This window comes from Poromitra crassiceps, assembly GCF_964638095.1.
Source record: "Poromitra crassiceps genome assembly, chromosome: 5".
Taxonomy (NCBI): Eukaryota; Metazoa; Chordata; class Actinopteri; order Beryciformes; family Melamphaidae; genus Poromitra; species Poromitra crassiceps.
In genome coordinates this window covers 49,932,905-50,003,809 of record NC_139642.1, presented here as the reverse complement: position 1 = coordinate 50,003,809, position 70,905 = coordinate 49,932,905, and the positions used below count along the sequence as shown (strand labels likewise).

Here is a 70,905-nt window from a genome sequence, read left to right as displayed (position 1 = left end):
GTCATCTAAAGCTAAGAGTATCTTCCTTAGTTAACTGTTTATTGCTACCGCCGTGTAGCTCTACTGCTATCGCCGTATAGTGGTTATTGCTGCCGCTGTGTAGCTTTGCTTCGCTCCCCTGGCTGGGGCAGCGTTTTCGTTTGAGGGCCGATTTAGGTCCGCGCTCAAACTGTTAAGCTTTGCATACGTGCAAATAGCTTGTACCACGTAGCACAGGAACAAAGAGGCTAAGTAGCCCAGTTGTTGCAGATAGCTACCTTGGCACCCGTGCGGGTAGTTTTCGTGTGCTAGGTACTTTAGGCGCCGGCTTTAAAGCGCGCGCGTTAGATAGTTAGCTAGTTTGCTCAGTGCAGCTAGCCTGGACTACCTTGTAAACAGCTAGGTGCTGTATTAGATGTGAGGCTACGCTGGTCGGTTACGACCAGCACAATTAATTTGATGTGTGCATGCAAGGCAGGAGCACGCCGCACAGGCGTTGCTGTGACCTACATAAATGTAGTGTAGCTTTACTGGCGTCTGGGATTTTAGCTGGGCGATACGCTAGCTAGGTGAGCCCGCCCCGCACCTTGTGTGGGCCGCTTCTCTCAGTACTTACGCCATCTTAAGGCCCAATTATACTCCATTTTCATCCGTAACTAAGGGCGTCCATTTCAAACGGTGTAATCGTCACTGTCCACATGCTTCCATGCGTCTTTCACGTTGGTATCATGTTAAGTAATACATCCACCACAGTAGAGAGTCAAATGCATGAGTGTGTGTGATTTCCTCCGTTTCATGCGTATCTGTAAGCTTTCAGATGACGGACAGAAAACGGACAAAATTAACGCAGAGTACGGACAGAGGGTCTGTCCGTCTCCGTCTTTAACGTTGAGTATAATTGGGCCTTTAGCCAGCTTGCTTGTCTGCTAAGTGTTGCTTGCCTCGTGCAATTAGCATCTACTAGATTGCAACTCCCTTTGAGGAGTTTCTTCTGAGATTGACTAGCTTCACGGGCCGCTGGCCTTTGCTTGCGGTCACGCTTGCTTCCCCGTGTTACTCAGGGTAGAGACGCGCTACACCGGCCTGTACGCAGGCTTGTGTTAGCGCACGCTTGTTTCAGTGCTTATGCTAGCTTAGCTAGTGGCTTCCACGTCTGTTCTCTCGGGTTAACAGGTTGTGGGTATTGGTGCCCCCCCTTCGGGATGGGCTATTGCCGCTTACGTTACCATTGCACGCGCACGTTCGCTAGCCTCCGGGTTGCTTACTGTCTAGCCTGTGCTTCTCGCTAGCTTGCTTAAGCAGTACTCCCGCTAATAGGGTGCGCCCTGCGGGAGCTTGCTATTAGTGGTTAGCTTCCTGCTTCCTCTTGCTACTGAGCAGGGAAGGTCAGGGAGGGGATGGGCCGTGTGTAAAACTACTTGGCCGAGTATGAATCGGCACGTTAAGTGCGTGTTCGGCCTTGGGCACGAGCACGCTGCACAGGCGCCTTGAACCTTCGGTTTTGTCCGCAGCTAAGCTCTTTAGAGCTGACCAAGGTCCGCTCTCAAAGAAGTGTTAAAGCTAGCGTGCCTTGCATAGGTGCAGATAGCAATATTAGTACTGTTTAGCACAGAACGATAGCATTTTGCAGATAGCTGGCGTGCACCCGTGCAGTTAGTACCTGTGTGCTAAGTACATTGGGCGCGAGATACCTCCGCTACAATAGACATACTGCTCCTTGCTGGCGCTACGCGTCCAGCAGGGCGTACAGCTCGCCAAGGTCTGGGCTCAGTGCCAGCCTTTGGCTTGTAGCTCTAAGGACAAGCCCACCGCCCTTGGTGCCCAAGGCCCGGGGTGGTTGGGAGCTCTCCATGGGTCGCACTCCCTTGTTGGGGCGCCCCCTGCAAGTGCAGGGAGCCTGGCTGGGGGCACAGCGCACCTTGGTCCATGGCCACGGCCTGGCCTCGGTTGGCAGCAGGCAAGCCCACCGGTTGGCTCACCAAGGCTGGGCTTAGTTCCAGCCTGCGGCTTGTAGCTTTAGACCCACCGTCCTCGGTGCCCAAGGCCCGAGTTCGGTCGGGAGCTCGCCCAGGGTCTCATACCCAGCATCAAGGCTCGCCTTGGTCCATGGCTACGGCCTGGCCTCGGCTAGAGGCTCCTAGGACAGCCCACCATCAATGGCGCCAACAGCTCATTGCTGGTCGGGAGCTCGCCTGGGGGCCGCACTGTCGGACAAGTCCACGTGCGTCTCGAGAGAGAACGTTACCTCCGCAGTCCCCCCAGCCTGCGAAAGGCGCACGGCAGGGGGGGGGGGGGGGGGGGGTTACTTCGATACAACAGCGCGTCAGTAGGCGGAGCTTGCGTAAGAAGTTCTCCCCCAGCATGCACAGCTTCTACGGAACTGTCCATGCGGCGGGGGGGCGTAGCCTCTCACGTCCCGCCCCCCCATCAGGGCACCGGATCGAAAGGTCCCGGGGCCCAGCAATATGCTCATGACTATATTTCAGGGATCATTTCTATAGTTTCTAACTTGAGAAATGTGTTTCTAAAAATGTTCAGTCTCGCTATCCAAAACGATGATGAGACGGTGATATTTTTTTCTGAGCGCGAAGCGGGCAGAGAGACTTGATTCAGTTCATATGCTCTCTGCTTTTGATGACCGTTCACTGTCTCCTATGGGGACATTGAGGGAGAGAGTATGATCCGAGTGGTGGAACGGGTTCCGCTCCGTTGGCCACAAGAGACCATCTTGTCCAACAGGCTCGATGCCTGGGAGCATCTATGTTCCCCCGTCCCCATTACGGCGCACCCTCCAGTGGGGATACGCGCTACAGTTTGCCCACCCACGTTCGACGGGACCCCCGATCTGGCCGTGGAGGAGGAGGCCATGGACGGCTCCATGCGTCCAAAATTGGACCTTCGGCGTCTCAAAAACAAGACGCTGAGGAAGTCCCGTCCCGAATGCTCTCTTCCCCGCCTGTTCAAGTTGAGACAGGGGGATTTCTTACTTCCAGGGATCTGGAAGGTGCGGTCTTCCATGTCCACATGGTCAGGAGACACAGGAAATACCTGAGGTTCTCCTTCCTGGGGAAGGCTTACGAGTTCTGTGGCTTGCCATTCGGCATGTCTTTGAGCCCGCGAACCCTCACGGTGTGCGTGGAGGCAGCCGTGGCTCCCCTCCGCGCGAGGGGGATCCGCGTCTTCCTATATCTCAACGTCGTTCTCTTAGCGGCCGACTCGAGGGTCGGTGCCGCGAAACATACCAAGGTGGTGACCGATCACCGGCAAACCTTAGGGTTTTTGGTGAACCGGCAGAAGAGTTGCCTCGTCCCAGCGCAGGCGGCGACCTTCCTGGGGCTCGAGCTATACTTCCTGCCTTTCGCCAGAGCGACAGGCTCGCACGGTTCGGACAGCAAGCCAAGGACGTTAGGTCTGTGCCCTCGGTGTCAGTGCATCAGTGCACAGTGATGTTGGGCCTGATGGCCTCAGCACTGCATGTGCTCCCGCTAGGGAGGCTACACATGCCCTCGTGGTCCAAATATGGTTCTCAGGCTTCGCCTGGACTCGGCCGGGGACCGTCATCGCAGGGTTCCTCTGACAGGTCAGGCCTGGCGGGCGATGGCTATATGGGCGGACCCCCGTTACCTCTCGAGAGGTACTCGGTGGGGCCCTGTCCCGCTCAGGATGGTGATTCGCACAGACGCCTCCCTCTGGGGAGGGGGTGCGATTTGCGGGCATTTTTCGGCGAACGGCCGGTGAAAGAGAACGTTGCCTCCGCAGTCCCCCCGGCATGCGGAGGTAACACTTCCAGCGGCTCACACATGGGCACCATGTGCTGATTCGCTCGGACAATAGGGCAGCGATCGCCCACCTGAACAAACAGGGCGGTGTGCGGTCGGGGGCGCTGAACCATAGCGGGGATTCACCTGTGGGTGTATCCCCGTCTCCTTTCAGTGTCAGCGGTCTATCTGCCGGGACGGCGGAGTTACGACCGGCCTGCTGTCTCGAGGCAATCCCCGTTATACGGAGTGGTGCCTCCACCCTCGGGTGATGGAACAGGTTTGGGCCAGGGTTGGTCGCGCCTGCGTCGATCTCTCGCATCGCGGCGCGCGACACACTGCCCACTGTGGTTCTCGATCCAGGAGGACAGCCCCCGTTAGGTCATGACGCGCTAAAAGCGCACGCGTGGCCGAGGGAGGGGCTCTATGCGTTTCCCCCGACCCCCCCTGATCCGTCAGGTGTTGGACAGGGTGAGGGAACAGCGCCTCCGGCTCGTTTTAGTCTGTTTGGCACAGGCAGACATGGTTTGCGGACCTGGTCTCCCTGGCGCAAGATCCGCCCTGGGCATTGCCGGTACGGGCCGATCTCCTATCCCAGGCGGAGGGGGAGGTGTTCCACCCCTCCCCAGGCAGGTGGAAGCTAGCGGTCTGGCTCCTGAACCGGACCAGTTGCTAGCCCAGGGCTTGCCTGATAATGTGGGATGCACTATGCAGCAAGTAAGGGCGTGGATCCAGTGAACTGCAGTGTGCGACCAGTTCTCCGTTTCCTTCAGAGCCTGCTTGACGCGGGTCAGTCCCCGCAGTCGTTTAAGGTGTACGTAGCCGCGATTCTGCTTGCCATAGGGGAATTGAAGGGAGCCCCGTGGGGGCGTACCCTTTGGTCTTGCACCTCATGAAGGGGGCGCGTAAACTGCGCCCGCCGTCGCGGTGCGCTTTTCCCCCCAAATCGGACCTGGTTACGGTGCTGGACGGGCTAACGGGTCATCCGTTTGAGCCCTTGGACTCCGCCGATTTAAGGGTTCTGTCTTTAGAGACCGCGCTGCTGCTGGCCTTTTCGTCAGGAAAGAGAGTTGGTGACCTGATTGCCCTCTCGGTGCAGCAGGCCTGTGTAGTAATGATGGGCGCAGGGTTACGTTGCGACCTAACCCGGCTTACCAACCTAAGATTATTGATGTCAGCTTTAGGTCTATGGTCATAGACTTATCAGCATTCTGTCCCCCGCCGTTCAGTTAGAGACGGGCGAGGAGAGACGTTTGCTCATGCTGTGCCCCGTAAGGGCGCTCTCGGCCTATGTGGCCAGGACGCATTCTTTACGCATTACAGATCAGCTGTTGGTTTGCTTTGGGCAAAGGGCCCAGGGCGGGCCCCTTTCCAAGGATCGCTTATCACACTGGATAGTGGAGGCGATCGCGTTGGCATACTCTGCCGTGGGCAAGGTTCCCCAGGAGGGTATCAAGGCGCTTTCTACGCGAGGTGTTGCGACATCCTCTGCGTTGTTGCGCGGTGTGTCGGTGGAGGACATGTGTGCCGCGGCCTCATGGTCCTCTCATCACACTTTTGTCAGGTACTACAGTCTCGACGTGTCCGGTGCGCAGTTCGCGCACGCGGTGCTGTCGGTGGCAAGAAAGTAGTATCGTTGCCACTCTAATATGTCAGACGGTTAGGCATAAACGTTGCCATATGGCCGTGGTTCACCGGTGCCGTTCGGGTCGCCCTGTGGGGTGCTCCCGGCAGCAAGGTCGGTTGAATGGAGGCACTAGTGAGAGCTTGAGTTCGAAACGAAGTAAAACGTTAGGGTTGTGCTACAACCCAGGTTTTACGAGTGAGAACGAGAGCTCTCACTACCCAGCCTTGCTGTGTCGATGCGTCACGGGGTGCGTCGGATCTCAGCGGGCTGGAAGAAATTAGAGTGATTTTTCCCTGGACTGGCAGGACGTGACGTAGTCACGTGGATCTGTGTCAGTCCCAGGGGGTACCACGCCACCTACGGGTGGGTGGTCAGGTTTTAATGAAAAGTAATTTTGGAGCAAAATAACAGTCTTCCATAGGGCTGCGTTGCAGCGTTTAAGGCACTAGTGAGAGCTCTCGTTCTCACTCGTAAAACCTGGGTTGTAGCACAACCCTAACGTTTTCTTGTGTTCAGACATAGGTTATAGATGTTTGTTATTTACCTTGACAGGTTCGATGAGTCACTCGTCTTCTTCAGAAGCAGTCACACTGACAGCTGGGTATGACGTGTCAGTTGCTTTTCAGCTGAAATGGGCTGAAAAGCAACTGACACGTCATACCCAGCTGTCAGTGCGGCTGCTTCTAAAGAAGACGAGAGTGACTCATCGAACCTGTCAAGGTAAATAACAAACATCTATAAACCTATGTCTGAACACAAGAAAATATAAACGTCTAATTCCAAAATCTAGTTATGTACATGTTCTCCCACTAGGTGGAGCTAATTGCTTTGGTGAAGATGACCCCTTTATAGTGAGAGTGGTAGTGAGGGAGATGATTCTTGTTTGGATGATCCAACCTACCCTGTTTCTTGAATGAAATATTCACATTACATTATGTCATTCAGCAGACGCTTTTATCCAAAAGTGACTTACAATAACACATTTTACCAACAGTAGTGAAATCAACTGTGCTAGTAAAAAAAATTGCTATTCCAAATATTCCAACTAACAAATAAATCAACAGGATTACGAGATGGCCGATATCAACTTCTGTTTTGCTATCAAACAGAAAACCTACCCTCCGCTTACAGAGCGTGGTCTGCCTACCAGGCAATGCTCTGAAAGAGTCTGCAACAACATGCTGCACCAAGTTTCACTTGATCTGAAACTGAAATTTTTGCCAAAAATGTGGATGACAGTTTAGTGTCTGTGATTGAGAAGAAAGGTGGCAACATCTCCAAATGGACTGTAAGACTTCGACCTGAAGCTGTTATTTTTCAGCAGTTAAGGACACTGAAGGTTATTGGTATTTTGTCACGATTTTCAACATTTTTCATTTTGCTTTCAACTAACATTAGTACTTTTTGGTTGAGTTTGTTTATTGCATACATACTACAAATACTAACTTTTATGATTTCTTACATTTGTGGAAATCAGCATCTCAAAACAAATATGCCCGTTATAATTAGACAATATTACATTACATTACGTCATTTAGCAGATGCTTTTATCCAAAGCGACGTACAATAGCCCATTTTGTCAACAGTAGTGAAATCAACTGTGCAATACAATACAATTTTGGGGTCAACAGATTTACAGTTCTTGCGTAATAATGGCAAGATATCTAAAAAACAAATGTTGCATAACAACTTGACACACTGTATTTCTCAGTATTTCCTAGTTCAAGATGACTAACAGTAGCCTAGCCTACTTGGGGCATGAAAACAAACGACTGCCTCTCATGCCTCACACTCACACCTGCTTAAAATAAAGGACAACCTTGACACAGAGACCGCCGCAGATGTCCTTATATGGCGCTCAAGTTTGACCAATGGAAAGGTTGACTGTGAAAACATAAAATCAAGGAGTTCCTGTGTTACTTTCGCTTTCACCTCTTCTGCTTTGATCTGTCACTTGAATCAGTGCTGGGGCGGGGAGTCCCTGCTGGGGACTCCCGTGGGTGTTGTAACCTAGCAACTGAACAAAAAAATGCAGTCCACCTGTAAACAGGCTGGTTCTGTCTTTATATAGATATGAGGTTCGTTGATTTGGAATTACCCCTTTCATATTGCGCAAGCCTGTGATGGAGAAAATCATGACCACCGCCCATCCCAACCAAATTTGGTATTTTTTCTCTTTTGGCAGGCAGACCTCATAGGGACTGATTAGTTCACCTCCAGATGCACCCCACTGGGCTAAATAAGGCATTCAGTTTTTCATATATAAGCCTTACATCAATCAATCAGATTTGTATATGTGAAAGACATCTGAAGAATCGGCTGCTAACCATGACCCTGTTTGAGGTCACTGCCTCATGTTTTCCAGCAGCGGTCCAGCTGTTGGAAAGATGGCACTGAACCTGGACATCTCTGATCATCTGATCCACCTCCTGACTTCTCCCTCCATAAACCCCAGTGCTTTTTACTGAAACGCTCGGCAGATGGTTTGTCCTCCATCACACGTGTAAAAAATAATGACGGGGTAGACCTTTGGGACCATCGATGTTTTGTTTTTATTGAAAAGGAAATAGACTGAAAGTCAGCTGGTATCTGGATTATTGTAACCTTTACCATCAAAAAGTTGGCCCTTGAAATCTGACTCGAGCACATCTCTGTTGAATCCATCACCATCAGAAACTACAGTACTATATGTGTATCTGGGTCACTTTAAATTCTAGACACCTCACAGCAGGCTGTTAGACCACTATTAGTATCTGCTGTTGTGTGTGAATGTCATAAAGCAATAATTAGATAGTTTTACTGTAGGCTACTTCTATTAAAAAAAATCAGAGAAGACATTTTACATTTTATGATACAGGAGCCCATGCTACCAGTCATTGTTTGGATTGTGTGATTTGCCCTCAATAGGTTTCTTATCAAATGTTGCTACAGCACCTGATAAGCAGTGAGTGGGGGGTTTGTGGTGAGCTGCTCACTGTGACCACATTTGGGTGGCTGTCACTTATGTTTTCCCTTGTTGAGGTTTATATTGTTAAACTGTGTCACCGTAATCTGCTGAATACATCAGAGCGAGTGATTATATCTGATTATTTCCACCACACATTACTCATCCTGTCAGCTCAGTATTCCCCAGAGTCTCCCCAAAGCAACAGGCACCTTTTTCTTTTAATCTTGAAAAAGCAACATCTGATTATTCAAATGGGGGTACAGAAGATACATGCTTGCTGTGTGGGCTTGGCACTTTTATGTTGAGTAAAAACGACTGCATTACCCCCTGGTATAAGAACAGGAAAACAGTACAGAGGTTAAGAAAAAGCCTTGGAAAACATGGGCTTATTAAAAATGGAGATCCATCACCATCATCTAATGCGGATGTATTTGTTAGTCCTTGATAGATAGATTAAATTACATTACGTTACGTTTGTTTTTTTTGTTTTTTAATGGGACCAGTGAGAACAGTCAACCTTATTATTTCATTGTGTTGTTGTATCTTTTAAGGAGGACAGTAAACATGAAATGAAATACTCATATATGGCAGTGGTGTCAGTCTGCATTGAATATACCCACGTCTAAATTCCCTCTATAGCCTAGTAGTGTAACTGGCCAAATGGATGCAGGAGTCACAGATTAGAGGAGACAGACCAGCAGAGTTCAGGTGACTGGTGTAAGTAACCCATATAAAAAATATGGCTACTAAAACTGTCACAAATAATTGTGTGTTGTTCCCAGAGGAGGGCGCAATACTGTGTGAATCTGAATTGGTAGGGAGCGCTCTGTGCAGTTATGGGTAACACTTTACAGTAACGTTCACAAATAATATAGTAGTTACTAGTAAACTAATCATTAACTAATAGTTAGTTAATGAGTAGTTAATGAATCATCATTAGTCAATCACTACGGTAGTTAATCATAGTTAATGAGTAGGTAGTCATTAGTTAATGATTAGTATCTAAGTTCCTGCATAGAGTAGTTAATCATTACTTAATGATTACTAAATGTCAGCTCCTGAATATAGTAGTTAATCATTAGTTACTGATTAGTCGGTCAGTTCCATGAGTAGAGTAGTTAATCGTTCATTAATGATTGTCAGTTCGTGAATATATTAGTTAATCATTAGTTAAGGTCACATTGTGAGTACAGTAGTTAATCATTAGTTCATGATTAGTTGTTAGTTCCTTAGTAGAGTAATTACTCATTAGTTAATGGTTACTCAATGGTCAGTTTGTGAGTATAGTAGTTAATTGTTAGTTACTCCTTACTTAATTATTACTCTTTTTGTGTACCCTATTGTAAAGTGGTGCATCATACTCAGTAGTTTATGAGTACTGATCATTACTTAATTATTACCTGTACAAAGTTACTCTTTTGTGTACCCTATTGTAAAGTGGTGCATCATACTGAGTAGTCTATGCGTACTTACTCATTACCTGTCCATTAGTTACTCTTTTTGTGTACCCTAATATAAAGTGAAACATCTCATATGTAATAAATTCAAGACTTGTTCCAGGTGAGATTTGAACCCTCAGCCCCAAGACCACATTTTGATGGTCTCGGTCTCGCCCTCCATTGGTCTCGGTCTCGTTTCGGTCTCGGGCAAGCCGGACTCAGGATTTTATTTCAAGACCAGCCGAGACCACAACTGCAGTGACATCATTCCTTGCCTGTGTGTATATATATATATATTTTTTTTACTGTGATTGAGTGTAAAAATCCCTCCTTCAATAGCAACCAACCTTGCAGTTTGAAAGTTTCTAATGCTGTAGCCACTCCCCTCACGTTCATGCACAAAGGAAGACAACACAGGTCAACAAGCTGGCTGGAGACAAACCACAAAGGGGGGAGTCATAGGTCTTGGTCTTCATGGTTTAGGCCTAATGAGAGTAAAGTAATTAGTTGCTTCCAGGCTTGCTTATCAGCAGGCCTCCCTGTCCCCATTTTAATGTATTCAATGTGTTTTCTCTGTGGTCTTTTACGTTTAGCAGTCACATGGGGACAAACCTGTGTCATAAGTTCACCTCTGTGTGTGTGTGCGTGTGTGTGTGTGTGTGTGTGTGTGTGTACACACAGTGTCGTCCCTGCTCTGCTGCTTCTTTATACAAATAACCTGGGAGGTAAATATCGAAGTATGCAAAATGTTTCTGGAGCTGTGTCCTGTTGGAATCAGTCCATTACAGCCATGCAGTGATGTCTCTAAATAAATAAACATCTGATAAAACTCTGACTTTATAGATATTCACCTGGTCTGTACCAGAAGATGGCCTATGCAGGGGTGTCAAACTCAATTTCATCCCGGGCCACATCAGCATTATGGCTGCTCTCAAAGGTCCGGTTGTAAATGTAACATGATATAAATGTATCTAGCCTACTTTTTTGCCTGTGATTCGATTATTGTTTTTTAGTAATAACTTGATAATTAATAACTAGCTCTGAAAGCAGAATTATAGGAAAGATAATGGCAAACAGACAAGTAGCCTACAATTATTAGAAGTAATTAGAATTGTATTGCACAAATTGTATTGTTTGCTAGCTCTCGCGAGCCACATAAAATGAGGTGCCGGGCCGGATTTGGCCCCCGGGCCTTCAGTTTGACATGACGTGCTCTATAGCCTAACTGACAATGTCCAGACAAGTCCAGACAAATCCGGCAGCAGGGTTTGGTATCACCTATTTACAAGAAATTGTGTGTGTGTGTGTGTGTGTGTGTGTGTGTGAGATCAAAGGTGTTGGCGGCCTGCACAGCATGGAGTTTCCCAGTGGCTGTTCAGTGCCGGTCAACAGTGACGGCGAAGACAGAACAGGTAACAGCTGCTCCTGTACAGCTGCAGATAGCCAGCCAGGCCTGACAGTGTTAAATATTTAACATTGATTGTCCTTTATCTACCGTTCTGTTAAAGAGTCGCTTTCTGGCTCAATAAAAAGCAGGTTTGTGGGTGTGACTGGTGGGGGAAAAAACACGTTTCTCGAGCCATGACTGTACTGAACTATAATTACTTCAGAATCAGAATTATTTTATTTGCCAAGGTATGTTTTCACATACTAGGAATTTGTCTTGGTGTGGTTGGTGCTCATGTAACATTGATAAGAAGTAATAATATAGGAGACATTCATATTGCATAATCAAATAATTGAATTGTATTGTGTATGCACATTTGGCTTCATTTATAGATACTTAGCAAATTTGTAATTGTGTTATGCAATGTATCTTTTTTGATACTTGATTTCCAGCGTTAATAGGCAGGGCTGTTCTTTATTATTGATCAAAAGACAGAAGAGGAGCCAATCTGTGTGTACAAGAAAGAGAAGATGCCAAATCGTGTTTGCTTTTAACAATCAAGTCCTCACTGAGCGAGATCTTTTTTCCGCTTACTTTGACTTTTTTTACTCTACATCATTTTACGAGTTTCCCGGGATGCCTTGGGCTAAGAATAGACCTGCTTGTCCGTGTGACTCAGTAGATACCACACAAACTGAACTAACACTATTAATAGAAAAAGAGAAATGGCACGGCAGATACAATCGTTAGCCTAGTTTCAGATGTGCAATAGCTCAGCTTGGAGAATGAAAGGCATTTAGATGCTGTGACTAAAAGCGACCACATGGTGTCCGATGACCATAAGCAACAAAGGACACAGTATTTATCTCTAATTTCTTGGGCAAACACGTCGTTCAAGATTCTCATCTAACATGAAGGAGATAGCATTGATATTCAAATCTCAGCTGCAAAAGAATAAAACAAAAACAAAACGTTATTTACGGCGTATAGTTCAAATAGACTTGCGTCACATTGTTGTTGTTCCAAGTGAGAGAGAAAGTTAGGAATGTGTAGGAAATACAGCAGGCAGCCAACAACGATCTGACACTTGAAAAAGCAGTCAAGCCTGAACATAACAGCAGCATCTTTATGCCTTTATCCGTTTTTCTTTTGAGGTCCATCTTTCTCCTTCCAAAGAAACTACGTTACCATGACGATAACACATTTTATTGTTGAGATAGTGATATCACTCAGTGCTACAGTGCGGGGGTGGAGCGAGTCAGACACATGACAAGCGGTGAGTGGGAATTTGAAAGCTTTAGCACAATGGCGAAACTCACAGGACAAAAGGAAGTAAGGACAGACAGCGCTATGGATATACGAGGACTGGTTTCAATATTAGTAGTAATATATTGTAACAGAGAAGAAAAGCGAGTTGTGCATTAAGAACAGATCCAAAACTAGACCGTATTTAAGACATTATTTGACATTCTTCAAATGTGGATTATAATCTAAAAAAGATCCCTTCACTACTGCAGACGACTTCCGATGCGAAGTCAGGTGTTTTTTCCCAAAATGATAAGCTGGACAAATTGAAAATACACACAGCCTACAGATACACACAGCCTACAGAGACACAAGACGACACACACACACACTTCTCTCGCCAATCATTTACCGCAGTTCATGGAGAGGGTTCCTCCTGTTTCCAGAAGAGAAGTTTCCCAGCTTCCCTTTTTCGGTGAGCTGGAGCTACATGCTAACTTGTGAGTTTCGAATCGCTCATCATGGCTTGTAGCCTTCCGGTTAATGCTAGCAGCACAGTGAGGACGACACCGGCCGCTCACAGAGACTCGGGTCTGGGAGGGCAGACATCTTGGAATGCCCCCGGGCAGCGAAGCCTTGACCAGCAAGGCCTTCGGACGGAGGTAAAGGTGCGGGGTTAATGAGCGGGCAACCGTGTGAAACTACATCTAAACAAAGGCACACTACACAGCTTCATCAGTCTTTTACCAACAACATAGTCTTTCCTTCCTGGCTCTAAATCCGTAAAGGTCAAAGTGGAGAAAGAGGGTGAAACTGAGCTGCATGATACTGACTGGCATAGTTCCTCTTCAGTCTTCACCTGAACCACCTGGGAGGGTACTGACTGTCCCTCCCTCATAGTTCCTCTTCAGTCTTCACCTGAACCACCTGGGAGGGTACTGACTGTCCCTCCCTCATAGTTCCTCTTCAGTCTTCACCTGAACCACCTGGGAGGGGCCGTCCTGCGACAAGGGCTCCGACTGCTGGATGTGGCTCTCGTTGACCAGGTGGTTGAACTGCACGTCATTGTACAGAGAGAAGTCCTGTGGGTACGGGCCAAAGTTTGGGTTAAAGTTCACATCCCTGATGGCAAACGGGACCGTGGAGTTGCCATCGGCCCCCTGGTCGAGCATGGCCCTAAACGAGGGCATTTCCAGCAGCTGCTTGATGATCAGTTCATCGGCGGTGCCTTCAAAGCCCTGGTTAGAGTCCTGGGAGGGCATCTCCAGCAGCTGGCTAAGGAGGCCCAGGTCATCGGTGCCTTCGTAGCTCTGGTTAGCGAGCAGGTTAGAGTCCTGCGCGGCGCTGTAACATATTTCCCCCAAAGCAGAGGCACCGGGCAGGGCGAGGGGCGGCTTCTCCTCCTGGACCAGCATGTTGTCAGCCTGGCTGAAAGGATGGAAGGGCTGCGAGGGGGACGCCTCCGCTGCTGCTGGACTTTGTGCTGCGGCAGAACAACAGGACAGCTGTTAGAGATCAACAAATAACTTGAACAAATATGATGGTACATTAGCTCATCAGGGAATATACTTTATGTCTGGGTCATGCCTTTCCAAGATTGACATTTTCCAAATCTTTGCCAATTAACAATAATCTATCTATAAAAGCGTGACCGTCTGCATGCGTGCGTTTCCTTCGTGTATCTCGAGAACCGTTTGTCCGATCGACTTCGGACATGGTGGGTGCGCTGCTGGGGACCCGACTGACCGCAGTGCCGAATTTTGTGCGATTCGACCAATCAGAACACAGTTTTGCACAAGTTTGCGGCAGGACTACTACCCGATGGGTACTAGCTACCTGGTGGGTAGTCGTCCTGGAGCAGGGGGTTGTGGGTAGTGTAGTCTTGGAGCAGGTGAATGGGCACTGCACTAGTAATAATAATATACTAGTAAGTAATAATATTATAATAATAATTATTATTACTTAATTAAAGTATAAATTTAAGACATTTGCACTTAAGAGGGGTATAGGCATGAACGTTTTTTGACGGTGTGTGTATAAACAAACTGATACCCATCTAATAGAATAGATGAACAAAAGATCTGAGATTTTCACAATATCTATAATATGTCTATGATAGAGCTGTAAAATGGGATAATAAACATTTAAATATTTGTATGTGACATTTTACAATAGGATTATGAGTAGATGGCAAGGGTTTATTATTTGCATGTTTAATTTCTAGTACAAACAGACTGGTCTGACGGGAGTCCGAGCCACCTGCATCATTGTCTCATTTAATCCTGTATTTGGTTACGCACATTTAAGCAAAGTCAAAAGGGAAGAACAAAGGTCTATTTCAAAAGAAAGAAAGGGAAGGACAAGGTCCAAGCCTCACCTGCTGAACACGGCCGCTCTGTGAAGCTGATATCTGTCTTTATCTTTCTCTTCCGCTTCACCTCATACGGATCTGAAACGGGATCAATTCATAAATACTTGAATTACTCGCTACTGTAGTTTAGTGTGTGGCATAAAATGATGCTGCATCCTGTTTAGAGTATGTGATTTTAAAACCATTTTAACCATCAGCAAAATGACAAAGCAACCAATAGTTGGGAGAAAATTTCTACAACTATAGGATGGTGTGGAGGAGAGAACGCTGTGTGCTAGGAAAACAAAACAAAGTGATATTGAAAGTTAGATGGGAAGAGATGGATCATATTTAAGCACGTCAAGCAGATTGTGTGCATTGTCCATGAGGTGTGGGAACAGTCAGTGCCAGCAGGGGTGATCAAACCACAGTTAATCTAAAAGCAACTTCCAACCATCAGATGACAGGTGAGCGAGCGAGCGGGCGATGCCTGAGGCAGAGTGGGATCTGACCTGGGTTGTGCGGCAGGTAGGTGAAGCTCACGGACTCGCTGTCCATGCGGTCGGAGAGGCGTCGCAGGAGCACGCTGACCGTCACCTCCTCCGTGATGTCCTGCTCCTGGTACGGCGGGCTCTTGAACACGATGGCGATCTGCCGGTGCACGTCCGTCTGGGCGAACTCCCCCTTGGCCTCCCACGAGCCTCGCTTGAAGATGATCTCTATGTCGTCTGTGGAGCCGCACGACAATACGAATGCACATTGAGAGATCAATGAAGCCAACGACTGACCTGAAAGCTGCAGCCCGAATCCAGGATTTTATTTGATCCTGGTTTGAATTATGAGCGGCAAATCTGAAGTGCTGCTGCCATTTTTATCTTTTCACATCTTTTATCTTTTTACAACAGCTAGAATTCAATTTCAACAAGAATATGAGGTATGAATTACATAAGTGTGAACAGAAGAAAGCTAATAGCATATAGAAAGCTAATATAACCAACTTTTCTGTCTCTTCCATAGCTTCAAGTTGAATTCCTTGACTTTAACTTGTAGTGTGGTAGGTTAATTAGGCCTAATTTTTGACTACAAACAACCATATCATAGAGACACTGCATGAAATAGGCCACGCCCATCACAGGGGAAAGCTCTCCATTCACTCCCACACACCAGCGTCATTTTCCTTGAATTAAACATAGCTAAAAGCTGTTGTGTGGTGGGCTGCGCAGACAACAAATGTAAAAAATCGCCAATTACAGTTTTTTTGTACTCCTGAGCAAAACAAGGAAGCCATTGAGAATTGGCAAGAAGAAAAATGTGGATCTAGCTGTCAAGGAAGTAAGTTGGAGAGTTCATCTTGTTTCCCCCCATTTTGGGTGTTTGTTCCTGAATGATGACGCGCACCGCAGTGTCTCTATACAACTAAAACTCTACTGGCTAATTTAAATCCTTTGTGTGTGTGTGTGTGTGTGTGTGTGTGTGTGTGTGTGTGTGTGTGTGTGTGTGTGTGTGTGTGTGTGTGTGTGTGCGTGAGAGATATCCCCTCACCTTTCTGCACTTTGTCACACAACATGTAGATCTCTGTCTTGCCAGTGCAGGAGCCGCTGTACAGGTTGAGACAGGTGATCTTCAGCTGTGATGTGGTGGTGGCCTCTGTGAAAGACACACGCTGAGCATCAGCTGGGCTTTTCAGGAAGGAAACACATTTACATATCTCTGGTGTTGGGGGCCACATTCAGATAGGATCCGTCGAGACGTAGTGGCCGCTGCGTGTAGTGCGGTGAACCAGGAAAAGACGTTTTTAAAAGGCTGTAGGTTATTTTGAAGCTTTAGTTTAAGTTCTCTCTTTTTTTTAAGTTTAGTTTCAGTTTGATATCTGCCATTTCATACTGATCACTTTAACTCGTATGGAGCGTGATGAAACTGATTGAAACATTTCTGCTGAGTGCTGAGGCAGGCAGGCTTTCATTGACAAACTAACCGGAGGATTTTTATTGTGAAGAACAGATATACAGCCGCGGTTTGTGAGAGAGAGAAAGAGAAGAGACGAGTGAAACAGAGCGAGCAGAGCTGTGTGTGTGTGTATGTGTGTGTGTGTGTGTGTGTGTGTGGGGGGGGTGGGTCGCTTATACCGGAAAACAACTTTCACACTCCAAGGCATTAGACCGCTTTCCGGGCATTTAATGGTAAAAAGCGCATATGTGAAAACGGCTTATGTGTGTGTATGTGTGTGTATGTGTGTGTGTGCGCGCGCACATGTGTGAATTGCTCTTACTCTTGTCGTAGACGGGGTTGGACACCACAGGGCTGAGGGAGTCCTTCCTGCTGTCTTCCCAGTCGAGCTCACACTGGAAACACAGACGCACCACATTCATGTCCATGTCCTCAATGCTCTTTGAGTGGCCGGCTGAGGGAGAGACACCAAATAAGAGAGTGATGGTTAACCAAAAGGTCTCGTAGAAACGGACGGACGGATGGATAATGAGGTGGCTGCAGAGTCATAAGGTTGCATGTGTGTCGGGAAACATCTCACTTCTAAAGGGGTCGATGTTTTGGCTTCTTCTCTTCTGAAGTGACGCGTCCAGCTCTTTCCGCCTCACACACTGGATGCCAAGGTTGGAGAAGCTACAGGGTGAGACAGAAAACACGCAGAGACATTTAGTCTGCACATACGCTGTGTCAACAATGCCATGAAGAGAAGGATACGGGGCATGAGGTCAATGCAAATATATATATATATATATATTAGTCTATAGAGGAGAAGAGGAGGAGATATGTACCTGTGTCGTCTGTTGCTGTGAGGGTTAAAGCTGACCACACAGATTCCCGAGCCTTCGGGACAGTCTTTACCCACAAGACAGTGGGGGTGCGGCCGGTACGGCAAGTCTTTGGTCACCAGGGAAATGGTGACGGTCACCTTCTTTATGTGCTCAATGGGGCCCTGAATCTGCAAAGGGGGAAAGGCACCGACAGAGACCGGAGGAGGAGAGAGAGAATGTGGGAAAGAAGTGATGGAGAGAAGATACAAAGAGGGGGATAACAAAGAGAGAACAGGGCCACAGTAAACATATGGTCTCATATAAGTGGGCCTAACAAATATGTCACCTTATATTGACCTGAATATAATAGGGTCAATATAATCTTAACGTCAATATAATCTTAACATCAATATAATCTTAACATCAATATAATCTTAACGCAATCATTGGAATTAGGAAAATGCTTAAATGCAAATACTAAGATGCATAATTTCCATCAGTCAAAATCTGATCAGTGATGTACGAGATATCGCACACAACACACGGATGAGCAAACAAATAATGTGGTGTGCCCCACGGGCTAAACAACAACAACAACAACAAAAACATGCTTATTAATGTGATTTTTTAAATGTTGGAATACAACAGCAGTATAATGCCTCATTTCCCCCATGTTTTGTCAAAATCCCATCAGCAGAGTCCAGGGTATGTCTCATGATGGACAAACAAACAAACAAACTGAAGGAGACTGATCCATAGTTCTCCCCCCAGTGTTATGGAGGGGGATGACAAGAAATAGACTAATTACAGATACTTGAGTAACTAAATACAAATTAAATCTGATCAAACGTGGAGATCCACTGCCTTTCGACCGACACACAGTCACACAACCCTCGCACTTCTCAGGGGGTTCACCTAGAACCCCCCGTGTAACCGTGTGCTGAATGTGACGGAGAACGCGGAGCCATGTTTGTTAGAGCGTGGGGGATAAACCATCCGTCTTTGACCACAATCAAGTTTGGATTTGTGGGGACTTTCTATTTCTACCCACATCCTTGCTACGCTCTCTCGTCTCCATCAGTCAGTGCAGAAGGGTTTGGCCGCGGCGCACAGTGACACAAAACAAAAGAAAACGTGGGTGACGCCTCCCTAATCCGGGACAGAGAGTCCTTCCATGTCCGAGACACTCAAAAGATACCCAACACAGTATGAAGCATCTGGAGCAGGCGAAGATACCGGCTTGTAAAAAGTCTATATATTATGTGTCCACACAGGTTTGATACTTGTACTAGGGCTGAAAAATGTACAATTGTTTTCATTGTCGAGTAATATGTTGATTATTTTCTCGATTACTTGTTGGAAAATGTAAAAAAAAAAAGTCGATCAGTGTTTCCCAAAGACCAAGATGACCTCCTCAAACGTCTTGTTTTGGCCACAACCCAAATATATTTAGTTTACTGTCAGGGAGGAATAAAGAAACCAGAAACGTTTACATTTAAGAAGCTGGAATCAGAGAATTTTGACTTTTCTTTCTCCTTAAAAATGTACTCAAACTGATTGATTATCAAAATGGCGATAGTCGACAACTAATCTATTAATCGATTAAAGGTGTAGCAAATGTGACTGGAAAAAAAGAAGAAGATATTCTGGTGAGACTTCATTGTAACGTGTAAGCAGCAGCAGCAGCAGCAGCAGCAGGCTGGAACAGTACCTCTATGGCAGGTTGAGTCTTGTTGCTTTCTGTGGTGGACGCTCCCAGGATGCTGCCGGCCGACCGCCCCTCGCACTCGTAGCGGAACCTCATGCCTCGCTCCTTGGGCTCCTCCACCACCACCAGCTGGGGCTTCTCCAGGATCCGCTCCAGCAGCTCCGTGTCGCTCCGGGCGTGAGAGATCCGCTCCAGCAGCTCTGTGTCGGTCCGGGCCTGCGAGGAGAGCGCGCCGGGCGCCTTGGAGGCCGCCGGACACGCGGGGCCGCGACCGCGCCGGGACGCACCGCAGTGAGGGGCTCCCCGGCCGGGGTGAGGCGACGCCATTTCCCTGGAGCAGGACGACGGCTGCAGGGGCTGGGGGAAGGAGCGACTCACCTGTGTGAAGAAAAGAAAAGAAAACATGCATGTTTATCAATGAAATATAAACGCTCTATGGGTGTAACGGAGACTGAGTGAAAATAAACAGCCAGACACAGAGGGATGTTTGAATATGATATTTAAAGTGCTTTATGGTGAGCAAGTTATCTCACCGTCGACAAGAGCACCGAAACCAGGTTAGTGTGCATCATTCCTCCATAGTCCATACATGCACTTTCTTTCTTTTTTTCCAGATTTGTCTCCTATTTCCCCCCAATCGTACTTGGTCAATTGGCCCTGCTGTCCCGGTTGTTGCTCGCTCCACCCCCTCTGCTGATCTGAGGAGAGCTGGAGACTAGCGCATGCTTCCTCCGATACAAATTATGCCGTCGCCAGCTGCTTCTTTTCACCTGACAGTGAGGTGCTAGTGCAGCGACCAGGACTCATACACCCCCCCCCCCCCCCCCCCCAGACACAGCCAATTGTGCCTGACCAAGCCAGAAGTAACGCTGCCGGGAATCAAACCGGGGTCTCCATGGTGGTAGGTGGGTGCGTTTACATCTACACTACCCAGACGCCAAAACATGCGCTTTCTATCAGTAGATATAATTGAGCATGTGTTGCTCATCTGACTCCCCCGCTAACATTTAGCGGTTTTAATCTGCCGTTACACCACAGACCACCAGCCTTTCCCCTTCCCCCTCAAACACATCTCTCTCCCTCTCCTCTCTCTCTCTCTCTGGCACTTTTACTTTCTCTAGGACGTCTCCAAGGCTCCCTCCTCTTCCCTTCTCACTTTCAGTCCAGCTCGGCCCAGCATGGACTCACAAAATTTGAGGAAAGGGGGGGGACATCGAAAGGCATCGGCAACAACATGTTAGCGTAGCAAAACAACATACTGTAACTTTAACTATCATTTCTATTTGAAGATGAAGCGTGTTCAGCAGTAGAAAAGCAAACAAGCCCACAGAGAACAAAGCAGAAGGAAATAAGTTGACCTCTTTGTCAGCTCAGCCGACTGAAACCCTGTTAAACGACTGCCTCAGATCATGTGTCACACCATCCTGACGAGCCACAGATGTGTGTGTGTGTGTGTGTGTGTGTGTGTGTGTGTGTGTGTATGTGTGTGTCTGAGCGAGTGTTCTGTCAGTGTGGGGCATACCTGTTTGTCTAAAACACCGCCAGACAAAAGCTTGGGCTGACTGATCTGGAGAACAGGAAGCAGGAAGTCTGGCGAACACAGCGTGCGGATCCACCAATCGGAGGAGCCGAGCGCGCAAAGAATGTGACCTTCCACCCCGGGGGGGGGGCGTGGCCAGCCAGGAGAAAGGAAGGCAAACCGAAAGTAGGAGTCGGATTACGGTCTTTCCGATCCAGGACACGCCTCCTCTCTCCCCCTCCTCTGACGAGCCCTCCACACGCAGGGAGGGGTGTGTTCGCCTCTCTCTTACTTCACAGGCTCACGACACAAATTAGAACTACTGTAATATAGAATTCACAAACAAATCAACATTTAAGATGTGCACTGAATCATACAGAAGGATCATATGCTGATAAGAAGGGGAAGCCCTTCCTACGCTGCCTTTCTGTGGAGGGTAGAGTGCTGCGGATCAGATTACAGCCTCTGATCTGCTCTCTGTGTAAACCACGTGCTTTACTGTAAGAGCCGGACCTGACTAACCGTCTAACGACTCTTCACAACAACAAAACTGACAAGCAAGCAAGCACGCACGCACGCACGCACGCACGCACGCACGCACGCACGCACGCACGCACGCACGCACACACACACACACACACACACACACACACACACACACACACACACAAACGCCACTGCAGAGTTTCTTCCATCCATCAACACCAAATCCACAATAATCCCCTGAATGAAAACTGTACAGTCACCTCTTTTTATATCCCAGTAGAGAATAATCCCAACGACAACTTCCCTCCTTTGGTTTGTCAGTAGTTGAATATGAACAAGCTTTTGTGCACTAGGTAAACAACGACATAGAGTAACCGAGGTGTCATGACCAGACCACCCTCCATCATGACCTTTACTGTCAGTCAGAGATACAAATATAATCACAATCAACCCTGCCCACAGAGAAATGTGGTTTGTATGCCAAATTCCCTTATAACAGAATTGTATGTAGACAGTCCATTTCAGAAAAAGACGTTCTGAGAAATACTAACACTCCAATGGCATAGAATGAAATGTATCTGTATTTAGTTTGTTTTGCCAACCCCCCCATTAGTGCCGGCAGCTGCCATGAACTATGACATTAGATAAATGCATCCATTCAAGAAGAGTCTTTTGATGATTATAACTACAATATGCAACTATTTCTACATTACAATAACATTAAATAAATAGTATGGTACTAGTATGTGTGCACAAGCATAAATCCCCCCCACACACACACACACACTCTGCTGCCCCCCCCCCCCCCCCCCCCGGTTTGCCGGAAACTGCCGACTCTCACTATTTCTATCTCTTTCGCTCACTCCAACTACAGTACATGCTGAATCCACGACTGAATGCAGCAACTTCACGCCCGTTCTCTAGGCGTTGTCCAGAGTCATTCTGAGAAGAGTAGGAAATCACTAACTGAAGTCGAAGTATAAACGAGGCAGGTGGTTGACCCAAAAAGTGAAGTACTTTATAACGCTGCATCACACGATCACTCCTGGAATCACAGACTGACGATATATAACAGTGTTGAGTGTCAAAGCGCTGTGGATTTTTCCTTTAAGATGCACTCATCTCATTCTTCCCAACTGCCATCCGCCTCTTCAACGAGACCCGTAAGCCCCCACAATACAAATCACGACTTTATCACTCCCTCCCCCAACAATGCCCCCTGAGCACAACCGGCTCAGTAACAGGCAAGGCTCCCCCCCCCATGTACATGATCCCACTGACACTATCCCCCCCAATTCTATATAAAGGACTTTTCACTTTGCACTTTATAATTTGAGATTATTTTTCTGTATTGTTCCGTCTTCTACTATTGATGTGACCGATGCGCTGCATACTTGCACCGAGTCAAATTCCTTGTTTGTAATCTGATTACTTAGGCTGGCTTTACACGGTGAAACTTTCACGCAACTAGTTGCAGGTTGCAAATCGCATGAAGCATAATTTTCATGCAACTTGACATTTACACAAAGCAATTCAAAAATAATCACGTCTCTTGCAACACGGTAGTTTGTTTCACTATGACAGGCTAGCTAGATTGTAATGATTCATCTGTCATATTGTTTTTCCTTTCTCTCTCTTGCTACAGTAGATTATATTGTATCAAGTGTGGCGTGTCATTGTAACTTGCATCTTTGTATCTTATTTTGAATCGTTTTCTAGCTGGATAATATCAATTCAGACAAGTTGTATCAGGTTTTTCTTCTGCCACTGGCTACTTTCTTTCATTATGGCTGTCCTGGAGAATAGGAAGAGATCCATCAGTGCATTAATAGCCTACTTATCAGCGTTTTGATTGGCTGTTGCATGAAACTAGTTTCACAAAGTTGAGAGTTTTGCAACTGTTGCAGCTGAGTTTCAGACAAGTTTCAAGTCTGTTGCAGAGGGCTTTAGACCATGCAAATCATTTGCAACTTTAGTTTCAACCAACTAAAGGATTGTGTGTAAAGCCAGCCTTACTGTGGCTATTAAAGTGAATCTTGAAAAACACAAAGGTAAACTTGAGTCCGGTCCCTCACCTGGGGGGCCGTGCCTCTTGCCACCAGCACCGGCTGCGATGCAGGCGGGCCGCTCTGCCTCAGCATCCTGTGGTTCTGGTCGAGAGGCTGACAGTGGAGGTCTGCAGGGGGGGGAGGAGGCCCGGGGAGGCAGCCGCCCGAGGGACTCTGAAAGCGCTCAGAAACACCTCCGTCCTCGGTGATCAGCTCTTGGATGATGTCTGCAACACAGCCGATGCGAGACAGAGAGAGTGAGCAGAACCTTACAGCGCTAATATGTCATATCATCAAAACAACCCAAGAGGAGAATGGAGGAAGTAGAGACACGACTGACTGGAGACTCATCTGCATGTCACACATGAGTTCTTCACACAGGTCTAACGCCTCACACCCTCTAGCAGCAGACACGTGCATCACTGTGGTAAACAAGGTCAGACTAGTGCAAAACAGATGGAGAGAGAGACTATACTCACCCAAGTCTGTCTCTACCCGTACTGCAGGAGCTACAGAGAGAGAAGGCAAACTGTCAGCAAATAAAGAGCAAGACAGCTGCACATGTTAGGAGTTAGAATGGTGTGATCCGATCCAGGCAAGTAGGGTGTTGGCTCTTTCTCTTAAAGGCATAGTTCACCCATAATTGAAAGTTCTGTCATCATCTCCCCCTCATGCCAGTTAAACACAGATGAAGTTTGCCCATACAACACACAGGGAAGGTTGCCAGAGCACCACTCCAAGCAGCCTTCTCCAAAACAACTGAAGACTGAGTTGGACCAAAGATCATTACACATAAATTGATTTGCAACAAATAATGGTGTATAACTAGGTCTATTCACAGTGTGATTGTTTGGCTGTCTTTGTTTTGGAACTCTGAAGAAAGCTCCCCACTGACTGAGATGTTTTGGAGAAGGCAAAGGCACAACCTCCTTGTGTGTTATATATCGGACACACAAACTTCACCTGTGTGTCATTTGGCCAGAGGGTGAGGAGATGATTACATTTTCTCATTTTTGGGTGAACTATTCCTTTAACAAATCACATGCTGAAGACGAGTGATGTCAGTCTCTCTCTCTCACACACACACACACGCACGCACGCACGCACACTCACACACACACACACACGCACACACACACACGCACCGCCACACACACACACACACACACACACACACACACACACACACACACACACACACGCACACACACACACACACACACACACACACGCACGCACGCAGCTGGGAAATGACAACATACCGGGGGTGCCGTTGAAAAGGTCCATGTCTCTCATTGCATACGAGATGATGAGGTCAGCGGGCGGATCACCAACTTTTCCCCGTGCCGTCCTCTCCTCTCCTATCGTGCCAGCCGCGATCGTCCTGGATCCAGTGCTCTTTTACGCCAGAACAAAAACACTTATCTTCCGCCTTTAGTCGACTTGTCGTGAGTCCTTGTGATAAAAGCTGTCAAATAAATTGGACACCCATACCTAAGTAAGTCGTGTTCATCCGTGTTTGAGTCGGTGTGTGCCTAACGACCGTCGCCATGTGTTGTGTTCTGCTCCAAGCTGTTCAGACCGTTTAACTGTCGTTTCCGCACTAACGTTTTAGAGTCACGCCAGTCACGTCTTTTTGCCGAGACGTGACTGGCTGTGGATTTTGGGGTGTGGACATCCCCTCACGTCACGGGAAACCCCCCGGGGCAGGCCGCCCTGCTTCCACACGCCACCAGGACCAGTGTCAATGTTTACTCATTGAGTATTCAAGTTCATCCAGTTGGCTGGGCACATCGATTTGATTGCACTTGCAACCTTGCGATTGCCGTTAGTTATCTTCCTACTTCTTATCCCTGTATATTGATGTAACCGCTACGCTGCATACAGACACTAAGACAAATTCCTCGTATGTAACTTGCATACTGTGGCAATAAAAGTGATTCTGATTCTGACATCATGACCTAAGCATTTTCCATTGTGCCGTAACCTTACGAGCTGCGTTGGTCCTCCCCTTTTTTCACCAGCATGTAGCTACCCCTCTCCTCTCTCACATGTCCCACACCCGCTTCCCCCCCAATACAAGTAGAACGTCTTGGATATTTCTCCTGGTTGCATCATGCGCCTTTCATCATCCACTCTGGCCAGAAGGAGCGAGAAGTGACAATTCACCATTTCATTGATACTAAACGGCACCAATCAGCTCACTGCACGTCGAGGAGTCTCGTGTTAAAACCCGAGTGTGTTCCGTCCGTTCCGTCTGTGTCGTCATCATAATACCAACAGACTGTAATGTTATCATTAGCCTACTACTGCCTCGAAAGTTTGCAGGCGCAGCACCGCCATCTACGGGCGACGGGAAGCACGGTCGACTTAAAATAAATCAAAAGTGAAAGTTTCAATAAACGTTGGGTTTCCCAGACTGAGGAAATATTGGGAGAAAAAGTGATCCCAGAGCCAAGACAAGAGGGCTGGTCACAATAGACCGAGGAATATATTACTAACTAGGTCACTCTTGATCATTTATATTCTGGATATAGTCCAATTCTTATATAGCTACTCAACTGTGACTACTATGGTGTGCAAATAAAATCTCTAGTTTCTGGTGGTAAGTAGTGTGACAAGTAGACTACCGTACATAAATGCCTGAGTTAGGGTTAATCAATCTTAGGGTTGTGGTTAGATTAGTGCAGTGGTAGTATTCAAACCTTTTCACATCAAGGACCCCTAAACTGACACCCTGGAGGACCCCCATTTGATAAAACTTTGTCCCAGGGTCCTCCATCTGATAAGACTTTTGCTTTTAGATGTTTTATTACAGAAAGTGTATTAAACCCCTGACCAAAAGTCATACATTCTGTCATTGTGTTACTTATAGGATGGAATTATAGTGAAAATAAATTCCCATTTCTGCTGGGAACCCCCTCCACCCCCCGGACCCCACTTTGAGAACGACTGGATAGTGTGTAGACTAGAGATATGGTAGATGCATCAAACAAGCAAATGACATGTTGAATATCTACTTTCTGCCACCTGACTGAAAAGACAAAGATCTCCAGCGGAGAATATTGCAGGTGGGTTTTTTTCAACTTTTTCCATTCACTTTACATATCTATATTTTGCACCAGCGTTACTTCAACTTTTTTTTGTCTTTCTACACAGAAACTTTAAAGATCCATTGCAACCATTTCAATGCAGGCAGGAAAAGTGTGATGTTGATTTCTAACAAAATGAGCATAATTTTGTTTTCAGTTTTGATGGTTAGGTGGAACAAAGCTTGTTGCACTGAGTGAGAGCGGAACCTTCCACTGCAGGCTAATGTTTCTATCTTTGGGGAATAATATCCAGCTGGAATTTAGGATTTTGGCTCATTTGGCAATTTACAGTATGTATCTGGATGGCTATTGTCTGACAGATTACAGGACACCTCATTCATTATACATACTGTCAAGTTGTCAACCAATCAGAGAATCCATTAAATTCTATGTAGGTGACATCATTTACAAAAGATGTAGATTGGAATTCTAAATGTTTGATTCTGTTGGGAGTTTCTCAAAGGATGTTAGGCAAATTTCCACAATACTAACATGTTATAGTTGGGATAACTTTACATCAACAGCTCCTTTGGTAATTTCATTAGACCTTTAAGCAACTTTTTTTGGGCATGTTTTTTAGTTGGGGGGGGGGGGTTCATATCTGGAGGAATGGGGAGCATGGGGAGAACATGCAAACTCCACATAGAAAGGCCCTTTTGACGAGCCCACCGGACAGTCGGCACTGAGGACATGGGGGGATTCACCTCATCAATGAGCATCAGGGTCCATGGACACACAAAGGGTTTCCTCATAAAATACATTCCCGATCTCATGTAGTTATTGTTAAAAAAAATAGACATTTTAAATCACACTTATGTTTTACTATAAACATGAGTGCTCAAAATTTAATATGTACCAACAACATGGAACTTCATTTCAGAACGTACAGCACCCAAAATAAAAGCAAGGGAGACACTGTAATTCTTCCAATACGCGTCTGACTTTCAGACTCGACTGCGTTTGTCAAGCTGAGCTGGCTTGGAGCATGAACATGAAACAACTTGAAAATGAGACAACTTGAAAATGAGAAGTCCACCGGCTGGGGAAAAGAGACTTGCAAATTAGCTATTGCTAGACAGTTTGACATCGGTATTATTAACATGACGAGCTGAGATTCTGTACAGTTTCAGGACATACAAAAGAAAGATTCAGTGACTGAAAAAGCAAAAAAAAAAAAAAATCAAGTCATTGACAATATTAATATTTATATTAATACCAACAAGGCTGTTATTTTTTTCTGTTCAAGTTTGGAACATCAACTATTTGTTTAAAATCGAGGGTAGTAGTCACTGTGTTGTGGGTAGTGTTTCGACAGGGTCGTCCATCTTGGCTCCATTCACCGCCTCTCTTCTAGGCCTCCATCGTGGATCAGGACTTTTCCAGTTTCCTCTTGCACTACTCACCAGTTTGCAGGCAACCCGAAACACGGTGATCACATGGAATGAAAAGAAAAATTCACAAGGAATCTATAGACCGAACAAAAGTTGCACTTGGCCTTTCTTCCCTGTATTAAAAAACAAACAAAAAAAAAGATATGTAATAGAACTGCAATCCGTCCCCCTCCCAACCTCCGGTCCAAGACATTGTTACCCTCTCAAAATTATATAGAATACAGTACATCACATTTTGTTTTACTTCACTTGAACTGCAAAACGAGAGGGTGGGGATGGGTGGGGGAACAGAAATAAGAATTTACGAAGTCTACACTGAATATGATTCGCTGTGGATCCCCACACAGAAATCAGAGGGAGAGTTGAACCGATTTTTTTTGTAGCGGCGTCCATGACAGCTAAACAATGACTCCCCTTCCCTGGCAAACGCATGTTTGACCCTGCTTGGCTTCCACAAGTCCTCTTCGGCCCAGGAGTGAGGGGCAAGGGAGGCAGATAGGCGCATGGTCTCTCTTAATCGTTCTTCTTCTCCTCCTCCGGTTTGTCTGTGATGGCTGCGATGGCTGGGGGTGTGGCAGCAGCTTCCTCTGCCCCTGCGATGGCTGGGGGTGTGGCAGCAGCTTCCTCTGCCCCTGCGATGGCTGGGGGTGTGGCAGCAGCTTCCTCTCCCCCTGCGATGGCTGGGGGTGTGGCAGCAGCGGCCTCTGCCCCTTCGATGGCTGGGGGTGTGGCAGCAGCGGCCTCTCCCCCTGCTGTGTTGTCCTTGGTTGGGTCTACACCGCTGGTGCCAAACTCATTCATCCGGTTGGGATCGACCCGGTAGATCCAGCGCTGGTATATGTAGATGAAGAACACCACATCTGCAGGACAAGAAATCAATCAATCATACAATCAACATAAATTCAGTTGTCTGATGGAACAAATCCCGTCACTTACAAACAACATTTATACACAAACGCAAGACCTTTTGTCAAGAAAAATTCTAAAGAGTACACAGAAATTCAAAGAAATTGACGTTCTAATTAAAAAATTAAAATTAAATATATATATATATATACTATATCATATCCTATTATTAGCTCAATTTAAGTGTCACTAAAAAACAGTTGACATGTACTACTGTAATATCTGCCAGAAATGCACTGACAGTAAATTCCAAGAGTTGTAGTAATGACTTTGGTGAGCTGTAAACACATTTTGCATGGGGAGATGGATGATAAACAAGGCATAATAAAACTTGATAAGTAGTACCACAGATTTAGTCAATTAGCATATCCATAAGCCTTGACACCACACAGGCTCAGGCAACCAAAACATTTCATGTGTATTTAGTGACAAGATTTTGGTAGTCAAAGTGCTGAAGGATCCAATTACATAGCAACTCATAATAAATGGGGAATAGCAAGTGGCATTAGGAAAATGGCTAAGATCTCAAAAACTAAAACTAGGTGGTATATCCGTATACCGGACATAGCAGGTAGAGCACCACAGACAAGCTGTGCTGACGGCAACATGGCCCTCGCTCTGTGGTTATAGGCAGTCTCAACATGGCCCTGACATGAAGGACACCGACTTCCACATTCCTTGTGTGTCAGTGTGGTAAAACGCAGTGAGAATGGCCAGAGAAACTCTTTGTGAAACAAACCCTTCAGACAAACTCTGCCTAAACATAGAAACAAACAAATAGCAGACCTTTCTGGATAAATCATCTAACTACTCTACATGAGTTGCTACCTAAGATGGGTCATTCATTATAACACGCCTGTTTGTTATATACTGTACATGCTGAGCCATTTACAGTTCAACCATATTGAAACCAACTCCAGCAAAACCCTGCCCATCTGAGATCATCATCATGTAACTTAAGAAAACCAAACACTGGTTTGTTTTAGGTGGTTAATTAACTTCCCCTGATTCTTTGACAAAGGGTAAATTCAGGGATGAAGATACTGACGGCTTTCAAACTGCTATTAACACACAACAAAATGTCCCGAAATATCAAGAACCAGATGAGGAAGACATACCATCTCTGAGGCATCCTATCCTGTACATCATGGGCATCTTGATGACGAAGGCAAACAGGTCATCAATAAAGGTATTGAGAGCCTTGTAGGTGAGCATCCTCCACGGGAGGTGGGCCACTGACTTCATTTTGTAGTTGATGAATAGTTGCGGCGTCATTGTTATGAAACCTAAACAAAGGAAGACAGATAATAAAGGAAAGCACCAATTAGGTAAAATAAACAATTTCCCACCAGAGGTAGTAAATTAAACAACAGTGGGTTGCACCAGCTGTGCGTTAGTTCAAACTTTACCTAGTTTGAGTGTAAAGTGTCACTAAGTCAGAGTTTAGGCACTACTACAGTGGAATCTGCTTATAGTGATCACGGTTAACGTCGGTTATAGTGATCAACCGCTTATATTGATCAAAAAGCTTGGTCCCGAATCATTCCTATACACATGTTGTTTAAATAATTCGCATATAATGATCAATACTCCGCTTACAGTGATCATTTTGCGCCATGTCCCACCTGAGAACGGAAAAAAGTTTAAAAACTACAGTATTATTTATTTTACTTACAAATTGCCAAAAATGAGCCAATGAGATACAGCAGCGATACTCGGTGCATGTCTGTATATGGAGAGATCGTGGCATATCTGTCTGTGGAGAGATGGCGGTGTCTCTGTCTACGTGAGACCACTGTGTTTGAAACAGCTGGAGTATGGATTTTTAAAGTCAATAACATTTGTTTACTTTATATGTACTGTATTAATCTATATATTTATAGAAGGGAGCAAGTGGGCAATCTCTGTCTGTCTGTTCTCGGTTTCAATAGACCCTTCTCACGGGGGCCATTTTCTGTCGAAAAGGCAGGGTAAACACAGGTGAAGTAAAACACTAATGGGGGTTTCAAACTTCCACTGACTAATGTCAATTAGATGGTAATCTGCATGAGAAATAAAGAAAAAGTTAAAAAAAAATTTTTTTAGTGATCATCCGCTTATAGTGATCAATTTGACCCCTCCCAAGATGATCACTAGAAGAGTGCACTGTATAAAAAATAAGGGTTGCACAAGTGAAATAGTTCCAACGTAGGCATAAGTTACAACTTAAATCTTTCACTTAGCCCGTAGGTGGTGTATGTCCTCTGTAAAATAGCAGTTGGCACTGTTTGCAGTGTTTGTCAACTTGGCATGTCACCGCATCGTTTTGAAAGGTGAGGTAACTCGGGAGGATGAGGATGTTTGGTGATTAATGTTAGCTATTTTAACCAACACTTAAAATTCTAAAATTATTTTAGCCGTTTAACCTCCACTAACATTACTGCATAGCAAAGCCTACACACGTTAGATGAAAACAACTATAAACCCAGTGATCGACAACACAAGCAGCCTTAAGGTTAACAGTCTATGAACCTAACGAACGAATAACAATAACATTATCATTTGGTTAGTGTTAATGAAATATGAAAGCCCTAATTTGGAGTATCCTCACAACACATACCATCCTCAGCATGAATGTTTTCATTCCGCTTAATTTGACAATGGTAATAAACATCGATTCTACTGTGCTTTTCACTGATTGGTCAGATACTGAAAATGTCATTTTCTGTGACACTATTTTGGTTAGTGTGGACTACTACGGTCCAGAGCCGTATAATAGAAGAGTTCCGACATCTCCATTCACTCCAATGGACCAGTTTTTTTCAAGGAAGTAGAAAGTGGAACTCTTCAGTAAAAAAAGCAGCACTGTCGAGTTGCATCAAACTAGACAGTGTTGTACTTTGAAAGGGTTTTTCATCCCTTGAAATTAATCAAATTTTACATTATCGGCTTTATTTTAGCATGCAAAAGTAGCGCGAGACCCATTCCTGGCTGTTCATTGGCTAATGATTCTTGCATTTTGGTCCTCCGCTGACGCCACTCTCTTACTAGAGGACACTACTACGGTCTACTGGTTAAGCTGTACCTTATGTCTCCATGGTGCAACTAAACAAAAACACAACGTTAAGTGTCAAACTAACTAGTTTCAACGTAGCAGTTAGTGTGGACTTTACACCCTAACTTAAGAGAGAACTTACAGTATGTTCAGCTGGTGCAACAGGCTGCTGGTGTCACGACTGAATGTGTCTCTCTGATGTCTATTTATGAACAGCGCATCAGCAGAGGCTTCTGGGAGTTGGATATGTAACCATTATGTAACCATGATGCAAGCATGAAAACATTACCCTCATGTGTACTCAAGAGTAATTAAGATAGAGGATATAATTGATCAGGCTTTACGACGGCCTACAACTATAGATCTGTGTACACAGGAACAGACTATTTGGACAGAATGTGTCAATAGAGACAGGAGAAAAAAACAACAATAAAATAGTCGGTTCCAGAGAGAGGGTTAAGAATGATCACACAAGAGCATGTGCTGAACGGCATAACAGGAAGTTATTATCTTAATGCTAACAACAGGAAGTGTGAGTGTGTGCCGGTGCATCTAGACAGATTATTATCCATGTAAACAGTCTGCTTGTATAGATGTGATGTGGGCTTTGACAGACGATTGTACAATACTTAATGAGTCACACTGACTTACCGAAGGTTAACAAGAAGCCATAGAGCATGCCGAGTACCCATGAGTACCAGCCTTTGTGCTCTACATACAATAAACTGTAGACCGCATAGCAGCCAAACAGAGGGTAGAGCAACCACGACAGGTACTTGAAGGCCATCTGGACACAGGACATGAGAGAGCAGAGAAAACAAATTATTATTGACCATTTTGTTAGAAATAACAAAAAAAGATAGAGATAGATAGATAGATAGAAATTACATAATATGGCTGTTTTTAACACATTCTTGTGATATTCTATCTATATATATTCTATTCATCCCTCAAAGGAGAAATGTGTATTTTTGCTTGTCCCTCTTAAGTTTTTAAGGACCCTTAAGAAAAGATGCATAAACAAATGAAATATCAACCATTGTACCAATCTATCAACCATCTATGATGCCAGACTTTTTACCATGGAGGTTTCAAAATATCTTTAGAGATCATTTCAAAACGTAAAATCCCTCAAAGTGCATTTTTGAAAGTATTGGTTTAACTTACATCGTCGTAGATTTTGGTTGAGGACTGGATATATGTGGACTTGTCTTTGAATACCAATCGTGGCAATATCCCCAGAATTTTGTTCTCTCTGTCCAACTTGGGAAGGAGAGAAATTAGAGGTTACTGGGGTGTTGTGTTAAAAGTGTAATAGGCTGCACAAAAGCAAAATGTACAAATACAACAGGATAAGGTTTGAATGTACAACAATTATTAAATCAAAAACAAATGTGCATGAAAAGAAAGTTCAGACCCTTGTGTTGCCGTGACTTACTTTGACGTCCATGACCTTGGTGATCTTCCAGAAGTCGATGAGAAGGCCGATGAAGACGCTGACCTGCACCACAAAGTTGGTCTCGTTGTCCAATATGTACAGCAGCACCACCAGGGACTGGAATACCCCGAAGACGATGGAGCGCACAGACAGGCCTTCCAGAGACTGCCGGCTGTTCCAGAACTGGATATCTGAGGGAGAGAAGAAGGCGGGGTGTAGGTGAAGGCTTGGAATCAACTTGTATTGGAAAAAAGTCCTGCATACAGACCAACTTTTATGACCTTACCATTCTTGAAGGCAAGAAACTCGAAGATACTGTGCACAATGGAGACCACGATGGTCACTCCCAAGAGGTAGGGGTTGGTTTCCAGAAGGGCCACCTTCCGAAAAAAAGAACGTTATTCAGCCATAGTCACAGAGGCAACACCATGGATCTCAAATTTTATTAAGGGTTGTATTTTTTTTCTACACCTTCAATTTAGCTGCAGTGATTGCACCACAGGTGGAAAAGTGTCATGATATAAATATTCAAATAAGAGCCATTATTACTTCAACTGATCCTGGAATGGGCCCAGGAGCAAACCTTGACCCAAAATTACTGCCATCTCCCGACATCTACAAAAATTATCTTTCTTATTCTCCGTTTCCCACTCCTGCGACCCCTGACCTCTCACCTTGACAGAGTCCTGGTCTTCGTCGGACTGCTCGTAGGTGTCGTCAGGTAGGAAATTCCAAGGCGAGCGAGCGTTCTGGGCGGCGTACAGCTGCCAGCGCCACAGGGACAGCGGGCAGTAGACGAGGCGCAGCGGCAGGGCCTGCAGGGAGTCGTTGATGGGGTAGTAGTCCTTCTGAAGGTTCCAGTAGTCGTTGAAGTACACGATGGGGTAGTAGTCGCCACTCACCGCATCAAACTTAACATCTAACGGTGGAAGTGGTAGAGATGTGAAAACAAGAAGGCAGGTACGTTCAAAGTTAGAATGTGGCTTGACACAGATAAAAGAAACTAGGCACAAATTCACTCACTTATGAAAGAATTAAAAAACAACATGAAAACTGATGATATAGCTAAAACACTTAATAAATAATTTATAAAGCATAGCCCACTAATAGGTAAGAAGAACATACGTTGATCTAGTGGAGGGGGAACTGAGCCCTTGACCCAGGCTGTGTGGTCATCTACCATGTTGATGGTGAGGTTGGGGTGCCAATGAGAGATGATCTCCACTGTACCATGGCTCTCCGCCCGCTGCATGCAGGAACATTGGATTAGACTTGTCAGCAGAGAAATGCAACCATCTTTGAGGAAAGCTATGCTTCAGCTTTGAGAGAAGATTCCAGCTAAGTCAGATGACTTAGCTCATGTCACAGCTGCTGTGTTGTGATGTCGAGTCAAACCCAAAAGAATCAACTCGTTGACTCCTAAACATATACGGTAATAAAAAATATATATATTATTATAATAATAATAATAATAATAATAATAATAATAATAATAATAATAATAATAATACAAGTATTATTATTATTATTACCGTATTATTATTATTATTATTATCATCATTATTATTGTTGTTATTATACAGATCCATAGATCATTACTAGTGTTACCAGTAGATAGGTTGAGGATGATTTTGGGTTCCCAGCACCCAGGATCAGTTTAAGTAGGTGTTGCAGTTGAATAAGGTTTATTATTTGGAAATTCATGTGAAGAAATATGGACAACTGTAATTGGATTTTTGGGGGGGAAAGAAAGGCAATAAGCAGATGATGGATTTTCGTTCCATTGGATTTTTCTCTCTCGCTGTGGAGAAATTGTCCAGCAGTGGGTGACCACTACAGCTACATGAATGTAAAGACAATAATATTCATTGATGCTTGCACATCAACGACCAAGTCGGCACCAACTGTGTCCAATTCAAAAGTTAAGAGTCAAGGAGGTGATTCTGTTTGACTACAACAGTCATCAATTTCAGAAATCAAAGCGTTGCACCACTTCTCAATATTGGCACATTACAAATTCAAAGTACACTGAGAGACACTTCAAACATGATCATGAAGTTATCTACATTATGGCCATGTATCTTTATTAGAAACAAGAAAGAAGGGGTTGCTACATTAACCCATTGATACCTGATGCAGCATTTGTGTGTGTATCCCTTTAAGACCGCGAACCGTCTTAAAGGGATACGCACACAAATGAGGGATATACACGCAAATGCTGCATCAGGTATCAATGGGTTAAATGAGCTAAAGGGGAGCTTTTGGTCCAGCACCTGCCTTGAAGGTTATTTAGATAGGTGCGACTTTCTTCGTTCATTTATCTTTATTATACACCCGTACAAAACAGCCAACCTTGATCATCTCGGGATCTGCTTCTGTGTCTCCTGTCAGCAGATTCTTGGTCTTCAGAAACTTCCTGCGCTTGAATTTATTCAGCACTGAAAGAGTTAACAAGTAGCGATTAGGTAAATTTAAATGATATACACTTACACTTACAATCCATGATGTCTTGTACTTACTTCGCGTTGAATGAACTGTTGCCAGCCTGCGATACTGGCTCTTGCGTTTAGGGTCTGGGTGGAATCCACTTTTAGTGAAGTACACATGCATGTACAGGGAGCCATTCTGCTGCACCGTCTGCAAGTACACACCAGGACAGGAAGAGGTATTAGAGTTTCAGATAAACACACATCTACATCTGATTCTGATTCTGAAAATCGCTTCATCAAGCTCATCACTCACTTGTCTTTGCAGCCCCTTCACCACAGCCTACCACATGATCCCAAATTCACTCCTACTCCTTCTCACCACCCAGCTACTCTCATATTGCTACCTCCCTCTCTTTTCACTCCCGCTGCATCTCTCTAATTGCATCATTCCATCATCATTCCCCTCCCTACCTCTGGGATGTCCATGTCCTTGTAGTGCTCATAGCAGCCGTCCCCGTCCTCCCCCGTGCCCCAGTCTCCATAGACCAGATCCCTGTGGAACCAGAACAGGGCATCTGTGTTGTTGAAGTCGGAGAACACCTCGTCCTGGGAGATGTACACGTACAGGTCCTGGAGGCACAGTGAGAAAATAGAGGCTGATTAGGGCTGTGAATCTTCACTGGCCTCACGATTCGATTACGATTCATCTGTCAACGATTCGATTCCACGATGCATCTCGTTACAGCTCAAAGTATTGCAGCTCCATGTATCACATCCTCAATTTTCTGAATTATTACTGCACATGGCTACTTTTTCATCAATTAATACAAGCAGTCAGATAAATATCAACTCCCTCTTTTAGAAAGTGCTTTAAAATCTGAATGTCAACAGAAATTTAAACATAAATAATTCATCTGTCAACGATTCGATTGGATTCGATTCACACGATTAATTTTGACACCCCTATTTGTGATACAGTATTACAGGCCCAGGGGGCAGCAGAGCAAAGAGAGAGACAGCAAGACAGCGCGCCGAAGGAATGAGTCCTAAAACCCGGAAATGCATTAGCATGGGTTCTCTCGTCTCAAGTCAATAGGTTTTTGGTTAGATGCCTGGGGCCGGTTGCACCAACTGGTCTTAACTATGCCTGGTCGTAACTCCTACGTCGGTCTTAGTTAAGACCATGGACTTACGCCTGTTGCACCAACACGGCTTATGTCTGGTCTTAACTATGCTGGTCGTAGCAATGCGCGTCCATGTGAATTGCCAGGGAATGCACCCTGATTGGATGATGTTGCAAAAAATGTGCCTCGCGACCTGCTTGGAGCACTGTGCCACTACGCTCTCTCAGCCACTACTGTAAAACACCCTCCCTCCTCCCATCCTCCCTCGCTCCGGGGGAAAAATGGCGGCTATTGAGCAGACAGAGTCAGTCTGAATGAAATTGAATGTAACGTTCCCAATTCTATGTATTAACTTCTAAAAAACTAACGGCAACATTTTGGAAGGCGGGTTAGGTTAACTAGTTAGTTATAATCTAACGTCGTGCTTTCAAAGACGGCGAACTGGCGGTGTTACGACGATGACGGTCAAAAAGGTCTCCGCGGAGATCTCTGTTACAGGCAGGCTCTACGCCTCCTCCTGACGAGGCGTAGGAGTTACGCCTGGTCTTAGTGAAAATAAGGCTTAAGTCGTCTTGGTGCAACCGGCGTAGCTGTTAGGTCGTAAAGTTACGACCAACTTAGCTTAAGACCAGTGTAAGACCAGTTGGTGCAACCGGCCCCTGGTGGTTAACAACAGTGTATGATACTTAGATCTTTGTGTTCAGCAAGATAATCTTCACAAATTAACACAACTTTTATGATTTTTTAAGCGCTTTCTGACGATCGCATTTAAGCTTCAAAAACCATGAAAGTGGTGTTCATATATGTGAAGATTATCTTGCTGGAAACAAGATCTAATAAACTTTTGTTAACCATAGTCCTTATTTCAGGCATCTCTAGAGACCATCTAGACAGGCCTTGACTTCGAGGCGAGGGAACCCAGCGCAATACATTATCCCTGAGGCACTCTATTGTTGTATTGTTGTCCAAATAGTTATGGAGCTTCTCCCCAACTGTACTTGGCCAATTGGCCAGTCATTGCTCCATCCCCTCTGCCGATCTGAGATGTAGACTAGCACATGCTTCCACCGACACATGTTCAGTCGCCACCCGCTTTTTTTTTACCTGACGGCAAGGAGTTTCACTGGGAGGATGTAGCACCCGACACCCAGAAAAGGCCAATTGTGCCTGTATGGACACCCAACAAAGCCGGAGGAAACAAGGGGGATCGAACCTGCGACCCTCTTGTTGGTTAGAGCGGTCACTTTAAAAAAAAATGAAGTTTGAACGATCTTTAATTGACCCGCAACTTGTTCGATTATATCCAAAGTGAATTGGTTATTCCGCGCTGTGGAGCAGTTGAAACCAAAATGACACAGCCAAAGAAGGTCCCGTTTTATAACGTGTATATTGCGTGCAGCCATTTGAGCCAAACTCCCAGACGAAGAAGGAAGAATTACTGATGAGTCGCATTGAGGCTAGTGTTGTGATTGTCCGCTCCTGGCTTTGTTGTTGTCTGCATCAGTCTGCATCAGTCTGCATCAGTCTGCATCGGCAGCATCTTCGTCCGCCTCCATTTTGTCTTGTGTCTCTCATCAAACAACAACTCCTGTCGAGTCAAGTCAAGACATGTCAGGTGGTCAGGGTAGGTCAAGCTGTTAGAGCGGAGCGCCCTCTGCTGGATCATCAAGGAATTACATTTAAAAAAATCCTTTATTATTATTTTAATTCGGATGGGTCAATTACATATCGAACGTCACCCCCTCCCCCACATTCGAAGTTACATTTGAATTTCGAATAAAAAAGTGACAGCTCTATTGTTGGTAGGCATGGTATCTACCACTGCACTACCCGGATGCCCGTTAAAAGACACGATTAAAATGTACTATTTAGAATGGACGATCTCCGCCTGGCAAAGTTGGTCTGACACTATTTGTGCTTCCCGACCCAGGACAGCTGTTCCCCCAGTGTGTGTGAAAACGTCACATAACAGAAGTTTGGTGTACCATGAGGGTGTCCTTGGGGAAGAGGTTCCTGCTAGGTGCCCTTGGTACCCCTGCTGGGGTGTTGGGGTCAGGGGTGGACGACCCTCGACGAAACCAGCTGCTGATGGCCCAGATTATGAAGATTCTGGAGAACGGGAACAGAGTAGGAGCAAAGGAAGAACGGGCCAATAAAGAAAGAAAACAACAGATAAGGGGAAGAGGACAAACAGGAGGGGTGATTATTTGGGTTAGTATTCAAATTCGTATGTAAATTATCAAAAAGTGAGACAAAAGCATTTAGTGTTCTTATCTCTTGAGATCTTGAGAGGTGCAAGAGTTGGGTGAAACCAACAACAGCTAATCTGATAAAGCTGTAGTAGCTGGAGTTAGGCTACATTCAGGCTCTGCGAGAGATGTCTCCCTTCTACAATGAATCAGCGACAGGTCAACAAGGTCAACTTTGCAAAGCTAAGATATTGAGGAACATTCACAGGAATAAGACAGGTTATTTTAGTTTCATCACTCTAACTCCTAACCTGTTAAAGTGGGTTTGTGCTTTGGCTGGTTTTGTTGGAATTATATATATACTGTATATACAGATCCTTTCCAAAAAATTTGAATATCATGGAAGTTTTTTCCCCCCATAATTCCTTTCAAAAAGTGAAACTTTCATAGATTATAGATTCATTATACACAAAGTGAAATATTTCTAGCCTTTATTCGTTTCATTTTTCATAATTTTGGCCTACAGCTCCAGAAAACCCCCAAAACAGTATTTCAAGAAATTAGTGTGAAGAAGATCAAATCAGCAGTCAGTTATGACTGACTCCAGCCTCAGTCCACTCCCTCTGAATCTCCACCAAATTTTTGAATTGTCTTTGCTTGACAATCCGCTGAAGCCCACGGTCATCCATGGTATTTCCATGATATTCAAATTTTTTGGAAAGGATCTGTATGTGTGTATATATATATATAAAATATATATATATATACACAACACATACACATGTATATATAAACATATATACATGTACGGTATATGTTTTTTTGTGGTTGGTATGGCTCAATCTGGGCACCCAGAGTCTATCAGTCTTACGACGACAGACGGCCGGGAATATCGGGGTTTCCTGTGTAGAGCGGACATCCGTGCCAGGACTTCTGCTTCCATCATTGTTTACAGTCTGACGTAGTCTTGCATGCAGTTATCTGTTTATAGAGATTAGCCTAAATGCCGTCTGGACCTAAAACGCTGCAAAAAGTATCGATCAATTAACTCCAACTCCAATCATTCTCGCGTCAATCGGACTGTAAACAATGACCGCGGCACACGAGAGCAGAAGTCTTGGTGGGGACGTCCGCTCTACACCGGAAACCCCAAACCCCAAACTCTGTCCCAGAGTCTTTGTAGTCATCGGTCAGACTGTCTGAATGTTTTTTGTAACTGTGACCAAGGTTTGTTCCTGTGTCGATTAGAGGATTGGTTTCTTTCATTAGGTGTTGCAGTTTATGAATAGCTCTTTATAGACAATTTTGTTGTACTAGGCCCTCAATTCCTAGGGTGGAGACTCTGCACTGACAGACACCGCCCATCCACCTAGGCGTCATTGTGCAACTGTGCGCCATCAGCTCATACCAGGAAGGATTACATCACTGATAACATCACAATTGCTTGAGTAACATCGCTAATGACATCACAATTGCTTGAGTGACATCACTGATGACATCACAATTGCTCCAGTGACATCACTGATGACATCATAATTCACTGATTTATGACATCACTTCCATTACAAATCGTGACTGACACCGTCACCACAGACGCCACCCATATAGCCAATTTTAGCTATGATTATTGCATTATTGTTTTATTATTTTTTGGGATGGGATGAGCAATTCCTCTAGCTGAGGGCGGAATTTCCCAGCTGCTGGGTACCGACTAATGACTACCAAAACATGTTAAGACATTCTGTGCCAAAGTTCGGTACTTTAATGGTTAATCTTACTGTACATTGTTTTTATTACTGGCCAAAAACTATGATAAAAATAGGCTATTGGTATCATGAACTGCTATTACTATTAGATAATAAGCCACATGTGGAGGGAAAGACATTGAAAAACAAAGAGAAAGCCCCACCTGAAGACGACTCCTTTTATGACCTGCCATGCATTAGGTGGTTGCTGCGGCTGCTGTTGCTGAGGGTCCTGTGCGTTTTCAGCCATCTGCACAGCTTGGCCATCTGTCGTCGCAACAGTTCCATTGCTGCTTACCTACACACACACACACACACACACAGCTCAACACAGTCAGTCGCAGCAACGCTAGGAACCTTTGTAGCAGCGGCACACTTGCCAAATTGAATGAAACATGGCATCAAACAAGAAGAGCTTCACTGGCAGTTCAGCATTTTGTCACATCAGTAGTTCATCCAAAATGATTTGACTGCTATACCTCAGCGAAATCTAAAAGCAGTTAAGGGACATTATTATAAGTCACATCCACAGTATAGGGAGCCGAATCACCGTCAATCTCCAATCCAGACAGAGTGAACAACACCTAGATACATTAAATGAAGGCATAACTCCTGCAGAGATGACAAAGCGCATGAGGTGGCAATTTTGGGTCACTTGGTTCTGATCTAGACCAATTTCATTTACTGCCTATCCAACAGCATGATTTCAGGCTGTTAGACAATCTATTAGCCTATAATAATGCCTTTGTTTTCGACATAGTTCAAATAACTTGTATAAGGTAAGGAAACTCACTGGAGAGTCGAGATGCAAATTTGCGTCAAACATTTCAAATCTGTAACATGTCACTCATGATGTCATTTATTTGCTCTTTAATTTGCTCTTCCAGGCCCTAGCACATGCATGACCCCCCCCCCCCCCCCAGCAGGGCCACATTCTCTCCAAAGTGACACAATGGACAAGCACATGCCAAGTCATGAGACTCATTCACTATCTAAACATCCAATCTGCCCCCTTGTCACCAACACAAGGGAGAGCAATGGTTTGCCTCTATAGACAGAGAGCGCTGAGGTCTGGAAAAAAATGCCAGCTTTTATTAGGATGACAAATAGGACTGGAGGTGAGTAAATTCATATATACAGTAGTGAACAGTACAATCTGAAGGTCTGGGATAAGATACTGGCCCAGCACCACCGTAAACTGTATATTTCAAGGCCATGAAGTGGCAGATAATAGGATTTTTCATCCATGCTGCCATGTCCTCCTAATAGAAGAAATTCTATTATCAGAGACATGGCTGGAGGGATCAACGACATAATATCCATTACACACACGGGTCACCACTCACCAATATGTTTAACATTAGAAATAGGTTCAGGAGGGTTTCCCCCAGAAAAGTTGTTCGGTCCAGTGGCAAGTAAGCATCTTTTGACAGGGGCCGCGCCTGAGCGGAGCTGACCGGAGCCTGACACGGGCCAGCAACAGACTGGTGGCACCATTACGGTAGGGCCCTATAGTTTGTGTGGTAACAATCACCGACGGAATCATGCAATTGAGAATTTAAAAAGCTATAAAACAGCTTCCATAGGCAAAAATGTATAATAATAATAATAATAATAATAATAATAATAATAAAATCTTAAAAATATATACATATTTTTTATACCCGATGCTTAGGGCCTAGTTGGGGGTCAACTTTGGCCCGGTGGGCCACCGGGTCTGCATTACACTGGGGGAAACTCTTGAGGTTATCTGCTTGAGTACAAGGTAATAATTTACAACTTACACTCTAAACGAGGATTAACAATTAACCCCCAATTCGGGTTATGACAGTAAATCAGACAATGCATCCTCAGGGTGGGTGTGAGTGTGTGGCAGCAAGAGGGCAGGCAGTAAGCCCTGGTGTGTCAATCTGTCACAGATGGCGGCAGAGTGACAGTATCTATTAGACGTTTTAACTTGACAACATAAACATCCTAAATTGCCCCTAGCTTACTTCCTGTTGCAGTGTTTGCTAATACAATAGCTGACAGGAAATACGCTTAGGTTTCAAACTGTTCCCTAGCAACACAATTCCGTGGAAACAGTCTATACATGGAACCAAACGGCTCAATTGAGAGAAATTGTAGCAGTTGATTAAAAGAATGGCTGTGGAATGTATGTCAATAATCCATCAAAGAAAATCAAAGCTGTGCACAATACTGACGCTACTTTGTTTAACTTCCGTCCGCACTCTCACAATGAACAAGTTCAAGAAGCCATTCATTCGTGTCTGAGTGTGGTTCCTGGGGCCCAATTTTGTTACGCCTGTGCTCAACAAAGAAATACTAAAGGGGAACGAAGAAAATGAAAAGGAAAGCAGACACTATTGTGTAGCTGGCCATTAGCCACACAGTGTTTCCTCTAGATTAACCTCACAGAATTTCCTCTGGATTAATTCACTAGCAGTGGAGCCCAAAAGGCCGAAATGATGTAAAACAATACCCCCCCCCCCCCCAACAAACACACACACAATTTAAAGAACATAATCACTAAGTACTGTACTAGAACCAAAAAAGCAAAATTACCTCCAATTACTGTACAAATATTTACAGTTTCTAGAGGTCGCTCGCTTGCAAATAATTAGGAGATTTGCTTGATAGCCAATTACACTGTAAACCAGTGGGATAACGTCAATGAAATATTATACAAGTTACACTTTCCTCTAACGCTAGTTGATTGTAAACCAAAGGCAGGAAGTGATATGACACGTCTGTAACGTATGTTGCATGCCATGAAATGACTGGCCTGGCTGCGCTGTTTTAGGTTTTAGGCCTTATGATAGCTTGACTGACAGTTGACTGCAGCATAGCTAGCAGTAACGTTAACCAACAGCCCAGAATTCAACTAGCTTGTCACCACTATAAATGCCGTGTGTCACGAAATCGTTAGCCTACATACAGGTGCTGGCTAGCTAACGTGAACGTTACACAGAAATGGTTTTCTCGACACATCGTGAACAGTAGGAGGGGGTCGGTTTAAAACCAACCGGCACTTACAACGTCACTGGGACTCTCGTGTAATGAACGGGAACACGTTTAACCATTAGCGGTGCCACACTTGGCCCCGTAACAAAGAATGCGGTCTCCGTCGGTTTGGCATGACAATTTTAAACATTTATACAGTGTCATTCATTTTACCTCGCCGTTGCTCACGGTGGCTTCAGTTGCTTCGGTCTCCTCCGTCGCCATCTTCCTTGTCTCTGTCGTCGCTCGCGCAGACGCGCAGTGCTGAATCGCGGCCGTCCTCGCGAGAGCTCAACTACAACGTCACTGTGACGTGCGCGTATAAACCGGTACAAACAGGCCTGGGGGGGGGGGGGGGGCTTGAGGTATTTGTAATGTCAGAGCACTGCCTAGTCTACAGTTATAACCAAACCTTGTGATATTCTATGTTTCTCAAATCTGGGGGGGGGGGGGGGGGGGGGGGTTAATTCAAATTTCTTGGGATTGGGCATGTAACTTGTAAGATCCATTTTCAAATTGTAAATTGAACCACCGGTATTATCTGGTGTTACAAAAAAGTAATATGAACAAAATGTTCATTATCAACCATCCCTTGTTCAATTGCATAATCCATAACCCAAACAGCAGAAATAAATCATTGTATAAATTCAAAAGCCATTGACACCAAATTGTTGTGGATTCTGTACGTTAGAAGTGCAATTACACTGTCTCAATCAATATTAGTATATTGTTATATTTTTGCATTGCCTACCTATGAATGAAAAGTACAAAAAGGCACGCACATCCAGTGAGGGATTTAAAGTCAGGTGCAGGACTGAAGTACAGATAAGTAATAAAAATAGAGTCCGCACACTGGCAGCTGCTCCCAAATATTTATTCGACCACAAAAAAGTGTGACGTTTCGGGCAAAGCCCTTCCTCAGACAAGGAGGAAGGGCTTTGCCCGAAACGTCACACTTTTTTGTGGTCGAATAAATATTTGGGAGCAGCTGCCAATGTGCGGACTCTATTTTTATTACCTACCTATGAATGAAAACATGTCCAGGTAGTGTAGTATTTATTACTCAGATGTTCAAACTTGTCATAACACACTCACACACTGAATGTGAACCTTTTAGTGAAGTATAAGGATGTTTTTGTCCTTCAAGATCATTCTTGCGCTTGCGCGCTTGCCATTCACGACCTTGCAGCAGCACAATGTGCCTTCATCGTCATGTGAGCCACATTATGCTACATTTTCAGACAAATTAACTCCACCTGATCTCCTGTACCGTCATTTTTTTATTATGCATAAGATAGGATTACCCGTTGGCACATAAAAAAACACCAGCACCTTTGAAATTTAAAAAGAAAATTTGACATTACATTTTTGTAAATGCAACACTTCAGTGAAAATAAACTACAAGAATAATTAGTTCTCCTCCAAACTTCAGAGGATGAGAAAGCATGAGAAGGTACTCATCATTTTGAATCGGCAAGAAATGCAACAACAAAGCACAAGTAAGACATGTCATCAGTTTGAAAAGTACATTGTCAAAAGGAGGAGTTAACACACAATGTGGCAGTACAACAGTTGTTGCGCCTTGTGATTTTCAAACATTACGTTTACTTCATAGTCAGCCTGCTACCAAGGGTAAGAGGACAATATTTAGATCATGGATGTAGTTAGTATGTGGTCAAAAGCATATGCATTTCAGAAAACATCCTTACTGGATGACCTAGCTACCTATGCCACAATAAGCAAGGGGATATGTACGGAAAGAGATGAGTGCCAACAGAGATTGTTTTTGAAATGCTTACATTGGGATTGACAGTTGTCAGTTGTCTGGAGACGAATGAGCAAACGTTCAATCCAACAATGTTGGAGGGCGTACCCACTCATTTCCATTGACAGAAACTTTCCAGCATGGTTTCTGTTCTTGTGTAGCTACTAGCTAGTTTAAGTGTAAGTAGAATAAGACACAAGACAAAAACCTCAGTGTAAACTTGTAGGAGTACTAGTAGTACCCGTCCGCCCTCAGACGCTGGTGGATAAAATCTTGTTTGTTAAATCCCCAGATGTGTGTCAAAGAGAGCTCAATCGGAATTGAGGAAACTGAATTTGTACTGAAAGACCCTAATCCTGAAATTGAAAGCAGTTCAAACTTAAATTCAATAATGGTCACCTTCGATTTCAATTACAAATGACAGAAAGAAGAAAAAAAAAACATGACAAATTCAAATGTATGCAATTCAAATAGTCTCTGCTGGGGGAAACCTCTTTCCATCGACACATCACTGACATTTGAATAAAGTGCAGGGGATTGTATCTCAAACTATTAAATCAAGTGAAAAGTTTGAGGTGTTCAGGCACAGAATAATCAAGGTAATTGTATCTTCTATACACTAGATTAACAGAAAGACTAGGAGATCAGAAACAACTCTGATTTTACATACAACACATCAAAGTGAAAGCTGGAACATCGAACGTTGTTGAAAGGAATAATCCACCCTCCGATACCCTACAGTGTCGTCAATATGTTATGTTCAATGCATTCCCGGAGTTATTCTGTTTTTAAGTGTTATTTACCATTTTACTCGGATCCACTTTCCCTCAACCTGCCTTGCCTTCAGTCCATTCCCTACATTTCCAACCAAACCTCATGACCACAATTGATTTTTATTTTTATTCCATATCATCTCCATTACGCTGGAAATACCTTGATGTTGACATCATGTCGTCTTTGTCCACTTCTTCAAAATAAGAAAAATACACAAAACAACAAAATGGACCCAGGAATGCAAAGTACATCACCTTTCTTTTTTTTGCAGTGTTGAAATGTTTTAGGGGGGGGGGGGGGGACTTCCCTTCAACAGACATTTGTCCAAACCAAACACATCCTTGGGCTACTGCCTGATCAATTTACAGTCTTTAAAAAAGAAAAAGACTATGTACTGTAGGTCTAGCGAACTATAAACAATTATATACAATCACCTTTGTACATATTGATAAGAGCTCAACAAAACAGAGAGAGACGCAGCTGGTGACCAAACTGTCCAAACACAACATTAGATTAGAAGAAATGACTCATCTTGAGACGAGCTGGGAGCACCAAAGTACTACAGTATTAAAGAGCAAGTGAATTAAACTGAACGGAAGCGCTCGGAGTTAAGGGCCACTTCAAAAACTCCAATTATGCTGGGTTTACATGCAACGACGATACTTTAAAAACGCCTTTTTATCCCAACCTTGTTGGTCTGAACTCCTCTTTGATGATCCTCCTGTATTATTCTCAATTTGATCACTGCCAGAGACACACACACACACCCTCACAGTCTACTTGATCTGGTGTTATGGAGAAGAGACACACCGCCTCCTCACAGTCTACTTGATATCGTGTTCCCAAGAGAACTCTCAAGGCTAAAATACCTTTTGACTAAAGCTCATTGGATTATCATGCTCGTGCCTTCCTGACTGCTACAAAACAAAACAATATTAGTTGCAAAAATCAACCTCCCGTCATATCTGGATGATGAATGGACAACGATGGAGGTCTTTGCTGAAATTTAAACCCCATCTGACACGGTGACATCCTCGTCTTAGATCTCATCCAGCCCAAAATCCTCCTCGGGGAAGTCTCCCACGATCACACTCAGGGGCTTCACAAATCCGCCGTATTTGTTCTCGCATTCAAAGTAGCGCTTCCCTTTAACACTGTGGAGAAAAACCAACAACAAAAGAAGCAAGGTCAATTGGAAAGATAAAAGGCCGGTCTAATAAGTAGGCATGTGATTGGACCATTCTAATAAGTAGGCATGTGATTGGATCATTCTAATAAGCAGGCATGTGATTGGACCATTCTAATAAGCAGGCATGTGATTGGCAAAGGACACGGAAAGCAGGAAAATATACGGAGCGCAGAACATGGTGCATTATATTATGGATCTGCATGATTCACGTGAGGCACGTTTTCAGGTGGAAAATTATTTCCTGATTCACAGATGCAAACTTGTCATCTTTAGGTGACGACGGTCACCTTATGTTGTAGCCAATTTTGATGTGTGCTATACGTTGTGTGTGTGTGTGTGTGGTATGGATATTGGTGTCAACATTACTGTAGTTGCTTCACCTGCACACTAGAGGGGATAGGCAGCTAAGTAATCGCCCTCACAGTACTCTACATAAGTGAGTCACAGGTGCACACCTGCAGGGAATCAGCAACTGGGAAGTGACAAAGTTTTTCAACCGTGTGTGGTTGGCTGTGGTTTAGGTCTTGCAATATAGATGTGTTTGTTTAATATGCAACGTTACAACAAGCTCGTTTTTATATCACTTACTCAGTGCCCCCAGCTTTTTCTAGGTCTATTTTAAATATTTGCAATAATAAAATGTCAAACACATATTCCATGGTGAACCTTGCACCACCACACGTTTGGAAATGTCATCAAATTCCCTCAAGTGGCATTTTTCTTCTTGTTAGATTGCCAGTACAAGGAGGATTTCTAAGAGCTTTTATGTCTGCCCTGGTGTCTGTCATCATTTTCACTCTCCATGACTTTGCATCCCTGTGATTAATCAGGAGGAAACCCATTCCTGAATAAGATCATGGAAGTTTTGCACAGATACAAGAAAAACAGTGCTCCTACCTTCCGTCATGCTTTCCCATGGGTTCGTCATACTTGAGGCCCACCCAGTAGCCTGGCTTGAAATCGGTTGTACCTGCAATCAAGGTGCGAACAGTCTCGTTTACACCGGGGACCCAATTCCTTTTGCTGTTTACTCTAACCCCCATCATCCACCCCAGCAAACAATTATGACCCCAAGGTATCTCACAGTCCACGTAAACAACTGAAAGGGGCAGTTACAATGAAAAGTTATTTCTTCAAAAGGAAGGGAGGAATAGGACCTTTTAGGGATGCACCGATACCACTTTTTTGCAGACACGAGTACTTACATTTGGGTACTTGCAGATACGACAAGTACTTAATTAGGGGTCAACGACAGATTTTTTTGTATGCCTTTAAGCATAATTATGTTGAATTAAAAGAGAACTTTTCAACATGATGGGTTTTAGTCATTTTCTTTAGTTTATTTATATTTGACAAGAATACATTTGAACACGTCATTTTTACTGAATGGACCTTGAACACGCATCAACTTGACTGGGTCTGGATCTTGAACGCACCATGGCCAGTGTAGCGGGGATCTATTTTTAGACACTTGATGGGAGAAATGGATTGTTTACATTAAAGGCAGTATGGATTTACACGAGACATGTCGCCTATTGCAACAATCTGGTAAGGCCTTTGCTTGTTCCTCAACACTGTATTATCTGCTAGAAGAGCAGCTAACGATGGTGAGCGAGCTGCGGACTGCGGTGTAGCTCTATCAGCTGATGACCGACCCCTGATAGCCTTTTATTTCTCCTCATAAAGTGCTCCAGGCAGACCGCAGCTTTCTCTATGCAAAACAAGCTGCAATAGTGAACAGCCAAGCTTCCCTGCAATGTATTATCAGCTGTGAGCCTGTTGCTGCTTTCAGGTTGCATGCCATAAAGTGGTATCGGGCGCGCAGCCGTGTCTGTATGGGGCAAGTACGAATTAGGCCAGTATCAGACCCATCGGTGCATCCCTAGATTTTATGATTGCAAAGTACATTTTTATAATAAAAGTTTACACAAGTAATTATAAAAAGGTACTTTAGCGAACACAAGTTGAGGGGAAGGGGAAAAAATTGCAAGTTAGAGGAACCCATTTTGCCAAGAAATCGCTGTATTCTTGAAAAATTGCATGCCCCCGGCCCCGCAAATATTGTGGAGATGGGTTGAATTTGCCTTAATTATTTGTTGCAATCACAAAATTGCAATTTCCTGATCAGTCGAGCTTTCAACGGATTCAAACTTGCTGTTGTCCCCCAGGTGGCATTATTTGTTACACATAACCATAACTTGACACTAAATACACTAAATATGATAGACTGACGATGCTACAAACCACAAATAATACAGACACAAACTGCTTCCCCTACAAAATAAAAATATATGTTTCACTCTGTTTTCATGTGTTTAGGAGAAAAACTCCCTTTTAGTGATCATGAATTACAACAAAGGCTGCTCTATTGGAAAGAAAATGCTCACCAGCACAGGCTTTTATACCAATGTCCTGAAGCTAAGCTTTAGCCGTACTTACCGACATACATCACTGTGGCCAGCTTAGTGGGCTGCCCAGAGACCTGCACCTGGCAGCGGTTGCCAACAGCAATGGCCTCAGCAGCAGTCTTCTCCTCAGCCCCCTGAGCAGCAAGCTCAGCTTCTTTCTTGGCCATGTCCTCCTCATTGAAGCGACCAACGCGTTGTTTCTTCATGAATGACCTTACACTCCCTGAAAGGAAGCAGGCTGGTTTGTACTTGTACTCTCTGTTGCTTCATAGAGCGGTAGCACATGGCCTACAGAATGCCCCCTTCCCTACTGGCTTATTTTCCCATTTTAGCAGGATACTTAAAAAAAATTGATAACACCATAATCTTCAATATTTCTATACATTGTATAGCCATTAAAGGAAGGCTTTGCCGATTTTCAAACCGCTTTGTATCATTACAATGTCGGTAATATATGCAGACGGGCAGCGTTTACCTTCTCTTCATGTTGTCCTGCACCGAGAGCTCTGCAGCTTACTTTAGGCACTTCTGTCTCCAAATGAGGCAAAACGTGTAATTTGGAGATGGAAGTGAACAGGTGTGCTGCTCGACGGTGGCTGCTCAAACTACACATTGTTTATTTGTATTTCTTTCTGTATGCACGCATCCACGGAGAATCACATCGATGGCCTTAACTAGCGCTAACGAGCCATACCAGCTGGCGGGGGGAGTTTCTGCAGGCAGACAAACAAGGCATTTCTCGGTGCAGAAAACATGAAGAGAAGGTAAACACTGTCCATCTGCTTATATTACCAATACCGACATTGTAATGATACAAAGCAGGTTGAAAATTGGCAACGCCTTTTAGCTTCTCCTTTGCAAGTATATTGAAAACACAAATAAATAAGATTAACATCGTACTTTTTATTTTATTTTATTTTAAATGAATTATGCTGTACTGAGTACTAGCTCGAGAGTTTGTGAGAACTAACGGAGCATGCCGGGCTGTACCTGTTCTCTTCTCATACGCATCGTCTGACAGTTCAAACTTCTCCACTTTGGAGGTGTCAGTGAACTCCCCTGTCTGAGCTCCACTTCTGTCAATAACCTGTGGAAACAAATCAGATTCAGGATGAGACAAATCACACCAGTGTCTCTGAAGCTCATGAGAATCCCATAGCAGAAGCTGATGATTAAAAGTCCTTTGTCAACGTTGAGCTACGGTAGTAAATGTTTCGCTAAGATACTGTATGTGCAATCTGGGAACCCAGAGTCTATTTCGGCATGTAAATAGACTCTGGGACGGCCGTACCTTTTTTTTAGGCTTCCTGTACACCGTGAATCTTCTGCCCGGGACTTCCGCCTCCACGCAGTGCCGCTCTGTTGTTGTACCGGCGAATATAAGAGTTCTGGTCCCGAACGCTAGTGAAAATATATGAATTTTGACGTTTAGCATTCAAAACGAAAGTGACGCAATGTATGTTTTTAAAAGACACCGGTGCGCGGAAGTCCCAGGCTGTACAGGAAGTCTCAAAAAAAGGTACGGCTGTCCCAGAGTCTATTTACGTGTCGAAATAGACTCTGGGTTCCCAGATCGAGATATGTGTAATCTGCGTTGTGTTGTCAGCACTGGCAGCCAGCAACCCATTGTTAAGGGCGTGCCCAGGGGTAGAGCAGGATTCGATCTGAAGAAACAAGAAGTGTGAATGGAATAGACAGAAAGAGAAGGAGAGAGTGAAACAGACAAGAGCAGACGGTGTGGTGTGTCTGTGTGTGGGCATCGATGTGATTGACCACCACAGCATGTCAGGTTGCGTTTCTCCAAAAGTTGAGTCTGTTTCACTTTCAACTTTCCACTGCAGGAGCAGGACGCTGCAGATTTTTTCCGGCATCCCCCTGCAGAGGACAGGCGTTTTCGCCGTAGCAACTCGCTTTTCTCCTGCCTTACTCAAAAGTGTCTGTCATGCTGCCGTAAGGATTCAAGTTCCCATCCATCTAGGGTGACTGTCTAGTACTCTCGCCCCAGACTCAAATATTATGTTGAATCACTGACAGGTTGTAGCACCAATGAGAGAGTGGTTCATTTGCAAAAGTCAACAGAGTCAGAATGGGTGGGCACGCCTGATCACTAAAGTCGTTACTGATCGGTGGGTCCAGGATTCCGAACCCACCATGAACCCACCAATCAATGGCCAGGACAGCAGTTTGGAGCTAGAAGCGTCCCAGACCCAGAAAAAGATCTGTTGCAGCATGCAGTAATGTAGTGTATCAGCCTAACTCTCATGGGTCTGGTGTTGAGACGGTCTAGAAACCTGAGACTGAGCTAATCAAATGAGCTCCATCAGAATGTGTTCAACTTGAGTGTTAAGTTTGATCGTTTGCCAGATATGATACTCAGTCACAGGAGGATCTGCAGTGCCATGACGTTGTACATCAGTTCAGCTGAACATAGTGAGCATAAATATTGACGCCCAACATTTGAACTAGGGATGTCAAAATTAATCGTATAATCGATGCATCGCGATGTGGACGTGTGAATCGAATCGAAGACAGATGAATCGTTTATGTTAAAATTTCTGTTGACATTCAGATTTTAAAGCACTTTAAAGTAAAAAAGGGACTTGATATTTATCTGACAGCTTGTATTAACTATTAATTGATGAAAAAGTAGCCATGTGCAGTAATAGTACAGAAAATTGAGGATTTGATACTTGGAGCTGCAATACTGTTGGAGCTGTATCGTGCAATCCGATGTTTTCTGGGGGTACATAAATTTACACCTGTGTTGGCTTTTCAAGGGGATATGGGTTGGGAGCCTTGTTTGATCAAACAAAAAGGTGAAATGTTGAGATTGTGGAACCGTCTATCTAATATGCCAGAGAGTAGAGTTGCAAAACAAGTGTTTAACTGGGATAAAGCACATAAGTATCCATGGTGTAATGATATTAATGATGTGTTCAGGGAAGCTGATCAGCAATTTGTTTTCAGAAACAGTTTACGCTGTAATGTTCGCTATATTAAACATAGGCTATTTCTTGATTATAAAGAAAAATGGGCCAATGACATCTGGCTCAAACCAAAACTTAGAACATATGTTCAAATTAAAAATATGTTCACTCCAGAACCCTATGTTACTTTACCCCTGGATAGATCCAGAAGATCTTTATGTGCCCAGTTGAGAACGGGTACCCTCCCTTTGGCTATTGAGGTTGGCAGGTTCAATTCTATTGCTGAGGAGGAGAGACTTTGTACTGTATGTGAATTAGGTGTTGTGGAAGATGAATTTCATTTTTTGTTTCATTGTACGCTATATGAGGAACCAAGATTATCTCTATTTCAGTTAATGCAAAATAAGAAACCGGAACTATTTTGGTCAGGAGATGATGCGAAGTTGGAATGGTTGTTCAGAGATGAAGTCTTCAGTTTGGCCAGGTTTATTGGGAGGGCTTGGAAACTCAGAATGGAGAAGCTGTTCATCTGAATATATAACTCTGTCTTGTTTATGTTTGAGCGTTTTGTAGCTTGTTTGTTGATTTGTTTGTATTGTTGAACTTGAATGATTTGTGTCTTGTAAGCCCAGACGGGCTGGGCACCTTGAATATGGTGCATGACACAGAAATAAAAATATCTATCTATCTATCTATCTATCTATCTATCTGTATCAAGATGCATCGTGGAATCGAATTGAATCGTTGACAGATGAATCGCAATCGAATCGAATCGTGAGGCCAGTGAAGATTCACAGGCCTAATTTGGACCAAGCAGCACTGGGCCTGGGATACTTTTTTTCTTTTATTTCAAGTCAAGCGGGTGGTTGCAGTTTAAAGGTAGGATTTGCTAGTATATAAATGTTATCATATGACACTTCATTGAGACTTGATGGACTATGGTGTGTGCTGAAAAGATAAAGCTATAAATGCTATATCACCCTGTAGCTAATAAAGACATTATTTAAGATGTACTTTCCCTTTATTAACTTGAATAGATTACGTTTACCATCACATGTTATGTAGTGTACTGCTGAACCTGCAAGCATCTGGGTGCATTTGGGAGTGTGTCTAATGTCTATTGCTGAACAGCTACATACGTGTATTCTGCAGTTGTCATCCACAGGATAGGCACCCAGCAAGGCTTCATCCTCATCAAGTTTCTGCAAGAAATTGTCAGTGGTGCTGAACAGCTCAAGGTCCATGGAGGAGGCAGGCACACCCACGACCATCTCCAGCTTTTGCTACCATAGAAACAAACAGAACAAAAGGTAAACTGTCTTATATTATGTGAGCTGGATCTTACAGGACCTGCACCATAAAGCTGAATAGTGCATTCTTGTGACGGTTTACAAAGAAACTCCTGACTTGCCTTGAACTCTGCTACACAGATGCCTCTGTTGAATCGGCGCTGCGACTCAAACGTGCTGATGGTGCTGGTCAGGCGCACATCCACAGTGGGATTGGTGATCACTGTCACTCCGCCGTCCATTATTCAGTATGGAGACAGCTAATACGGAAACGTAAAAAAAAAAAAGAGCACACAAATTATGCAGTGTAGTAGGTAGCACTAGCAACAGACAAGATACATGTTTAGTTTGAATCCAACGTTAACTTTTCATACTTTCTTCCATACATTTCCCCTAGACATGTTCTAGCGTAAGTGCTGGAATTCGAGGTTGCGTACTCTTGTGTATTCTACCATTTGCTGCAATAGTTCAATTTCCACACGGGGATCAATACACTTTCACTTTGACCTTATCGTAATTTAGCTATCTAACGCTATCTTAGATTAGCTCAGGTTAAGTGTTAGCAAACAGCTTGGGCGGCTAGCAGGACCCAGCACTGAGTCACGTTGGATACCCCTCAGCTAACAGTTAGTAACGTTGCCATAGTTACTTACATGTATGTTTTTCTTGGATGATGATAATACATAACTTTGTACAAAAAGCTAACTTACCAGTCCGTATCCGTATTAGCAGGTAACGTTAGGCTGCTGTTCATACAACAAGCATGAACCACAATTAAATAAATGGAACAATTTGCCTCGCTCTGTAACGTTAGCTGTTGCGTATGCCCAAAAAATGAACATCATTTCCTGCTACGCCCAGTTCTGGAACGTTCTACCCGCCCACCAACCGAAATACGCAAATGGGGTCGAGAGGCAATACGCTCAGCCAATGATAGTACGATACGACGCGAAAAGCCTGCCTACATAGCGTAGACTGACACGATCAATAACCAATCATCACGTAGAATAAAATCGTGTTTAGAAAGGGCGTGGAAGTAACCTGAGGTAACCACGCAGTGGCGCTACACTCCAGATTATGAAGCCCAACAAAGTTTCAACTTTTAAGACGTATCTCTCTTTCTGTTGTTTTTCTCAGGCTAAAATGGTTGAGTGAGTTGTTGGACCCCCCCCTTCCCAGGGCCCAGGGACCTACCTGCCAGAAACACATAAGGGCACTGCTCTTCAAATTAATTTCACAGCAACAGACATTCCCTTCAGAAAACTATAGTCCTAAGCACTGCTGGATAGTAGTAGAGCATGTATAGGCAGAAAGGAGAATATCAAAGACTGCCAGATGCCAGACAGGACAGGGACAGAGGGGGCTGAGAGGTTTACATTCCTGTGGTTGTTAGATGCAGGTCTCCTCTTCACACCTCACCTGCACATCATGCCCAGGTGCATGGCATGTTTACTGTAGTCCAGTTCGTTATCTACCCAGTCCCAGTGTTTATTCATCTGACACTCTGTTAATTTCTCACACTCACTGAGTGACTGACTGACTGACTGACTGACTGACTGACTGATCAATCAAGTAATGTAGTCAATAAGTGTGTTTTGAAGTTTGGATATTCAGACTTTGCCATAGGGTTTATTGAATGAACTGATGTCCCAGTGTTGCCTTAATCTGTCTGCACCAACTGGATCAAGCCCCTAAACCTTATTTCCTTCTTTTTAATGAGCATATCTGCTGCAAAATAATAATAATAATAATAATAATAATAATAATAATAATAATAATAATAATAATAATAATAATAATAATAATAATCAATATCACCCTTTTGTGCAGGCCTAATTGTGCCTATTTGTAGTGAAGGTATTTGCATGGAGAAACCACATCAGACACACCAAACTGTGGGATCCAGTTGGGGAACTCAAAGGTCCCATCCGAGCAAACACCCGATACACTGCCTTGCACAAGTCACCATAGTCACATATGATAAATGTTGACAAATGCTTTCAGCAGATTGTCAAAGTCTTCCAGGGATCTAAAACAAGGATGGATCAAAACCATATGGAAGGATATCCCTTAGCAGTGATACAATATGAAAAAGTAGAATATGGTTAGGCCTACTATATAAACTCACTGGTATCAGAAACTCATGTGCAAATCCCTATGGGGATATTTTAGAAATATTAAGGTTATGGTAGAGAAAGGATTTGACGCTTAATTTTCATTCCATGATAAATCAGAAAACTAGCTAGTGTTTTGATGGTGGAAACTCTCGAGCATTTTCCCATAAGGGTACAGTGCAGATTTAGGTTGGCCATATACTCCCTATCTTTAGCAGTACAGTCATTGACCACTGGACCTCTGGATGGAGACAGTCATCCTAAATGACACCATGGGAGGGGGAATCTAAGTGCATTTACTGGAATTGACTGTGTAACCTGCCATAATGGTTGGTAAATATCACTATGCAGTAACATTGAAGATAAAGCCACACATATTGCAGATTATGTATCGTCACACTGCACTAAATGCCCCCCACCACCCCATATTGAGTGGTTGTTTGTTGGGATCTGCTTAGAAATAGCCTGTATAGCCTACTTGTGTTGCCATACATGTCATTTTGTCGTGTATTTGAAATGGAGTTGCATTCAGTGCATAGACTAAAATACAGTTTAGGAGGATATTGACCTACTCTACAGCACATCCACATCATTGAGATTATGTCGATGATCCACATTATGTCTCTATTATTATTGGCCCAATTCCACAGCAGCTAGTAGCGCGGTCCCGCTCCGCTCGACTCGACTTTTGGTCTCATCCCACCGTCAAAAACCGGCCCAGCTCGGTTAGATTTGAGGCCGAGTCGTGCTACTTTTGGTCCCTGCCTCGTCGGGGTACTTCGGGCTGGCGAGTAGGTCCCAAATGGTGACGTAAAACTCTGATGGCTACTGATTGGTCAGAGAGAATCGTGTTTACTCTGTCTACTGACTGTCAATGCAATGCTGGCGGCTGCATACCAGTTTAGTGGTCTTACCTTATCTTCTGTTATGTATATTTCCATCAGTATTTTGTGTCGCTGCCTTCACCTCCGGTGAAATAAAATCGTGGCGGGTGTTCAATTGTCTGAGAAAAAAGTCCGCTGCTCGCTCAGGGAGCTCTGTAGCTGAGTGGAGGCTGCAGCGCTCCGCTAGGCCGCAGCGGGTGTTTGGAAGCCCCGGTCTTGCCTGGTGAGAGGCTGCGGGGTAGAGGCTTCACTCTGTTGCGCCTCTCCCGTCCCCGCACAGCGCAAGGCATGCCTGTGATATCATTCTCTTGGCCGATTGTCACATTTGCCCATGTACACTGTAGGTCATTTAGAGGCACCAGTATTTCATAAACAGTTTAAAAGTTCTGTGGATGGATTTAATTGTAACGTTATGTTATAGCCGAAGGACAGATATGCGGTCGCTATTTTTAGACGACCAGCTGTGGGCGGGGGTGGGTGGGGGCAGATCGAGCGCTGGTCGAAGCAAAACATCCATCGAGTAGAGACGAGTGGAGCCGAGTGGGGACGAGCTGTGCAGGGCTGTTAAGTGTGGTGGGATTGAGCCATGGTGAAAGGGGCGTGTCCGGGCTCGTAACAAACATTGGTTTCGTCGACGGTCGGAGAATGGGAGAGAGAGCGCGCTGCAGAGAGGGAGGGAGGAGGGAGGAGGAACTGGAAGAAAAAAAAGTTAAAGTAAAAATGGCTTCCTTGTCTTTGGAGTCTGCAGAACAATCTGAGACTAGCCCGGAGGAGCCCACGACAACGGAGCTGAAAGAAGAGACGGATCCGGACCAAATTTCGGAACAACTTCTCCAAACTTTCCAAAAGTCGGCTCTGAGTTTTTCCACTGACCAAGTAGCATGTCTTTGCGAGGCCCTTCTGCAGGCGGGCAATGTGGATCGCCTGTGGAGATTTCTATCCACCATACCTCATTCGGCCGAGCTGCTACGTGGCAACGAGACCCTGCTGAAGGCCCAGGCATTAGTGGCTTTCCACCGGGAGGAGTTCAAGGAGCTGTACGCCATCCTGGAGAGCCACGACTTCCACCCGTCTAACCATGGGTTCCTGCAGGACCTCTACCTGCAGGCTCGCTACAAGGAGGCGGAGAGGTCTCGGGGCCGCAGCCTGGGCGCCGTGGACAAATACCGACTGAGGAAGAAGTTCCCCCTGCCCAAAACCATCTGGGACGGAGAGGAGACGGTGTACTGCTTCAAGGAGAAGTCTCGCAACGCCCTGAAAGAGTGCTACAAGAGCAACAGGTACCCTACTCCGGACGAGAAGAAGAACCTGGCCAAAGTGACCGGACTGTCCCTCACTCAGGTCAGCAACTGGTTCAAGAACCGCAGGCAGAGGGACCGAACCCCGTCCGGGACACACAGCAAAAGGCAAGGCAGAAACCTCAAACCACACACACAACACAAATCATTTTAAATGCAGAGGTATCGTGGACCCATATTCAGGAGGCAACAATTGCCCTGGAGTTGAATGTATTTGTTGATTTGTCGACGATTTAAAGCGCAAAACACTGTGCTCGACTCACATTTGTTTACAGACTAGAGTAATTATGTTTTCTACTAGACTGATCACTGAAAGCTGAATCGTAAACAAAGAAAGCTCCGTAGGCCTAACGTTACTTGTCGCGCAAAGTAAAAAAAAGAAACGGGTGAAGAGTAAACACCTTAAACATCAAAATATTACAGAAAGCACTTAGCGGCAAGTAAATAAGAGGACTGTGGAAATAACTGTTGACAGTGATGAGGCCAAACAAGTCTAGAGAGAGGTCTGGAACCAAGAGCATGTTGCTGTGTTGTGAAATGTGAGATCCAGGCGCCCACTACGGCTCAAGTTTCCTCAAATCCCGCACAGCGTCCCAGCCGGGCTGGCTGAGGTTAAAGTTAAGCTTAAACTGGTGGGGTGGAAAGGGAATACATCAAACTACTTGTTCTTTATCAAAACCGTTGCAACCTTCACGTTTACACTGTCTGAAATCACAAAGTATGTCTAGTTTGCCATGCAGAGAGGAGAACATGTGTGGGGAGATAAGAGAGAATACAGCAGATTTATCTTATCAGACTTCAGGGCTTGTGGTGGTCTGGCACTGGTGAGACAGTCAAGCCACAATGTTATGGTAAAGATACTATACTCTTTAGAAAGGAAGGTTGCTAATAATTGTACCCATGTTTGTCTTCTATCTTCTTTGAGATAGCTTTGAGCTTTTAAGGGTCTCTGTACGTGATCCAGTTGCAGTAGCCTACTGTATATGGTTGGTTATGTATCAGTGGCTCTCAATGTGGGATCCTTGAGGGGGTTCCAAGCGGTCCCCAGTCAAATTAAAACGGGTAATAATTTATTTTCACTACAATTCCAACCACAACACAAGTAACATAATAGAACATATGACTATTTTGGTCATTGTGGGTTTCATACACTTTCTGTAATAAAACATCTAAAAGTGTGACGACCCTCCCACTCTCTGGGCCCTGTCTTGCAATAGTCTGGTGTTGGGGTCCTTATTGAAACAAATGTGAATACATGGTTATGAAATGAATTTCATGAGCTGAACTCACTGTGCACACATTTAGGATTACTTGCATTTTGGAAGTATGGGGTGCTTTGAGCAGGTCTCATACAGAAATCACAATAAAGGCATTTTGATGTCATTTTGCACTACAAAATGCAATTAACTGGAAGCTGGAGAAAGCTGTTCTGAAGCTACAGCAGACTTTTTTAACCTTACTGTTAATTCTAGGTGAAAGACAAACCGGTACCACAATGTTCATCTCTTCCCCCAGAAAAAACAACAACACATAATTTGTGATGAACTGCGAAAAGTGAAAATGGATTAACTCAGGATTAAAACCCAGGATCTGTGACATGGCAAACGTATGCTTTACCAACCGTGCTAAACTCAAAGTGATGCAGCAGTTGGACTCATGCAGCCGTTATAGCTGTGTGTTAAATCTTTGGGAACAACATAGTGGCTTATATTAGCTGCTTGTTGCAGCTAACTAAGAAAGAAAATAAAACTGTAACAGAGGTTGAGCATTTACACTCTTAAAAGTCTTTAGTTGTTTACTGCCCTAAAATGAATAAAAATCACAACATATCTAATCAAAATAATACAGCGCTACCTGATTGTTCCCAATCCTGTGTGGGGTCTTGCTGTCTCTGGGCAGTGGTGAGCTCAAAACATTTGCCTTGTACATTTATGAAAGGTAGAACAATAAAAGTATACCATCATCACCTTCTGTTCTGAGCTCAATCTTTGTAAAACAATAGTTTATATTAAAGAGGGAACGGATTATAACTATGTTGAAGGTGAGCAATCACAAAAGGATTTAGTCTACATTGCCAATAAGAGAGATGAGGAACGCCTGAACCCTCTAAACACACACACATTTTCTTCCCCTTTGATCCATCTTTTCTTTTCTTCCATTTCAGCGAGTCTGATGGTAACCACAGCACAGAGGACGAGGCGAGCAACATGGACGACACCCCCGACAGGTCTGATGAGCGTTCTGGCTCCACGCCTCCCATCATCTCCCTCTCGGGAGTCCCCTGCAGCACAGGCCAGATCCTCCTCAATGGCTCCAGTGGCTTCCTCACAGCCTCCCAACCGTTATTACTGAACGGAAGTTCCCTGATCTCCAGTACCGGTGCTGGGGTCATCATCAATGGGCTAACCCTGAGCGATTGCCAGGCAATCACACTGAGTCCTGTTGCAGCCAACTCCCCTTTGATCCTGAATGGGGCCCAGGTAATAACCAAGCCCGGCATCTGTCTGCAGCAGCAGCCACAGCAAACGCTATCTGTAGCAGAGCAAGGGCTTTCGGCCATGGAGGCCAAGACGAGCAGTCTCCCCGCAGTGGTTCTGAGCATTACCAACTCTCTTCCTCTGGAAAGCAAGGCAGACAGCGGCACGGGGACGAGCCCTGCTCTGGACTTCATCAATGTCCCAGAGGGACTGGTAATGCAATCAGACGGCAGTGGGCAGACAGTATCTCCCTCATCCTCGTCTTTATCCCCTTCTTCATCGACTCTGTCCTCCCCAACCTCTCTCCCTTCACTGGTCTTAGCACAAAACGCCCAACCCCAGGAGCCTCTCATCCTCCCAGCCTCCCATCCTGTAGTTTCTCTCTCCGGCCAGCAAGGGGAGTATGTTGTGTTTGCCACTGCTGGCTCCCACTTCACGCACCCTAGCTCCGCCTGCCACGTGGTGTCCTCCAGCACCTCCACTCCTCAGGTCTTCTCTCTGCCCCAGGTCGTGCCCTCCATCCAGGGTATACCAGTGTCCCAGCTGGTCCAGCACTCTTCTGGAGCCCAGGTCTCCCAGTGCCCTCAGTTAGTCCCTGTGTCCCCCCTCACTTCTCCGCTAGCCCAGGCCATGCTTCCTCACTTCCAGAGCCCTCAGACTATGAGCACAGGCCACAGACTGGTGCAGCGGCTCCCTCATCATCATCATCATCAACAACAACAACAACAACAGCAGAATGGAGCCATACATCTAGCTGAAGGTGCTACCACCATAGTCTCTGTCTCTCAGCTCACCAGTGGCCAGCTTCCCCAGGGACTGACACTTCAACTGGGGGACCAAACCACAACCACCACCCCAATTATCAGCCAAATCCAGACCGCACAAGGCCCACAAGCTATTCCCATCTCTTCCACGACACAGGTGGTCCCAGTCCCGCAGTCCAAAGACACAGCTCCAGCTCAATTAGTTCCCCTCTCCGTACCACAGCTGGTCCCAGTCTCGTCCATCCAGGCCTCTTCCACCCTCTCGTTCCCCCAAGTGGTCCCCGCCGCTCCTTCTCTCTCCATCCCCTCTGCTGGAGTGCCCTTACAGATCCTGACCTCGGCTCCTGGAGCTGGCGGGGTCACCCAGGGCCCTTTTAGGATCAACCAGCTGAGGCCCATTCAGAGTGTGGGTCCCCCCACCAGCGTCGCCCCGGGGGTGCAGCTCCTCAACTCCGGAGTTATTCAACTCCCCTCTGCATCTCCAGGTACTTTGAGTTCATTATAGCCATTTGTAAATGTACTCGATGGGTATCAATGTTTATTTGATGCCACCCTCAGGGAAATGTGAGAGATTTTCATCCAGATGCCACAGTATAGATTGGTAAGGTTTTGAAGTTTTAATGTTAACAGCCTAAATCTTTAAATGTGTAATTTTCCTCTGCTCTAGGTAACCTCGTCCTAGGTGGAGGCCCCTACCTGAGTGTCCAGCAAGGCAAGCTGATTCTGACCATCCCAGCAGGCATCCAGCTCTCTAGCCTCCTCAAACCAGTTCCTGAGGCTTCTCCCATCTCCGCCAATGGAGTGGGCCACATTCTCGCCCCTCCTGCAGGATGCCAGCTGACACCCACCTCAGGCTCGAACTTCAGCACTCTTACATCGTCTCCCCTCAGTTTCATCAACTCCTCCCCACTATACTGTGCACCAGAGACTGGGTTTGTCACCAGCCAAATGCCTATCATTCACTCCCCCCATATCCTGGACCATTCTGTCACCCACAACACCCTCACTCCAGAGAGCCTGCTCTCCCTCAGTCCCATGTGCAGTGGACTGACACCCAACACTCACCTGTCCCAGCCCACCTGGAGCCCCGTACCCCTCTCCACGTCGGCTAGTCTAACTCTATTTGACGTCCGTGGGAAGGGGGACCTACCCGAAGACCCGGCTTTGTTAGGCCTACCCGGGGGAGAGTCCCTGCTTCTGGCCAGCCCTTCTCCAGAGCAGGATGTGGAGGTTCGGTCGCCACTAGGGAATCCAGAGGAGATGGACGGGGACACCAAGATTCTGACTCAGCTCCAGTCTGTTCCTGTGGATGTCGATGATGAGCTGGGCTTGTAGACGGTTTGCCTTGCTGGCCTGTCAACACCACTTTTCTGAACGAAAACAACGAGACATAGGTTACAGGCTACGCTCTTTGTTTTTACCAATCTGATATTGTCTTTGTTTTTTTTTCCAATTGGTCTATCCTATAAGGCCTACATGTCTCTTTTGTTCACTTGCATGAAGATACTGTATGGACAGGTTCTGACATGTATGACAGTGGTGCGCTCAGTATGATCTGATACCATCACGGGCTCGGATGGCACTTAGACCGTTGAGATAAATCCTTTCACACGGACGGGAAGGGTAATTGTATGGGATATTCAACTGCTGGATGAACACCATATTGACTGACCTGGATCAGTGGGCACGTAACTGAATATTTTCCGTCTTTTACTCTCTTTTTTTTACAACGACAGAAAAATCTGAAGGCTGTCTGACATTTTAACACAGGTAATAATAGATTATGATTTACGACCCTGTCTGTCAAAATGACAGGCAACGAAAAAGTCTAATGCAACCTCTGACCTCTGACCTGGATAATATCCCTCTGAGGTTTTTTTGGTTTCAGTGCAAAGGTTTTCTTATGTGCCTCTTTGTCAGTCTCTCTCTGCCTGTGTTAGCAGATCCAGTCAGAAGAACCAATATGGACACTTGGCCCAGCTGCAGGTGTAAAAAAAAAAAAAGACAGTATATTATGTAAGGCGTGGTGACGACTTGGCCTATTCTCCAGTCCCTGCATGTCTGGGGTTTTGGTTGGCAGTAGCAGAGCAGTGGGCCCATTACTTTTCACCAGACTGTCTGGGAAAGCCACAAATCTCGACAAATTCAGGATAGCTGAGTATCTTATGACTGTCCAGAACTCAGGGGTCCAGGAGTTTGGTCTGCTTTCGCGTCTTCTTCACAGCCTTATTGAAATACGTATAATTCTACATACACTCCGACTATGTTCTTCTTCACATGAGGAACTGTGGGACATATAGAAAAGCTGGTTGAGAGTTTCCTGTGAAAACCATTCGACTAACAGTTTCTTCAACAGTATTTTATTACTGCAAGTTACTGAAGTCTGGGGTTGAAAAGTGCAGCCTAACTGACAGTCATCAGTAAACGATTTTTACGTTACTTTGTGTAGAACCCAAATTAGAATGATATCATCCGCAAGTAAAGGTGTAACATATGAGATGAAAAGGTTTGTACTCTATGCAATGCATGTAAAGTTCTATATAGGACACACTACGTGGCGCAGTGGCTGAGTTCAAAAGCCGGTGAACTTGGGAGATGAAAAGCTTTTTGAGCTTAAGCGTAACGGTGCGTTACACTAAAACCGTTGCTGTGATCCCACTGAGGGATATTTGTTGTTGAATGCATCCACAATCTCACGGTGTGTTTTCAATTTCTTTTACAACTTTAAGTGCCTTATTTTGAAGTTTGTTAGGATCGATGCTTTTAAAATATGTTTTGACTTTTCATAGCATCTCACAATTGCTATAATGTCCAACCAAATCTCCGCCTCTACTCCATTATATGAATTTTATGATGACCCACATGAGTGTTTCTGTTTGATCGCTTAATGAAAGGTAATGTGACGGCCCAGGTTGCATGGTCCTAGCTCCATCTCTTTTTTTATTATTATTTTGTATATTTTGCACATTTCATTCACATCATGTTTACGCTGCTCTGCGGTGTTGTTAGGACAGTGGTCGAGCTTAGATTACATTCGGAGATTTTCACTGTGGTGCTTCCCATTTGAAAGACGAGTCGAAATGGTAAATCAAGACGTGGGGCAGGATCTCCTGATGGACTCCAGGATCTCCTGATGGACTCCAGTGCCACTTGGTGCAATAGCTCTTTCAGCTTAAATCTAAAGGGCTCGCCATCGTATGAGCTTTCTACTGTCATAACACAGTTAGCAGTCAGATCTTTGGCCTATTATGGTACACAAAACTACACTTCAGTGTCACACATCTAGTTACAACAATGGCCTTTGTGTTTTTTTAGTGTGTTTGTCTCTTTTGTACATTTAATCTATTTAAATCATATATCAATCAGTTTCTACTTTTAATTGAAAGAAAATAAGTCCTTGTGGGAAATGGGCGTAGGAAATGGCGTTCATTTTCACATTTGGACGGTTACATTGTTTTCAAAGTTTCTCAGTTGAAAATCACCGGTTTTCAGAGTTGATCATTATGTTTTGAAAGAGGTCACCCCGTGTTGCTGGCCAAATGTGTATGCTAATTGGGTAGATTGTGAAATGATTCAGACAAATGAGTCTGATTTATAGCAATCATGCCACACATTAGTTGGAGGAAAGGGAATGTATGCTTGTATATGTAAAGTATGATAGCCTGCGTCTGTTTATATGAGCCATTTCTTGCCAAAGTATGTAGACGTTTAAGCCCATGTGGGCTTATGCACATTTATAACCCAAACGTTTGTCAAGCCTGGGATACAATGTATTTACTCCCTCCTACCTGACACGTATGCCTCCAGATTTAACCAAAGATAATCTATTTTGTTTGACTTATTGATAGTTCTGAAAGGGATTTTTTTTTGTCTCATTCAAGGTTCTTGTTTTCTCATTTTTGTATTCAAAGGCATTCTATTTTTTATATTACTGATCTTGATATTGTAATAAACTACATTTCCAAAACGGTTATGTGTATAATAGTATGATTTAGTTTCTCTTTGCATTTAGTATCCTCATGTGTCACACTTCACTTCTGTGAATTAATGTGGAGCATTTGCCGAGGGCCTTTTGCTTCTAATTTGGCAAGAAAATTTTATTCAAATACATTTTGTGTTTGCGCTGCACAGCCATCTTGCTTTCTCTGAATGACAATGGCGATATCCAAACTGTGTGAGGGTGTGTGCTTGCATGCATGTGTTTGCACAAGAGAAGGAGGGATACACGGTGTGTTTTTGTAACCCTCATCCTCTCAGATTACCTGCACGTTCAATACTGCCAGGGCAGAGGAACTGAAACGTTGACTAGCCAACATGCTCCTCAGAGCCTCCAGCTCTTTCTAGCTCCGACTTCCTTCCCTCAGTGAGAGAATCTGCCTGAAGATCTCTCGGCACAGACTTTTGTCTAACTTGTATCTCCGGACTTTTGCAGGCCACCATTGTCTTCATGGCCATGGTCTTCTCAGCAGAGCAGGTGGCTTGTGTGTGTGAGGTCCTTCTGCAGAGTGGCTGCATGGACCGTCTCTCTGGTTTCCTGCGCACTCTTCCTCCTCCCTCCTCCTCTTCCCCTCGCCTTGGGGAGTTGGAGAGCGTGCTGAAGGCTCAAGCGGCGGTGGCCTTCCACCAGGGCCGTTACTCTGACCTCTACACCCTGCTGGAGGGCTTCCGCTTCTCCCCGGACAGCCACCCGCTCCTGCAGCAGCTGTGGCTGCAGGCCCACTACACGGAGGCAGAGAGGCAGAGAGGACGACCACTGGGGGCCGTGGGGAAATACAGGGTCAGAAGAAAGTTCCCTCTACCACACACCATCTGGGATGGAGAGGAGACCAGCTACTGCTTTAAGGTAGGCAAGACTGCTCCTTTAGCTTGAGTTAGCCTTACGCCATGCACTGCATGGATGAAGGAGACTTGAGGTAAATGTATAGGCTTTAACTACTGACCCATTTTTGTTTAGCAGTGAGTGAACATGATAAAAAAGGAATAAGTAGCATCTCTTAATAGTTGAAGGAATATATATATATATATATATATATATATATATATATATATATATATATATATATATATATATATATATACAGACTGCAAACACCAAAGTGAGTTACTCATGGTGGCTTGGTGAAAAGTTTAGAAACAACCATAGACTGTATAAAGATATGGACGTAGCAGAAACAGAAAAACTGGTGAAATAATCACTAAAACAGGACACAATTTGGTTATACGGGAGGTAGTGTTAATCGAGTTATCCTGATTTTTATGTGTAAGTCATGCTTGTATTTGAGTAGCTGACAATGAATCGATTTACAACTCCTAACAGGAAAAATCACGGACTATACTCCGGGAGTGGTACTACCATAAACCTTATCCATCCACCCGGGAGAAGCGGGAGCTTGCAGCAGCTAGCGGCTTGACGGCCATACAGGTCAGCAACTGGTTCAAGAACCGACGGCAGAGGGACCGAGCAACTAACGTTAACGGGTCAGTAAGGAGCTGCATGTCACCCATTACTAATGGGTGACATGGGCCATTAGTCCCATTTGCAAGGGTGTCACTCAGAGTTGAAAAGTGGTGGGGATCAGATGAAGAAGAAAAACAAACATTTCAACGGTCTTCAACATAAGGTCAAACATCCTCGTGGGAGTTTTAGTTGTCACCTAATGAGTCAACACTGTGCTTTAACTTCACCCATGAGTTGATACATTTTCAATAGATTACTTTTCTTGGTGCAAGCTATTTTTCAGATTTTTTTTTATTATGCTTTGAAAAAGTGATGGGGATAAAATCAGCCATTTTGAAAAAGTGGTGGGGACATGTCCCCAGTGTAAATTACACCTATGGCCGTGATTCGAATCAGTTCGATCCATGGGATAATGTCCGTCGGAGTGGGCCCAGCCCATTGCAGAGATGGTTATGCACAGGGTTGACAAAGTCCTGATTTGTCTGGGCTTTTGGGTCTCATTGAGGAGGCAGATGGCAGTTGGGAAGAAGCTTTGGTACTGTCAGGCATCAGTCTTCTGCCATGGGGGAGGGCCCTGAAGAGTTTTTGACCTGGGTGGGTAGGGTCGGCCATGATTTTCCGAGACCATCCTGGCAGTGTGTAGGTCCTGAAGGGGTGGCAGGCCACCTTTTCAAAACGGCGGATGATGCGCTGCAGTCTGGAGATGTCCTTGTGGGCAGCAGCAGCACCAGACGGTGATGGAGGAGGTGAGGATGGACTTGATGGTGGAGGTTTAGAAAAGTGCAAATGTCACCTTTGGCACCTTGAACTTTCTCAGGCGATGAAGAAAGTAAGCTACATCATCTGTTGTGCCTTCTTGGTGAGAGCTTTGATGCTCAGCTCCCATTTCTTCCATGTTTTAGACTACATTACTACCAACCAATGGCCAAAGCAAACAATAAGTAGACATTTGAATATGTTGTCTTGTTATACCTCCCAGGTGGCCATTCGTTCTCTTCAATCACTCTGGTTTCAGGTAGCTTACCACTAATGGACCATTTTGTCGTTGTACATACTCACAAAGACAAAAAAACTGTATGTCTCTCTCTCTCTCTTTCTCTCAACACACACACACACACACACACACACACACACACACACAGACACACACACACACACACACACACACACACACACACACACACACACACACACACACACACACACACACACACACAGGTCTCTTTCTTTTTACATAGAATAACAGCACCCCCTTTTGGTTAAATAAAGACACGAACGAAGATTTTTGAGAATGGGACCAAAATTAAAGAAAAGATCTGCCTGTTACTTTTTCTCTCACGTTCCTCATCTCTTCATTCAGTTTCCAGATGCCTGGCACGGGAGGAACCCCGGGAGAAGCCTACCCCTCCTCTGACCATGACTTTTCACCCCCAGGCAGCCCTCACCCCCTCTGCTGCTGTCCCCTCCCACCGCTGTCTCACACACCGCCTCCCTTAAGACACATGTCAGCCGGATTCCTCTGAGCCGGCCAATGTCCAATCCACAGCTTATTTTACCTGGCTTGTTTCTTATTGATTAGTCTGACACGTTAATTTAGTTCTGCTACTTCTGTGAATGTAAAGTGTAGCTTCCTGTGTCAATAAAGTTTATTATCAAACATGGCTTGTATCAAACATTGTTGTCTTGTAATAATTGTTTTCCATCCTCCCTAATTGACACTGCATTTCAAATGCGGCATAGAAATGGCCCCGTCTTCTTTGGTGATCTTTTGGTGTATTCACCTCTTTTGACAGACCACAATATCCCAAAATCTCATTTCTTTAGGTGCTTACAGGCCAACAAACATTTCCCCTCATGCCCACCTCTTCCTACTAAGGGCCAGAATTTTGTTTAGACCTCAATCCCTGTTTTAAAGGAGCAATCTCCAGAATATATGACATGATCTAGAATTAGAGGTTCGATTCTCTACCTGAACCCGAGGCCGGCCCGACTGGGCCTGCAGGCCGGAATTTCCCTTCTATTCCTCGGGCCCAGGTCAGGCCGAGCTCGTGGTCAGATATTTATATAATTGGGGATTGAACAGACAACATGTACTGTATATAGTTTAGATTAACAGCCAACTCAATTTACTAAGAACATTTCTGTGTACATACATATATACACACACACACACACACACACACACACACACACACACACACACACACACACACATATATATATATATATATATATATATATATATATATATATATATATATATATATATATATATGAGGATCTTCATACTATGCAAATGCCTACATGGACTAGCTCCCCCTCCTTTATAGGAATTCATCCATAAAAATAGAATCACTGGACTTGGCACCAGGTCAGACACCAGAGGTGACTGCAAGGTCCATCGTAGACTGACCACGTCTGGTCAGAATGTCCTGTCAATAAAAGGCAGCCAAATATGGGAGTCTCCCCGTCTCCATAAGGGACAGCCCCACCCTTGCCACTTTCAAAGGCAGTCTCAAAAAATGGCTGAAAACAAACCAGTCATGTATTCACAGGTAGTATGTTTTTCTTCTCTTTCTTTTTGTGTATTATTATGTAATTTTATTTTTATAAGAGTAATTGCTGCCATGTATTTTAGAGTGTATTGCTGCTACTTATGTTTTACGTAGTTTTAGAGTGTACTGCTGCTACCTACCGTATGTTCTATGTATGTTTTATTATGTTTTACGTTTTATGGGGACAACGGATGGAAATTAGCCTCGTGCTAAATCCGGCAATTTTTACACTTTTACTATGTTCCAGGTTTTATTATCTGTTCTATGGTTTCTGTGTTCATTAATTTTGCACTGTCCCGTCCAAATAAACAAATAAATAAATACTGATGACTCAGCCATACTGATGACTCGACCCTGCTGAGGCCAAGAGGATCTTCTGTCAAGTGAAGGTGAAGAAAGAATTACCGTAGTCATTCACTCTTTCCTACACCTTTGTGGCTCTCTGAACAACGTTCAGAACTTATTGCATTGAATCACGGCTGAAAGCATATATATATATATATATATATATGTACTGTATATATATGTATATATGTGTGTGTGTATATATATATATACACACACACACACACACACACACACACAAGATCTTGTCTCTATTATTTTGAGAATTTGTTTATTGTTGTATTTTTGTTTGAGAAAATAAAAGTATATAAAAAACATGGCTTGTTATCAGATACTGTATCATGACTGAAACATAAGACATAATGTAAGAGACGGAAACTAAAAGTGGGCGACATGGATGAATGAAATGTTACACACAGATCATGTTTTGTGGGCTGCTGGATTTCCATCATCACTCATTCAGACAATACAGCGAAGACATCGGTTCTGATCACGTTTGTCTTCACTTTGTTAATAAGAGGACAAATGACAGCGAGACATTGGTTCTGATCAGGTTTGTCTTCACTTTAATAGAGGACAGACAATATGACAGCGAGACATTGGTTCTGATCAGGTTTGTCTTCACTTTGTTAATAGAGGACAAATGACAGCGAGACATTGGTTCTGATCATGTTTGTCTTCTTTGTTAATAGACATTGGTTGTGATCAGGTTTGTCTTCTTTGTTAATAGAGACATTGGTTGTGATCAGGTTTGTCTTCACTTTAATAGAGGACAGACAATATGACAGCAAGACATTGGTTCTGATCAGGTTTGTCTTCACTTTAATAGAGGACAGACAATATGACAGCAAGACATTGGTTGTGATCAGGTTTGTCTTCACTTTAATAGACAGACAATATGACAGCGAGACATTGGTTCTGATCAGGTTTGTCTTCTTTGTTAATAGAGACATTTGTTCTGATCAGGTTTGTCTTCACTTTGTTAATAGAGGACAGAGGGAACAAGATGGGGACGTTATTTAAGACAATCCAGATGTTCCCATTATGTCCATAGTAGTGCA

At 44.5% G+C, this 70,905-nt stretch overlaps 5 protein-coding genes across 7 annotated transcripts; 2 read left to right on the top strand and 3 right to left on the bottom strand.

Moving 5' to 3' along the window:
- Window positions 1–11,680: 11,680 nt before the first annotated feature.
- Window positions 11,681–24,756, bottom strand: relb (v-rel avian reticuloendotheliosis viral oncogene homolog B). 2 transcript variants are annotated; one of them, XM_083636445.1, is made up of 11 exons: window positions 24,509–24,756; window positions 23,726–23,755; window positions 23,274–23,473; window positions 19,197–19,571; window positions 17,507–17,673; window positions 17,260–17,351; window positions 17,002–17,133; window positions 16,275–16,379; window positions 15,245–15,460; window positions 14,760–14,831; window positions 11,681–13,865 (listed from the first exon to the last, which is right to left on the bottom strand). In XM_083636445.1, the coding sequence occupies exons 1-11, from the start codon at window positions 24,540–24,542 to the stop codon at window positions 13,336–13,338; spliced, it is 1,953 nt and encodes a 650-aa protein (XP_083492571.1). In that variant the 5' UTR covers window positions 24,543–24,756; the 3' UTR covers window positions 11,681–13,335. The 2 variants fall into 2 exon arrangements, with proteins under 2 accessions (XP_083492571.1, XP_083492572.1); XM_083636446.1 differs by lacking the exons at window positions 23,274–23,473; window positions 23,726–23,755; window positions 24,509–24,756 and adding an exon at window positions 20,716–20,755.
- Window positions 24,757–27,161: 2,405 nt separating this feature from the next.
- On the bottom strand, window positions 27,162–43,822 carry clptm1 (CLPTM1 regulator of GABA type A receptor forward trafficking; the record flags this gene model as incomplete). The annotated part of the gene is made up of 14 exons (XM_083637943.1): window positions 27,162–28,589; window positions 29,754–29,921; window positions 32,321–32,456; window positions 32,837–32,932; window positions 33,108–33,298; window positions 33,394–33,487; window positions 33,782–34,026; window positions 34,233–34,353; window positions 35,460–35,545; window positions 35,627–35,744; window positions 36,008–36,166; window positions 38,646–38,769; window positions 40,759–40,892; window positions 43,772–43,822. The coding sequence occupies 14 exons, from the start codon at window positions 43,820–43,822 to the stop codon at window positions 28,243–28,245; spliced, it is 2,070 nt and encodes a 689-aa protein (XP_083494069.1). The 3' UTR covers window positions 27,162–28,242.
- A 1,037-nt stretch (window positions 43,823–44,859) lies between these two features.
- tbcb (tubulin folding cofactor B) lies at window positions 44,860–54,774 on the bottom strand. 2 transcript variants are annotated; one of them, XM_083637893.1, is made up of 7 exons: window positions 54,660–54,774; window positions 54,072–54,209; window positions 53,800–53,943; window positions 50,724–50,820; window positions 49,765–49,956; window positions 48,223–48,295; window positions 44,860–47,290 (listed from the first exon to the last, which is right to left on the bottom strand). In XM_083637893.1, exons 2-7 carry the CDS (start codon window positions 54,189–54,191, stop codon window positions 47,176–47,178), a joined length of 741 nt encoding a protein of 246 aa, XP_083494019.1. In that variant the 5' UTR covers window positions 54,192–54,209; window positions 54,660–54,774; the 3' UTR covers window positions 44,860–47,175. The 2 variants fall into 2 exon arrangements, with proteins under 2 accessions (XP_083494019.1, XP_083494020.1); XM_083637894.1 differs by lacking the exon at window positions 48,223–48,295.
- A 2,878-nt stretch (window positions 54,775–57,652) lies between these two features.
- six5 (SIX homeobox 5) lies at window positions 57,653–65,393 on the top strand. The gene is made up of 3 exons (XM_083637782.1): window positions 57,653–58,353; window positions 60,410–61,971; window positions 62,154–65,393. The coding sequence occupies exons 1-3, from the start codon at window positions 57,668–57,670 to the stop codon at window positions 62,819–62,821; spliced, it is 2,916 nt and encodes a 971-aa protein (XP_083493908.1). The 5' UTR covers window positions 57,653–57,667; the 3' UTR covers window positions 62,822–65,393.
- A 540-nt stretch (window positions 65,394–65,933) lies between these two features.
- Window positions 65,934–68,494, top strand: six9 (SIX homeobox 9; the record flags this gene model as incomplete). The annotated part of the gene is made up of 3 exons (XM_083637806.1): window positions 65,934–66,329; window positions 66,804–66,964; window positions 68,305–68,494. 3 exons carry the CDS (start codon window positions 65,934–65,936, stop codon window positions 68,465–68,467), a joined length of 720 nt encoding a protein of 239 aa, XP_083493932.1. The 3' UTR covers window positions 68,468–68,494.
- Window positions 68,495–70,905: the final 2,411 nt, after the last annotated feature.

What these genes read in the sequence shown, in the direction of transcription:
- relb (XM_083636445.1), bottom strand. Translation starts at nt 24,542, where the DNA reads ATGAGAGACATGGACCTTTTCAACGGCACCCCCG. An exon ending in ACGGGTAGAGACAGACTTGG is followed by an intron (nt 23,474 to 23,725) that starts GTGAGTATAGTC and finishes GCTGTGTTGCAG; the next exon opens with ACATCATCCAAGAGCTGATC. An exon ending in CACAGCAACAGACGACACAG is followed by an intron (nt 17,352 to 17,506) that starts GTACATATCTCC and finishes CTCACCCTGTAG; the next exon opens with CTTCTCCAACCTTGGCATCC.
- tbcb (XM_083637893.1), bottom strand. Translation starts at nt 54,191, where the DNA reads ATGGACGGCGGAGTGACAGTGATCACCAATCCCACTGTGGATGTGCGC. An exon ending in TCTGTGTAGCAGAGTTCAAG is followed by an intron (nt 53,944 to 54,071) that starts GCAAGTCAGGAG and finishes TTTCTATGGTAG; the next exon opens with CAAAAGCTGGAGATGGTCGT. An exon ending in GGCCACAGTGATGTATGTCG is followed by an intron (nt 48,296 to 49,764) that starts GTAAGTACGGCT and finishes CCTTGATTGCAG; the next exon opens with GTACAACCGATTTCAAGCCA.
- six5 (XM_083637782.1), top strand. Translation starts at nt 57,668, where the DNA reads ATGGCTTCCTTGTCTTTGGAGTCTGCAGAACAATCTGAGACTAGCCCG. An exon ending in TCCGGGACACACAGCAAAAG is followed by an intron (nt 58,354 to 60,409) that starts GCAAGGCAGAAA and finishes CTTCCATTTCAG; the next exon opens with CGAGTCTGATGGTAACCACA. An exon ending in ACTCCCCTCTGCATCTCCAG is followed by an intron (nt 61,972 to 62,153) that starts GTACTTTGAGTT and finishes CCTCTGCTCTAG; the next exon opens with GTAACCTCGTCCTAGGTGGA.